This window comes from Ylistrum balloti, unplaced genomic scaffold, assembly GCF_031769215.1.
Source record: "Ylistrum balloti isolate Yb309-2 unplaced genomic scaffold, AGI_CSIRO_Ybal_v1 Utg369606, whole genome shotgun sequence".
NCBI lineage: Eukaryota > Metazoa > Mollusca > Bivalvia > Pectinida > Pectinidae > Ylistrum > Ylistrum balloti.
In genome coordinates, this window is record NW_026781884.1 from 673,551 (window position 1) to 745,639 (window position 72,089).

A 72,089-nucleotide genomic window follows, 5' to 3' on the forward strand; every position below is an offset into this window, starting at 1 on the left:
GTTACGGCACCCCTCGAGAACATCCAGCAGTGTCTACCACTTGCTATCTCAAAGCTAGTTCATTTTTAGACATATAGACGACATGAATGTTCCGTTCCTTCACTGTAGCATTACTACTTCCCAATCATATCAGGTACAATAACGAAGTAGACCTAAGTATTTATGTTTGTACTGGAATATATGCAAGGAGTATTTGGAGGTAAATTGTGAGGAATTTAAACTAAACACTCAAGGTTTATGATCTAATTCTTATTAATAATATTGTAAAATAGACCAGCACATGTATCTGAATATCTGAAGAGTATGTGAGACAATGTGTACAGTGGGATACGCCATAATAGGTATTAAAATTACATATATACTTTCCCACTTAATATCGTTAAGATACATTCATAATGATACGGATTGTAATTCTTGTGAAATGTTTCCTCATTTTGCAGATACACACAGAACTGATGTTTCCTTTTTACTACCACGTGGTCTCCATGTTTTCCATTTTCTGGTTTTAAAAAACGCAAACAGGGTGGATCCTGAAGCGATGGTGTAAAACATCATACTAAATAGATGAATTTTGACCCGGAAGTCGATGATATCATAAAATAGGCACGCGCCGGTTCCACTGCATCCTTTCATCCATATAAGGCAAGTTGTATCGATCACCAAACCAAACAGAATCGGGGCAGGTAAGAAAGCTGCAATTGAACGTCAAATATTTCTATTTAGAAATTCATACCGTAAGTTATAGCATCACATTATAGGTACGGTTTGTTTATCTTAACTTTGATCTTACTTCAATTTAAAGTTAAAATACAATAATAGTATTCAATTTTTCATAAGATATTCCATCGCTATTTTTTGTTGCAAGGGGAAAGTTAGTGTTGTGCTTCCTTGACCGATGCTTGAGCGATTATCTCCCTTTACTTAACGTTTAAGACGGCAGCGGTAGGCTCTTGCCTTACTCGCAAGGCCAAAACGACTCAGGGAATGCAAAAACAAACTTGTTGATATATCAATTTGTTTTAATTTATTGGGTATGATGATGGACAAGGACAAAAAAATGTTTACAGGGGTAAAATTTTTTTTATATGCCCACAGTTTCTTCTTGATTTGCAAATGCCACACAACATCAAAAGTATCACACAACATCATCAATATCACACTACATCATAAATATCACACAACATCATCAATATCACACTACATCATCATCTGTATCACACTACATCATCAGTATCACACTACATCATCAATATCACACTACATTCACAGTATCACACTACATCATAAATATCACACTACATCATCACTATCACACTACATCATCAGTATCACACTACATTCACGGTATCACACTATATCATTAGTATCACACTACATCATCAATATCACTCTACATCATCGGTATCACACTACATCATTCGTATGAAACTACATCATCAATATCACATTACATCATCACTATCACACTACTTCATCAGTATCACACTACATCATCAGTAGCACACTACATCATCAGTATCACACTACATCATCAGTATCAAAAAACATCATTATCACACAACATCATCAATATCACTCTACATCATCAGTATCACATTACATCATCAGTATCACACTACTTCATCAATATCACACAACATCATCAGTATCACACTACATCATCAATATCACATTACATCATCAGTATCACACTACATCATCTGTATCACACTACATTATGAATATCACTCTACATCATCGGTATCACACTACATCATCAGCATCACACTACATCATCATTAGCACACTACACCATAAATATCACACTACATCATCAGTATCAAACTACATCATCATCACACTACATCATCAGTATCACACTACATCATCAATATCACACTATATCATCAGTATCACACTACATCATCAATATCACATTACATCATCAGTATCATACTACATCATTAATATCACACTACATCATCAGTATCACACTACATCATCAATATCACACTACATCATCAGTATCACACTACATCATCAGTATCACACTACATCATAAATATCACACTACCTCATCAATATCACACTACATCATCAGTATCACATTACATCATCAGTATCACACTACTTCATCAGTATCAGACTACATCATCTGTATCACATTACATCATCAGTATCACACTACATCATCAGTATCACATTACATCATCACTATCACACTACTTCATCAGTATCAGACTACATCATCAGTATCATACTACATAAATATCACACTACATTATCAGTATCACTCTACATCATCAGCATCACACTACATCATCAGTATCACACTACATCATCAGTATCACATTACATCATCACTATCACACTACTTCATCAGTATCACACTACATCATCAGTATCACACTACATCATCAGTATCACACTACATCATCAATATCACACTACATCATCAGTATCACACTACATCATAAATATCACACTATATCATCAGTATCACACTACATCATCAGTATCACACTACATCATCAGTATCACACAACATCATCAATATCACACTACATCATCAGTATCACACTACATCATCTGTATCATACTACATCATAAATATCACACTACATCATCAATATCACACTACATCATCAGTATCACACTATATCATCTGTATCATACTACATCATCAATATCACACTACATTATCAATATCACTCTACATCATCAATATCACATTACATCATCAGTATCACACTACATCATCGGTATCACACAACATCATAAATATCACACTACATCATCAGTATCACACTACATCATCTGTATCATCACATCTGTATACATACATCAATATCACACTATACATCATCACACTACATATCACACACTACATCATCAGTATCACACTACATCATCAGTATCACACTACATCATCAGTATCACACAACATCATAAATATCACACTACATCATCAATATCACACTACATCATCAGTATCACACTATATCATCTGTATCATACTACATCATAAATATCACACTACATCATCAGTATCACACTACATCATCAGTATGACACTACATCATCATTATCACATTACATCATCAGTATCACACTACATCATCAGTATCACACTACATCATCAATATCACACTACATCATCAGTATCACACTACATCATCTGTATCACACTACATCATCACTATCACACTACATCATCAATATCACACTACATCATCTGTATCACACTACATCATCAGTGTCACACTACCATCAGTATCACACTATCACATATCACATCATCAATATCACACTACATCATCAATATCACACTACATCATCAATATCACACACCATCATAAATATCACACTACATCATAAATATCACACTACATCATCAGTATCACACTACATCATTAATATCACACTACATCATCAGTATCACACTACATCATCTGTATCACACTATATCATCACTATCACACTACATCATCAGTATCACACTACATCATCAGTATCACACTACATCGTAAATATCACACTACATCATCAATATCACACTACATCATCAATATCACACTACATCATCAGTATTACACTACATCAATATCACCCTACATCATCAGTATCACAATACATCATCAATATTACATTACATCGTCAGTATCACACTACATCATCAGTATTACACTACATCAATATCAAACTACATCTTCAGTATCACACAATGGTATCAGTATCACACTACATTATCAATATCACACTACATCATCAGTATGACACTACTTCATCAGTATCACATCATAAATATCACACTACATCATAAGTATCACACTTACATCATCACTATCACACTACATCATCAGTATCACACTACATAATCAATATCACTCTACATCATCATCAGTATCATACTACATCATCAATATCACACTACATCATCAATATCACACTACATCAATATCACACTACATCATCAGTATCACATTACATCATTATGACACTACATCATCAGTATCACACTACATCATCAATATCACATTACATCATCAGTATCATACTACATCATCTGTATCACACTACATCATCAGTATCACACTACATCATCAGCATCACACTACATTATCAATATCACACTACATTCACAGTATCACACTACATCATAAATATCACACTACATCATCACTATCACACTACATCATCAATATCACACTACATCATCAATATCACACTACATCATCAATATCACACTACATCATCAGTATCACACTACATCATCAGTATCACACTACATCATCAGTAGCACACTACATCATTAATATCACACTACATCATCAGTATCACACTACATCATCAATATCACACTACATCATCAATATCACACTACATCATCAATATCACACTACATCATCAGTATCACACTCACACTACATCATCAGTATCACACTACATCATCTGTATCACACTACATCATCAGTATGACACTACATCATCAGTATCACACTACATCATCAGTATCACACTACTTAATCAGTATCACACTACATCATCAGTATGACACTACATCATCAGTATGACACTACTTCATCAGTATCACATTACATAAATATTACACTACATTATCAGTATCACTCTACATCATCAGTATCACATTACATCATCACTATCACACTACATCATCAGTGTCACACTACATCATAAATATCACACTACATCATCAATATCACTCTACATCATCAGTATCACATTACATCATCAGTATCACACTACATCATCAGTATCACACTACATCATCAGTGTGACACTACATCATCAGTATCACATTACATCATCAGTATCACACTACTTCATCAGTATCAGACTACATCATCAGTATCACACTACATCAATATCACATTACATCATCAGTATCACACTACATCATCAGTATCACACTACATCATCTGTATCATACTACATCTTCAGTATCACACAATATCATCAGTATCACACTACATCATAAATATCACACAATATCATCAGTATCACACTACATCATCAGTATCACACTACATCATCTGTATCATACTACATCATTAATATCACACTACATCATCAGTATCATACTACATCATAAATATCACACTACATCATCAGTATCACACTACATCATCTGTATCACACGACATCATCAGTATCACACTACATCATCAATATCACACTACATCATCAGTATCACACTATATCATCTGTATCATACTACATCATCAATATCACACTACATCATCAGTATCACACTACATCATCTGTATCACACTACATCATCAGTGTCACACCACATAAATATCACACTACATGATCAGTATCACTCTACATCATCAGTATGACACTACATCATCAGTATGACACTACTTCATCAGTATCACATTACATAAATATTACACTACATTATCAGTATCACTCTACATCATCAGTATCACATTACATCATCACTATCACACTACATCATCAGTGTCACACTACATCATAAATATCACATACATCATCAATATCACTCTACATCATCAGTATCACATTACATCATCAGTATCACACTACATCATCAGTATCACACTACATCATCAGTATCACACTACATCATCAGTATCACATTACATCATCAGTATCACACTACTTCATCAGTATCACACTACATCATCAGTATCACACTACATCATCAGTATGACATTACATCATCAATATCACACTACATCATCAGTATCACACTTCATCAATATCAAACTACATCTTCAGTATCACACAATGGTATCAGTATCACACTACATTATCAATATCACACACATCAGTAGCACACTACATCAGCTGTATCATACTACATCATCAGTATCATACTACATCATAAATATCACACTACATCATCAGTATCACACTACATCATCTGTATCACACTACATCATCACTATCACACTACATCATCAGTATCACACTACATTATCAATATCACTCTACATCATCGGTATCACACTACATCATCAGTATCACACTACATCATCAGTATCACACTACATCATCAGTATCACACCACATAAATATCACACTACATTATCAGTATCACTCTACATCATCAGTATCACATTACATCATCAGTATCACACTACATCATCAGTATCACATTACATCATTATCACACTACATCATCAATATCACATTACATCATCAATATCACACTACATCATCAGTATCACATTACATCATTATCACACTACATCATCAATATCACACTATATCATCAGTATCACACTACATCATCTGTATCACACTACATCATCAATATCACATTACATCATCAATATCACACTACATCATCAGTATCACACTACATCATCTGTATCATACTACATCATATATATCACACTACATCATCAATATCACACTACATCATCAGTATCACACTACATCATCTGTATCACACTACATCATAAATATCACACTATATCATCAGTATCACACTACATCATCAGTATCACACTACATCATCAGTATCACACTACATCATCAATATCACACTACATCATCAATATCACACTATATCATCAGTATCACATTACATCATTATCACACTACATCATCAATATCACATTACATCATCAATATCACACTACATCATCAGTATCAAACTACATTATCTGTATCATACTACATCATAGATATCACACTACATCATCAATATCACACTACATCATCAGTATCACACTACATCATCTGTATCATACTACATCATAAATATCACACTACATCATCAATATCACACTACATCATCTGTATCACACTACATATTCAGTATCACACAATATCATCAGTATCACACTACATCATCAATATCACACTATATCATCAGTATCACACTACATCATCAGTATCACACTACATCATTAGTATGAAATTACATCATCAGTATCACATTACATCATCACTATCACACTACATCATCAGTATCACACTACATCATCAGTAGCACACTATATCATAAATATCACACTCCATCATCAGTATCACATTACATCATAAATATCACACTACATCATCAGTATCACACTACATCATCAATATCACATTACATCATCAGTATCATACTACATCATAAACATCACACTACATCATCAGTATCACACTACATCATCAGCATCACACTACATTATCAATATCACACTACATTCACAGTATCACACTACATCATCAATATCACACTACATCATCACTATCACACTACATCATCAATATCACACTACATCATCAATATCACTCTACATCATCGGTATCACACTACATCATTAGTATGAAACTACATCATCAGTATCACATTACATCATCACTATCACACTACTTCATCAGTATCACACTACATCATCAGTATCACACTACATCATAAATATCACACTACATCATCAGTATCACAATACATCATCAATATCACACTATATCATCAGGATCAAATTACATCATTATGACACTACATCATCAGTATCAAACAACATCATCAGTATCACACTACATCATCAGTATCACATTACATCATCAGTATCATACTACATCATCAGTATCAAACTACATTATCTGTATCATACTACATCATAGATATCACACTACATCATCAATATCACACTACATCATCAGTATCACACTACATCATAAATATCACACTACATCATCAGTATCACACTACATCATCAGTATCACACTACATCATCAATATCACACTACATCATCAATATCACACTATATCATCAGTATCACATTACATCATTATCACACTACATCATCAATATCACATTACATCATCAATATCACACTACATCATCAGTATCAAACTACATTATCTGTATCATACTACATCATAGATATCACACTACATCATCAATATCACACTACATCATCAGTATCACACTACATCATCTGTATCATACTACATCATAAATATCACACTACATCATCAATATCACACATCATCTGTATCACACTACATATTCAGTATCACACAATATCATCAGTATCACACTACATCATCAATATCACACTATATCATCAGTTTCACACTACATCATCAGTATGAAATTACATCATCAGTATCACATTACATCATCACTATCACACTACTTCATCAGTATCACACTACATCATCAGTAGCACACTATATCATAAATATCACACTCCATCATCAGTATCACACTACATCATAAATATCACACTACATCATCAGTATCACACTACATCATCAATATCACATTACATCATCAGTATCATACTACATCATAAACATCACACTACATCATCGGTATCACACTACATCATCAGCATCACACTACATTATCAATATCACACTACATTCACAGTATCACACTACATCATAAATATCACACTACATCATCACTATCACACTACATCATCAATATCACTCTACATCATCAATATCACTCTACATCATTGGTATCTCACTACATCATTAGTATGAAACTACATCATCAGTATCACATTACATCATCACTATCACACTACTTCATCAGTATCACACTACATCATCAGTATCACACTACATCATAAATATCACACTACATCATCAGTATCACACTACATCATCTGTATCATACTACATCATAAATATCACACTACATCATCAATATCACACTACATCATCTGTATCACACTACATCATCAGTATCACACTACATCATCAGTATCACACTACATCATCAATATCACACTATATCATCAGTTTCACACTACATCATCACTATCACACTACATCATTAGTATGAAATTACATCATCAGTATCACATTACATCATCACTATCACACTACTTCATCAGTATCACACTACATCATCAGTATCACACTACATCATAAATATCACACTACATCATCAGTATCACACTACATCATCAATATCACATTACATCATCAGTATCATACTACATCATAAACATCACACTACATCATCAGTATCACACTACATCATCAGTATCACACTACATTATCAATATCACACTACATTTACATCATCAATACCACAATACATCATCAATATCACTCTACATCATCAATATCACACTACATCATCAGTATCACACTACATCATCACACTACATCATCAGTATCACATTACATCATCACTATCACACTACTTCATCAGTATCACACTACATCATCAGTATCACACTACATCATAAATATCACACTACATCATCAGTATCACAATACATCATCAATATCACACTATATCATCAGGATCAAATTACATCATTATGACACTACATCATCAGTATCAAACAACATCATCAATATCACACTACATCATCAATATCACACTACATCATCAGTATCACACTACATCATCTGTATCACACTACATTATCAGTGTCACACTACATCATGAATATCACACTACATCATCAATATCACTCTACATCATCAGTATCACATTACATCATCAGTATCACACTACATCATCAGTATCACACTACATCATCAGTATCACATTACATCATCAGTATCACACTACATCAATATCACACTACATTATCAGTATCACTCTACATCATCAATATCACATTACATCATCTGTATCACACTACATCATCAGTATCACACTACATCATCAGTATCACACTACATCATCAATATCACACTACATCATCAGTATCACACTACATCATCTGTATCACACTACATCATCAGTGTCACACTACATCATAAATATCACACTACATCATCAATGTCACTCTATATCATCAGTATCACATTACATCATCAGTATCACACTACATCATCAGTATGACACTACATCATCAGTATCACATTACATCATCAGTATCAGACTACATCATCAGTATTACACCACATAAATATCACACTACATTATCAGTATCACACTACATCATCTGTATCATACAACATCATCAGTATCACACTACATCATCAGTATCACACTACATCATCTGTATCACACTACATCAAAATATCACACTATATCATCAGTATCACACTACATCATCTGTATCACACTACATCATCAGTATCACACTACATCATCTGTATCATACTACATCATAAATATCATACTACATCATCAATATCACACTACATCATCTGTATCACACTACATCTTCAGTATCACACAATATCATCAGTATCACACTACATCATCAATATCACACTACATCATCAGTATCACACTACATCATCAGTATCACACTACATCATCAGTATCACATTACATCATCACTATCATACTACATCATCAGTATCACACTACATCATCAGTATCACACAATATCATCAGTATCACACTACATGATCAATATCACACTACATCATCAATATCACACTACATCATCAATATCACACTACATCATCAGTATTACACAATATCATCAATATCACACTACATCATCAGTATCACACTACATCATCAATATCACACTACATCATCAATATCACACTACATTCACGGTATCACACTACATCATAAATATCACACTACATCATCACTATCACACTATATAATCAATATCACACTACATCATCAATATCACTCTACATCATCACTATCACACTACTTCATCAGTATCACACTATATCATCAGTAGCACACTACATCATCAGTATCACATTACATCATCAGTATCACACTACATCATCAGTATCACACTACATCATTTGTATCATACTACATCATAAATATCACACTACATCATCAGTATCACACTACATCATCATTATCACACTACATCATCAATATCACACTACATCATCTGTATCACACTATATCATTAGTATCACACTACATCATCAATATCACATCATCAATATCACACTACATCATCAGTATCACACTACATCATCAGTATCACACTGCATCATCACTAACACAATACATCATCAATATCACACTACATCATCAGTATCACACTACATCATCAGTATCACACTACATCATCAGTATCACACTACATCATCAGTATCACACTACATCATCAGTATCACACTACATCATCAGTATCACACTACATCATAAACATCACACTACATCATCAATATCACACTACATCATCAATATCACACTACATCATCAATATCACACTACATCATCAGTATCACACTACATAATCAATATCACACTACATCATCAATATCACACTACATCATCAGTATCACACTACATCATCAATATCACACTACATCATCAGTATCACACTACATCATCAATATTACATTACATCATTAGTATCACACTACATCATCAGTATCACACTACATCATCAATATCACACTACATCATCAGTATCACACTACTTCATCAGTATCACACTACATCATCAGTATCACACTACACATCAGTATCATCAGTATCACACTACATCATCAGTATCACACTACATCATCAATATCACACTACATCATCAGTATCACACTACATCATCAATATCACACTACATCATCAGTATCACACTACATCATCAATATCACACTACATCATCAGTATCACACTACATCATCAGTATCACACTACATCATCAGTATCACACTACATCATCAATATCACACTACATCATCAATATCACACTACATCATCAGTATCACACTACATCATCAGTATCACACTACATCATCAGTATCACACTACATCATCAATATCACACTACATCATCAATATCACACTACATCATTAGTATCACACAACATCATAAATATCAAACTACATCTTCAGTATCACACTACATCATCAGTATCACAAATCATCAATATCACACCACATCAATATCACACTACATCAATATCACACTACATTATCAGTATCACATCATCAGTATACATCATCAATATCACACTACATCATCAGTATCACACTACATCATCAGTATCACACTACATCATCTGTATCATACATCATAAATATCACACTACATCATCAATATCACACTACATCATCTGTATCACACTACATCATCAGTATCACACATCATCAATATCACACCACATGATAAATATCACACTACATCATCAGTATCACACTACATCATCTGTATCACACTACATCATCAGTATCACACTACATCATCAGTATCACACATCATCAATATCACACCACATGATAAATATCACACTACATCATCAGTATCACACTATATCATCAGTATCACACTACATCATCAATATCACACTACATCATCAATATCACACTACATCATCAGTATCACACTACATCATCAGTATCACACTACATCATCAATATCACACTACATCATCTGTATCACACTACATCATCAGTATCACACTACATCATCAGTATCACACTACATCATCAGTATCACACTACATCATCAGTATCACACAACATCATCAATATCACACTACATCATCAGTATCACACTACATCATCAGTATCACACTACATCATCAATATCACACTACATCATCAGTATCACACTACATCATCAGTATCACACTACATCATCAGTATCACACTACATCATCAGTATCACACTACATCATCAGTATCACACTACATCATCAATATCACACTACATCATCAGTATCACACTACATCATCAGTATCACACACAATATCACACTACATCAATATCACATATCATCAGTATCACACTACATCATCACACACTACATCATCAGTATCACACTACATCATCAATATCACACTACATCATCAATATCACACTACATCATCAGTATCACACTACATCATCAGTATCACACTACATCATCAGTATCACACTACATCATCAGTATCATCATCAGTATCACATACATCATCAGTATCACACTACATCATCAATATCACTACATCATCAGTATACATACATCATCTGTATCACACTACATCATCAGTATCACACTACATCATCAATATACATCACAGTATCACATACATCAGTATCACACTACACTACATCATCAATATCATACTACTATCACATCATCATCTGTATCACACTACATCATCAGTATCACACTACATCATCAGTATCACACTACATCATCAGTATCACACTACATCATTAGTATCACACTACATCATCAATATCACACTACATCATCAGTATCACACTACATCATCAGTATCACACTACATCATCAGTATCACACTACATCATCAGTATCACACTACATCATCAGTATCACACTACATCATCAGTATCACACTACATCATCAATATCACACTACATCATCAGTATCACACTACATCATCAGTATCACACTACATCATAAATATCACACTACATCATCAGTATCACACTACATCATCAGTATCACACTACATCATCAGTATCACACTACATCATCAGTATCACACTACATCATCAGTATCACACTACATCATCTGTAGCACACTATATCAGCACACTACATCATCTGTAGCACACTACATCATCAGTATCACACTTCATCATCAGTATCACACTTCATCACACTACATCATCAGTATCACACTACATCATCAGTATCACACAACATCATAAATATCACACTACATCATCTGTATCACACTACATCATCAGTATCACACTACATCATCAGTATCACACTACATCATCAGTATCACACTACATCATAAATATCACACTACATCATCAGTATCACACTTCATCATCTGTAGCACACTACATCATTTGTAGCACACTACATCATCAGTATCACACTTCATCATCCGTAGCACACTACATCAGAGATATCACACTACATCGTCAGTATCACACTACATCATCTGTAGCGCACTACATCATCAGTATCACACTACATCATCAGTATCACACTACCTCATAAATATCACACTACATTATCAGTATCATACTTCATCATCTCTAGCACACTTCATCATCTGTAGCACACAACATCATCAGTATCACACTACATCATAAGTATATACATCATAAATATCACACTACATCATCTGTAGCACACTACATCATCAGTATCACACTACATCATCAGTATCACACTACATCATCAGTATCACACTACATCATCAGTATCACACTACATCATCTGTATCACACTACATCATCAGTATCACACTACATCATCAGTATCACACTACATCATCAGTATCACACTACATCATCAGTATCACACTACATCATCAGTATCACACTACATCATCAGTATCACACTACATCATCAGTATCACACTACATCATCAGTATCACACTACATCATCAGTATCACACTACATCATCAGTATCACACTACATCATAAATATCACACTACATCATCGGTATCACACCACATCATCAGTATCACACTACATCATAAAATCTATATAACTGAAAAGATGCTACATTAGAACGTAATGTACACTGATTTCACTTGTTACAAAATGTTATCAAACATAATAATGTATCCTTTTTGAAATATGAAAACATGATTTCACTATTGACGTTCGTCTTGAAAACATTACAATGTGGTTTACAACATGTTGTACAAGGTAGAACAATATACCTAGAAGCGAGAGACAAAAGGACTGCACTCCCATAGCTGTGGACTTATCTCGGTCCTCTACACACCTGTAAAGATAAAATCGTCACACAGGTAAGTCATGGATGGGATAAGTAGGAATGAAATAGTATCCGTGACAATTCCGTGATATTCAAGGACGGTATAAAGTTGAAAAAAAAAGAAAATAATAGTAAAACGAAAATTAGGAAAAAAAAAATTGTAGACGTTGGTTTTTCGTTTGTTGTTTTTATAAGTAACGTTTACATTTAGGACAGAGCAGTACTAAAGATTAGTACAAATATATATATAGTTATATATATATACAGATACTACTGTGTTGTATCTTTGTAACCGCAAAAATAACATTTGCAGTTATAGAGTTTGAACTCAATGAAATATTTATCAAATATGGAGGAAAACGGGAAGCGGTTTTTAGTTTTCCGGTGGACTTTCACAGTCGTGGTTTATAGATCAAGACTATCAGGTAGACACGTGATGTTTGACGAAAGTATTTTATACACCTGTACACCGTTCAACCTTGTTAAGATGATCTAGGATTATATTTGTTACAAATGATTGTTATCAAACATAATAATAACCCCGAAAGGTCATTTCTGAGAAATTCATATTACTTTTTGAAATATTTCTTGTTGTGTATTAATTTTGTTTACCTGATCTTGGCAATAAAACTCAGCATTGCTTTTGCCATAGAGGCTATGGAGCCGAAGAAGGTAATGACCGCCCAGGGGATGAGGGTTTTACAATCCGAATCACACATGCCAGCACGCGCAGTTCCACCATTACCAATGCACGTGCAGTTTTCATATAGCTTAAGAATAAAAACAAATAAAAGAAAATAATGCTTTAGCTTCGATAAAAACATAGTTATGGTGAGTTTCCTTGAAGAGGAAGATTTGAACATCTTATAGACATTATGTTGCGCAGTTTTGTTATATGCCATGTAATCCGACAGCTGCAATTTAATGTAATGGTACTGCGAACATTCTTATACCTACATTACTGAAAGATTCCGAAAAATACATACACCTACACCACTGAGAGACTCCGAAATATACATACAACTACATCAGTGAGAGACTTCGAACAATTCATACGCTGAAGGACTCTAAATAATTCATACTTATCCCTCCACCGCTGAGGGACTCTCAATAACTCATACTTATCCCTCCACCGCTGAGGGACTCTCAATAACTCATACTTATCCCTCCACCGCTGAGGGACTCTCAATAATTCATACTTATCCCTCCACCGCTGAGGGACTCTCAATAAATCATACTTATCCCTCCACCGCTGAGGGACTCTCAATAATTCATACTTATCCCTCCACCGCTGAGGGACTCTCAATAATTCATACTTATCCCTCCACCGCTGAGGAACTCTCAATAATTCATACTTATCCCTCCAACGCTGAGGGACTCTGAATAATTCATACTTGCCCCTCCACCGCTGAGGGACTCTGAATAATTCATACTTCCCTCCACCGCTGAGGGACTCTATAATTCATACTTCCCTCCACCGCTGAGGGACTCTGAATAACTCATACTTATCCCTCCACCGCTGAGGAACTCTCAATAATTCATACTTATCCCTCCAACGCTGAGGGACTCTGAATAATTCATACTTATCCCTCCACCGCTGAGGGACTCTCAATAACTCATACTTATCCCTCCACCGCTGAGGGACTCTCAATAATTCATACTTATCCCTCCACCGCTGAGGGACTCTCAATAATTCATACTTATCCCTCCACCGCTGAGGGACTCTCAATAACTCATACTTATCCCTCCACCGCTGAGGGACTCTGAATAATTCATACTTATCCCTCCACCGCTGAGGGACTCTATAATTCATACTTACCCCTCCACCGCTGAGGGACTCTATAATTCATACTTGCCCCTCCACCGCTGAGGGACTCTCAATAATTCATACTTATCCCTCCACCGCTGAGGGACTCTCAATAATTCATACTTATCCCTCCACCGCTGAGGGACTCTCAATAATTCATACTTATCCCTCCACCGCTGAGGGACTCTGAATAATTCATACTTATCCCTCCACCGCTGAGGGACTCTGAATAACTCATACTTATCCCTCCACCGCTGAGGGACTCTCAATAATTCATACTTATCCCTCCACCGCTGAGGGACTCTGAATAATTCATACTTATCCCTCCACCGCCGCTGAGGGACTCTGAACTTGATGTATTACGACTTATTTTAAGATAAAGTTACCTTGAAAAACGCATAAGTCAGGATCCAGAAAAAAAGTTCTGGTTAAGGAAACAAAGAGTTAAAGATGAAGACAAATGTAGACGCCCATCAAGAAAAATTCGATATTATTTTTTTTATCATTTAAGTCCGAGAATGATGGACATATGGAGTTCAGTTTAGTTTAAAATGTGGCAAGAAATTGTAAAAAGTAGGACACCCCCAGATTGCATTCTCCTACCGCCTTTTCAAAAAAAAATCCTCATATTGATTATTGATTTTGTAAATTACGCGTGATGAACACTACTTAGTAAAGTAAATTTAAAAAATCGTAAATGGAAAGATGAAAAACTAATGTCAAATACTAAAATGTGAATGGGTGTTTTACCTTTGTGGTCCTACGACTTTGGGCTGGTCACAACCAAGGAAGAATCCCGCGCTAAATGTCACGTTCTGTATAACGAAGAGTATTAGCAAAAGTCCAAAGGTGTTCCGAGGAATCATTGGAACTTTCCTGGTCAAGTATCCTCCGACGAAAGCTCCGATGGCTAAGGCTAGAAGTTTGGTCACAGCTGAAAACAATACGTACCATAAAATTACCGTGTTTAATGGCGCCTTAAGGTATTAAACTGATGTTTATTTGTCTAATATTAAGAATTTGAAGCTTATATTATGCTGCGCTTATGTATAGTTGTTGTCTCAAGAGAATTTTCATAAAATATAGGACGGAAGCAAATCAAATATAAAATATATCACTCAAAGTAGAAACAACGAGAATACTTGGACAGGCATGTCGCAATTTTTAACAGAACGTGAACTCACGCATGACAAATTAATGCGATTGTGAAATCAGATGGCAGAGGTCATACAACAAAACATGGTTTACCTAGGATTAGATTGGATTGCCACAGAGGAGTTCCGAACTGTGTCTGTATGTACTTTGCCAGGAAAGACACGTAGCCAGTCTGTCCACATACCATGCAGCTATTTGTTACCAAAATACTGATGTAAATAGGGTTCTTCATTATCCGCCAGTAGGACGAAACACGATCTAAATAAGAATATAAAACATATGAACATCAACAATACAGTAAAGTTTTTTTTCGATGGTTCATTTTTTCGAACAAATGCTTGGGACTTAACCGTGTATTTTTGTCAAAGATATGACAGTTCATGTTTTGTTATTATCATCAACCTTTTCCAAATACTTGTAACACGTTCACTTTTGCTTTTAAGGTTATTTCATTATCTTGTAAGAAATAAGTTGGAAGACTACATGGAGTATAGGACCAGGTGTTCGGGAAGGGTAAGCGTCTTCTGCTTCATCGACGACACCAGCCATGTGAATCATAGTCCATGCAAGTAAGTAAAGTTCTCAAATGTGAGCTAGCTTAACAACAACGGAACCAACACGTACATGTATAATAATGAGCATAGCGCACATACAGCTTAGCACTAGAAAATGGAATATCTCTTGTGATAACATCGTGGCGACTATACAACTTCTTTCTGCATCAACCTACATGTGCATCTCTCAAAACCACGTGTTGTATGCATACTTTATCATCTGCCGACATATTTCATAGAATTCGTGATATTTGAAACAAGCTCTTGAGGATGAATCAACTATGACATGTTAATACCATAGGTTGGAGAGAAGCGTGTTACTATCTAGAAATTGAAAATTCACAATACGGTAATAGACATCATCATGCTGATCAGTGATTTTTGAAAGGTTAGTAGAATGATAAAAAATAAGAACGAGAGTATCGCTTTATATCAAGATTGTATCAATTGTGTATACATGTTAAAAAAGGTCATCATACGAATATGCAAATATGATATTGTTTCTAAAATTTGTTTAAGAAAGCGACGGTTTTTACTTTCCACTTCGTATAATATCTTTTTTGTAGAAATCGCATTATTTTACCTTTTACTTTTGCTCTTGTTGTCAATAATGGTTTTTCTTTTGGCATGTCCATTCGATACTCCTCTATCTTCTTTTGATTCCACTTGAACCGACGTGGAAACATGACGACTGGAATGGCAACTAGTAAAGAACCCAGGCCAAACACAAGGAATCCGAGCCACCAAGCGCCGATAAATCGAGGATCCTTTGGAGTCATCTCTACATCTGATGAGTTAAGAAAGCACATACAATGATATTCTGACCGGCAGACATACAAGTGAGGAGGACCGAAAGTATAAACTTAGGTATAGATATAACCCCCCTCCCCCCCCCCCAAAAAAAAAAAAATAATAAAATAAAAATTAAAAAAATGGCGCCATGTTTTCCGAGGATTTCTCCGTAATTCTAGAGGCCAAAAATGAAGAACTCCCGATGGGATGTTGAGCAATTTGATACCGGCTTAAACAAATGTTCAGTTTTCGTTGGGAAATTTGGGAAATTTTTCAAGTGTTATACATCCAATCTGTAAACGAACCAGATGCCAACCAACATTTGATAAGGTTTTATCTGGCTGTTATCAAAAGAAAATCATTCGTGCAAACTGTGTAAATCGGATGGTCGGGCGGCGTAGTGGTTCGATTCCTCGAGCTGACGTGAGATATTATAACATGACAGATATTACTTTATTTTTTTATAGTTGAATTTAAAGCTGGTAAGTTTTCCTTGTTTTATATCAGACGGAATTTTGAATATGTTGGAGCAGTGGTGGCCGACACAAATAACCGTTTTTATCACTAGCTCTCCACCTCAGCGTCACGGGTTCGATCCATACGTGTGACAGTCGCCATGTACCGCCAGCAGGTCTGCGGTTTTTCTCCCCTACCACCCAAAACTTACATGTTCTTACTTTGGCTGCATGTCAAGAAATTTGGCACATTGTCTGGAATCACCTACTTGTAACATAAATCTCTTTTGAAATATAAAAGACAAATTTTGTTCGGTTTTCCAATTAAAGCAATCCAATGCAGCATGCTCCAATTTCTGGAATGTTCACCATGATATTTATATTATCATCAATAGAAGCGTTACTGTTAGATTATCGAAAGATTCAAGTGTTTTATTGATTCAGATATCATGCCGAATTCGTTAGTCATGTGTGTCCAGTTTGATCACACTTGGTAGTAAGAGATGTTAAATCAAATAGTACAGCAGGAAGCGTTATCAGATTACTACGCTATTTTCATTTATTAACTGCCGCGGGATTTGCTTGCAACTGAAACAAAAACAAAAATAAATAAATATGAATAAGTGGTGTGTTGGTGTGTAACTTTAAGGGAAAACGTTTACGTTAGAAGTACGGTAATATATGATAGAAGCATACCTACCCTCTAATGTGACGTAGATTTTGCTTAAATATCCCCCAAGACCGAAAGCGAGGGCGGGACCCATCGTACCTGCAGCCGATATGATTCCTGCAATAACCGGAAGTGATGTCATATATCGTCATCACCGCCTGTTTGTTTAATAAACCACGTGTATATGCAAACATTGAGAATAATTTATATGTCTGTCTATTTATGTGTGTCATGATGCATTGAAACAGTAAACAAATATAAAATAAAACAGTATAAGAACATTGAGTCTGTTTCCGAGTGTTTGAATACAAATTTAAAGAAACATCTTTCTTATTTAATTTTGTATAGTATTTTTTTAAATCACAGGTGATATTGTGGGTTAGGTTATCATATATATTGACATTATTTTGTCTGGGTTTTTGATATTGCTGCATACTTTGAAGTCATTGGACCTTGAACGTTTTAACTGAACTATCTTATTTCAATTGTTTTAGGCATGATATCACATGTATATTGTTTACGCGTATAGAAAAACAGCTTGTCCCCCTCCCAATAATGAATATAGACTCACCCAAAATCAATATGAATATGAAAGGTCAACACGACACACCTAATCATGGGCGGACTAAAGATCTATTAATTCGTTGAATTAAGGTCATTTAAAAAGCTATTTGATTTCCATTGATTTTTAATAATAAAAGTCCTTTCCGATAGTCTCTAATTTGCATAGTGGGGGAGGGGAGACAACCACGAATCAGTATTATGCATCAAATACGGTTCTATTTTTCAAGTTATGGGTCTTCAAAATGTTTTGAATGGAGGATTAAAACGTCGTTATTCAAATAATCCCGCGGTTCTATCAGAAAAGGCGGGATTAATTTGTCTTACCGGCACGCGGGATCAAGTAGCACGTGCAGTAGCTATAGGCTGTAGTCGGGCACATGCGGTGGTAGAGTCCTATAGGAGGACATTCTCTAGCCGTGCGCTGAGCAGTGTGGATATATTTTTTTTTTTGTTTTTGTTTTGTTTTTAATGGGAATCGTAGCTTTGACATGTAGTAGCAGGCATTCCAGCGTTTGAATAATGTATTTTACAAATGCATGGTATAGTTTGAGTAGGAGTAACGCCTTTCCGTAGATATATTATGTAGCTTGTATCAATATTAACGCAGGTCCAGCGTTACGCCTAGGCCATCCTGCAGTGGGATATAATTGTTTCCCGCCAAATCGGATACAGATTTCCGGCGATTATCGCCGTTTTTTTCTGGGCGACAGGTTGTGTCGTAGACGGCGAGAGAGTAAAGGAAAAGAGAATATTTCACATGTACATTATCGGGCTGCATCAGATTTTTTATACTGCTGAACATTGTTTCGTTGAACATTAAACGCCGACTGCACTGTAGGCACACGGGCTGGTACGGCAAATTGTATATTTGCGTTGTTTTTTTACTTGAGACGTAGAGGAGAGAAGACGTATATTTACTACAATGAGATGCCGGTTGCGAAGTTAAAATCTAGATATTTGTGAGTTATTTTCAATATGAGTTTTTTCCATGGAAAAAATAAAAGACATATTTAAAAAGAATATAACGTATTGTTTACATCAGATTGTGTTCTAAGTTTTTACTTTGTTTGCGACACAAAATTCTACTTAAAATGTTGGTAGTAAACATTCAGATTTGTGTGTTAAATGGTTAAATAACAGTAGCATTTACACTTAAAATCTAAATCGTCTCAGATTACAGTAATGACGACAATAACATTTATGCAAGTTTGATAAAATATAAACTCGAATTTACATTTATACTGAATCAAAACATAATGTATTGCTAATCATTTACAGAGCTATCAGGCACAAGTTATTACAACTTACGATCGCCCTTCCCACAATAATTTTACAAAATGTAAATACATAGGATATAATACTTAAAACACTTAAAACAAAAACTGTAGATCATTTTTTGCCAGAGAGAGAGAGAGAGAGAGAGAGAGAGAGAGAGAGAGAGAGAGAGAGAGAGAGAGAGAGAGAGAGAGAGAGAGAGAGAGAGAGAGAGAGACAGAGAGAGACACAGAGAGAGAGACACAGAGAGAGACAGAGAGAGAGACAGAGACAGACAGACAGTGTGAGAGAGAGAGAGAGAGAGACAGAGAGACACAGAGAGAGACAGTGAGACAGAGAGAGAGAGAGAGAGAGAGAGAGAGAGAGAGAGACAGAGAGAGAGAGAGAGATAGAGAGAGAGAGATAGAGATAGAGAGAGAGAGAGAGAGAGAGAGAGAGAGAGAGGAGGGAGAGAGAGAGAGAGAGAGAGAGAGAGAGAGAGAGAGAGAGAGAGAGAGAGAGAGAGAGAGAGAGAGAGAGAGAGAGAGAGAGACACACACACACACACACACAGAGACAGAGACACAGAGAGAGACAGAGAGACAGGAGGAGGGAGAGAGAGAGAGAGAGAGAGAGAGAGAGAGAGAGAGAGAGAGAGAGAGAGAGAGAGAGAGAGAGAGAGGGCGGTGGGGGTGGGGGTGGTGGGGGGGGGGGGGGGGGGGATGGCGGTTGGGGGTGGGAGCGAAAAGAAAAAGATAGAGAAATCCTCATTATCATACATTACCAAGTCTAACTCGCATGGTAGAGGTAAATTAATATCGGTTATGTGTTAGAAAAGGGTATTTCTTTGAACAAAATCAAACTAAATAGGCCATAATTAAGAGAACTGCAGTGGTTTCCATGTTTGGTGTGAATAGTCTACTCTCTCCAATACCAAGATGAGAAGGACGGGGTGTTGAGATAATTAGGTTTCAAAGATTTTTTAAAGAGATAAAGTGAGGATGATAACCTGGTCGAGGTATACGGAATATTTCAACGACGAAGTGTAGACGGTAAGAAAGTTGTTTACTGATAGTAAGGATAACATTATACTGTTTATTTATTCTGGTGATTGTGATGTACAGTATCATTAAAATCACACATACAAGGCCTACATTGGCATATTGTTACATGACTAAGAAAACACACTCCTGTGATTGGCTGTGTGGTCTCCTACAGGTTTTGAAAAAAAAAATGCAATGTTAACCTGAAACCGATGAATTACTGCACAAGGGGTTAACATCGTTAATTGAAAACCTAATCTAAAAATTGTAGCTGAGAATACCCATAACGCTTTTATATGTTATCCGGTTTAAGGGTCGAGAAACCTTCATCACATTCCGTAGGTCTCTTGCAGGGTAAGTGCGCAAAAATTAACACAACTTTTGGTATTTGTATTTTCGCCTCCCCTAACTGCATTATATCTGCATTAATTGGATATACCAATTTGTTTAAATTTAATTATATAAAAAATACATATCGATGATGTACATTTATAAACATTTTGAGTGAAGCCATGAAACAGATAGTTCAAAATTATAAGTACATATGGTGTCAAATTGTGCTCGCAATTTGTCAGTGCCTTTTTTCATATAAAAAGCACATCTACAAACTGCAATATTATATATGAATCTTAATATTTCTTCAAAAGTAAATAAAAGAAATCTTATAACGTCATATTAAAACATGACCTGCCTTACCTGCATAAAACCCGGTTTTCCTCTTTTCCACGTTGTCGTCTATGTAAACCGTCACAAACGGGGCTCTTGGTGCTTTCCCTATTCCTTGAACCATCATGCCGATTGCGATTATTACAATAGATAATGTTTTAAATTCTGGGCTTACCGTTTTAAAAATCTCTTTTCTTTTATTATCTTCACATGTCGTTAAGTTGTTAATTTCTGCTGACATTTCTGGGACACATAAAGGCATGTTACTGGTCTCGGTTTTATTAATGTTTGTCGGTAATAAAACATCTATTGCTTTACTGGAAGTGACGTACAAATCGTCAATGTTTGGAGTGATGTAATGAGGTATGCTACAAACTACACCGGAAATGCCATACATGAGCGTACAGTAGAATAGAAATCTCGGAATGTGGACAAATCTGGCCAGTGAACTAACGAACAAAATACATAGTAAAAAGCCTATATCATTGAAGCTCATTAGCAAGCCACTCTCAGCGCTCGATAGCCCAAATTGCTTCTCAAGGTTTGGTACCTGAGAATTGATGTAAAAAGTCAACGTCTGCGTCATTAGCCCTGCCAGGCTGTAAAAGAAGGTAAAAGACTGGACATTGGCTAAACATTGAAGACTTTTGAATTTCCACTCGTATATACCACACATAATCCCCTCGTCTTCACTGGCATTGCTTTCATCATCACAAGTGAGCTTTGTCGAGTTCGATTGGTCACCCATGTCGACACAGAAGTTGAGGTTGAAATTCTAAAATACAAAAAAAGCTAAATTTATGAGTCAAATGTTGCAAACAAACGAATTGAAAATCAGTGTGATACTAAAAAAAAATAAAGTATGAAGCTCAGGTGGAATTTTTTAGATACAGTGTTAAATAAGAGAAACTGACAAAACCTACCAGTTAAATATGACAAAGTTAATAATAGAAGCCTGTAATACATAAGTATAGTCGATAGGTCACTTAATCTGAGCCGTATGAAACAATATCAACAATCTAAGGAAATTAAGACCGAGACAGAACATACCAACATGTCAACAGAATCATAATTCAAACTCAGATTCATTTAAAATTCACACGGAGATTCCTGAAAAAAGTACAGGAAGGGCAAGCGTCTTCTGCTTCATCGACGACACCCGCCATGTATATCAATCCACTTGGTGAATTCAAGTAAGTAATGCTATGTTCCAGTATGTGTACACGGTAAACAACATTGACGACAGTACGATTAAAATCAGTGGTGAGATATTATATATCGCCCTTATTTTGAATGAAGATTTTTACATGAATGAGAGTAAGCTATTCACGTAGTGTCTTTGTACATACAAATAAGTTTCGGAACAAAAACAGAAACAACAGTTAGAGTGATGACGTCAAACTCGGAAAAGAGAAAAGAGAGAGTATCTTTTCAATATGGACTCCGTTTGACCGGCGACAATGAAGACGTCTTTGGGTATCTTTTATACAAGATTTTAAAAATCAAGAGAGTGACTAAAGATCCCCGTCCGTATAACTCCCATGCTGATATCAAAATTAGGATGTAGAGGGTCTCCATGCCCCCTCCTCTGTATCAAAGCCGGGATAAATAAGACGTTCATGCCCCTCTCCTCTGTATCAAACGCAGGATAAATAAGGTGTTCATGCCCCCCTCCTCTGTTTCAAACACAGGATAGATAAGGTGTTAATGTCCCCCTCCTCTGTCTCAAACCCAGGATAAATAAGGTGTTCATGTCCCCCTCCTCTGTATCAAACCCAGGATAAATAAGTGTTTATGTCCCCCTCCTCTGTATCAACCCCAGGATCAATAAGGTGTTCATGTCCCTCTCCTCTGTATCAAACCAAGGATAAATCAGGTGTTCATCTCCCCCTCCTCTGTATCAAACCAATGAGAAATTAGGTGTTCATGTTCCCCTCCTCTGTATCAACCCCAGGATCAATAAGGTGTTCATGTCCCTCTCCTCTGTATCAAACCCAGGATAAATAAGGTGTTCATGTCCCCATCCTCTGTATCAAACCCAGGATAAATAAGGTGTTCATGTCCCCATCCTCTGTATCAAACCCAGGATAAATAAGGTGTTCATGTCCCCATCCTCTGTATCAAACCCAGGATAGATAAGGTGTTCATGTCCCCTCTTCTGTATCAAACCCAGGATAAATAAGGTGTTCATGTCCCCATCCTCTGTATCAAACCCAGGATAAATAAAGTGTTCATGTCCCCTCCTCTGTATCTAACCCAGGATAGATAAGGTGTTCATGTCCCCTCCTCTGTATCAAACCCAGGATAAATAATGTGTTCATGTCCCCTCCTCTGTATCTAACCCAGGATAGATAAAGTGTTCATGTCCCCTCCTCTGTATCAAACCCAGGATAAATAAGGTGTTCATGTCCCCCTCCTCTGTATCAAACCCAGGATAAATAAGGTGCTCATGTCTCCTCTTCTGTTTCAAACCCAGGATAAATAAGGTGTACATGACCCCTCCTCTGTATCAAACCCAGGATAAATAAGGTGTTCATGTCCCCCTCCTCTGTATCAAACCCAGGATAAATAATGTGTTCATGTCCCCTCCTCTGTATCAAACCCAGGATAAATAAGTGTTTATGTCCCCCTCCTCTGTATCAAACCAAGGATAAATAAGGTGCTCATGTCCCCTCTTCTGTATCAAACCCAGGATAAATAAAGTGTTGATGTCCCCCTCCTCTGTATCAAACCCAGGAAAAATAAAGTGTTAATGTCCCCCTTCTGTATCAAACCCAGGATAAATAAGGTGTTCATGTCCCCCTCCTCTGTATCAAACCCAGGATAAATAATGTGTTCATGTCCCTCTTCTGTCTCAAACCCAGGATAAATAAGGTGTTCATGTCCCCCTCCTCTGTATCAAACCCAGGATAAATAAGGTGTTAATGTCCCCCTCCTCTGTATCAAACCCAGATATATATTAGATATGGATTATTAGATGAAGTTTCAATAACGCTAAATATATAAAAAGTAGTTTGAAATCTGAGAAAAGTGAAAGGATTACGAAAACATCATTATCCATTTGGTTTAGATGACTTTTCAATACCGATAGTGTATACAAGTCCGAACGATAATTTAATTTCTTATCATCAGGATGTTGTGCTTGAAACTATATGAAGATGCACTCACCTCTGTCCCCTGTGACTGTCTCTCGGTCTTTTGTTTCTGAAGAGTTCGATTCTAATGTTTATGCTTCATCATCTGTTCATTCGTCTTGATGTCGGTTTTACGTGCGTTTGAATACAATTTGATGACAATATTTATATACAAGTTAACTCTGACTTTGTACATACATCGTGTATTTGAATTCATTTCGTGTAAATTAGCATAATAAATGGAACCATTGCAGCAAACTGAACAATACAGCACACTAAATATTGGATATATAGATTTTTTTCTCCAATCTTACAAACACTAATGCTTTATTTTGGAGCTGCACACTCAAACTCTGAATTGGAATTTTTGAGAAACAATGCATTTTAAGAAAATACTAGGTCATTTCAGTAATAGAGCATTACTATACTATCGTTATTATAACAATACCAAGATTGATGAAGCAGAACGTCATTTCTGTTGTTTCGTCTCGTTTTCAAACATTCATGACACGTTAGAAATGTATGTGTTAACGCCACCAAGATGATTTATCTTCAATATTAATACCTTATGTGGAGAACTGTAGAAACTCTTTAACCTTAGTGGTGGAAAACTGTTAGATTATTATTATCCAACTCCGGTAAATTTCCATACCTTCTCTGATACAAAATGATTCTATAATGTCAGATGATTTTCAGAAAGCTTGCCTGTTTAATTACTTTTTCTGTGCTCAGTCAAACGTCGATGATTCTAACGTAAATCTTCCATCTCTTGACGATAAAATTAACGCATATTTACTAACAATAAATATAACAATTACTGATGCTAGAAATTACAAGTACAGTAGGAGGGACGCTTTTAACAATATTGAATCTGAAATGCATAATTTAATAAATGGTGATAGCAAATTCCATTAGCTGGCGATTTTAATGCTAGAACTGGTACAGAAAGTGATTGCATTTATACTTACTATGATGACCCTGATCTTGTTTTTTTTACCCCAAGACTATTTAATCTTGAAACTATAGGAGTTCACCAACACAGAAATACTTCAAACAATAATGTAAACCCTGATGTTAAACACGCCATTCTAAGTGTTGATTGCTCAAAAGCTGTCGGTCCTGATCTTATCAATTCTCGGTTACTCAAAGAAGCCTCAGATATCCTTTGTTATCCTTCAAGTTATCTTTTTAATAAATCCATTAACACTAGCTTATTTTCTTCTGAATGGAAAATGGCTAATTTTACCCCAGTTTACAAAAACGATAACCAATCTATTCCAACCAATTGTAGGCCCATCTTTCTTTTATCAATAGTAGAAAAATTAATGGAACGATGTTTTTTTTTTTTTTTTTTTTAAAGAAATATGTATATAACTTCATGCTTACCCATGTCTTATCATCACCTTTCCAGGAAAGTTTTAGTAAAGACGGCCCACCCACCAACCAGCTTCTATCTATCGTTCTCGTTTTCTGTAATTGGTCCATGGAATATGCTGTCAAATCGTATAAAATGTTACCAATCAAAAATAACGAGCCTACATTAGAGTGCTGTCTTTTTATTATACTGGTGGCACAATAGCTCAAATTATCCACGCCAGACTACCAATGGAATGCAGCTCCCTCAAATTCTACTTGTTTCAAAAAAAAAAAAAAAAAAACTCGCTAATAGTCCACTATGTCTATGTAATGAACGAAACGAACATTTTTTATTGTATTGTCGTCACTTTGACCAACTGCGCGTACGTATCTTTAGTGAATTAACTTGGCAGATGTCAACGCAATTACTACTCTTTCGTAGCGAGGAACTTTCTGTAGATAAAGTCAATAGGATCTTCTCATGTGTACAAAACTTCATCATAAGCTCCAAGAGATTTGATTGGTGCTCTATTACTTTTGATTTGAATTCTGTAGTATTGCTATTAGACTTTTCATATTCTTGCAGTCCTTAAACGTTTGCAGTTTATGTCTGTGTGCATTGATTTTCTAAAAGTTCAATTTCTTGGCATGATGGGAAACTCCTTCCCCTCCTCCCCAACCTACCCTATCCCTTTCTTTTTCAATTCTCCTCATTACTAACTAGCCACATTTTTGCCGAGTCTAGACTGTTTACACCATGTCCCATCAAATTTAATAAGTTGATATAAGTATTTCCACACTTGTTTCCATATCTAACTCATTTGATATGATTTGATGGCTACTGTACACTGCTGCTTATATCCTAAATGAAGTGAATACAGTTTATATCAAATGGATGTCAAATGAAATTTGTGCAGAGTTTGGGTAGATATGATAACATTTCAACAATGGTTTTTCTACATCTATGACATTAAAATAAAATGGATAAAAAATTACATTCATGTAAAGGAAAAAAAGGTCCTAATCATGTCAGGGAAATTATCAACAGAGGAGAGACCTATTTTTTTTTTTTGCTCGTAAGTGTAATAACCAGCAAAATGGTGGCTGGGTAGTGTAATGATCAGAATAATGTTGGCTGTTTAAGGTGATATTCTGGTAAAACGTTGCAGGTTAGTGTGATAAACTAATTAATTGTTGCAGGTTCGTTTGATAATCAGGTTAATGGCGTCTTATTAGTTTGATAATCAGGTTAATGGCGTCTTGTTAGTTTGATAATCAGGTAAATGGCTGCTTGTTAGTTTGATAATCAGGTAAATGGCGTCTTATTAGTTTGATAATCAGGTTAATGGCTGCTTGTTAGTTTGATAATCAGGTTAATGGCGTCTTATTAGTTTGATAATCAGGTTAATGGCGTCTTATTAGTTTGATAATCAGGTTAATGGCTGCTTGTTAGTTTGATAATCAGGTTAATGGCTGCTTGTTAGTTTGATAATCAGGTTAATGGCTGCTTGTTAGTTTGATAATCAGGTTAATGGCTGCTTGTTAGTTTGATAATCAGGTAAATGGCTGCTTGTTAGTTTGATAATCAGGTTAATGGCTGCTTGTTAGTTTGATAATCAGGTAAATGGCGTCTTGTTAGTTTGATAATCAGGTAAATGGCTGCTTGTTAGTTTGAAAATCAGGTTAATGGCTGCTTGTTAGTTTGATAATCAGGTTAATGGCTGCTTGTTAGTTTGATAATCAGGTAAATGGCTGCTTGTTAGTTTGATAATCAGGTTAATGGCTGCTTGTTAGTTTGATAATCAGGTTAATGGCTGCTTGTTAGTTTGATAATCAGGTTAATGGCTGCTTGTTAGTTTGATAATCAGGTTAATGGCTGCTTGTTAGTTTGATAATCAGGTTAATGGCTGCTTGTTAGTTTGATAATCAGGTTAATGGCTGCTTGTTAGTTTGATAATCAGGTTAATAGCTGCTTGTTAGTTTGATAATCAGGTAAATGGCTGCTTGTTAGTTTGATAATCAGGTTAATGGCTGCTTGTTACTTTGATAATCAGGTAAATGGCGTCTTGTTAGTTTGATAATCAGGTAAATGGCGGCTTGTTAGTGAAAGTATACCTATGACCTTTTTTCCAATTTTTACACGCTCTTTAGGCTAAATCCGGGAAATATTTGACTAACCTAAGGGAAAGTTCGGTTTAACAGCTGAATTTTCTAAATAAGATAAAATTCTCTTTACAGAAATACTAATGGGGTGTCCTCAATTTGCCCATTTTTGAAAAGACAATGGAAAATGATCTTTAATGAAGACAAAACCAAAATAATCATAGTCAGTTCTACATTAACTGGGTTAATTTACCCGTGTTTTTACCTGTGTGTACCTAATACTGTAATCTTCAAGTTATTTATTTTAAAATTATAAAATATCAAAATACATAGTGATATAGTAATGCCGGTAAGTAAACAAATGGGATACAGACAACCATCGATAATAATTCCACAGATACACAATAGAACACCTATTTTACACATTACATGGACTAAGTTTACATTGCCTGACATTGTTGATATACAGGTTTTTGGTTAAAACATAGAACGTTTGAGTAGGTGCAATATAGCAATGATAAAATTTGGTGATCGTATATTGATCCGTTTTGGAGATTAGAACAAATGTATTCATTGTGTCTGTATAACGTACACATTGAGATGCGACGTTATGTACGTACAAACATAACAACGAGAGTAACATCTACATCAATACATCAATTACGTGTATCATATAAATACATTGTTTTAAGTAGTAGCTTTAATTCAGTTGTAAATAAGATTCTGGTTTAGGCCATAGCCCGAAAAAGGACAAAGTTTTAAAAAAATTGTAATTAATCGATCATATTAGAGCCGGTTACATTTTAAAACACCCTGTCTAAAGGCTAAAATATAATTGATACAGTACATATTTATACCAACTCGCGATTTTGAGTTCGTAGCGTGGAATTTTGCAAAAAAAATTACACATACCGTTGTGCCTTAACATCAGATAAGACATGTTGTGAAAATTAGAGACAGCTCCTCGCCTCAGGAATACAGATTTAGGGCCAAATAAGGATACACTTAAGTCAGGTTCCAATGCGAGTGAATAATTGAAAAAAAAAAAAAAAAAAAAACTGGACAAAAGATGTACATGTTCCCGATACCCTCTGATCCGATGAGTCGATCTCTGAATTGTATGAGCTGGGAATCAGTCTTAATAAAAGGGTATTAGGGAAAAAAAATCAAATTTTCTATTTTAATTTTTGTCAGAATCCCCCCTATACAAAAATACGAAAAGGTAGCGACCCGTGTTTGGACCGGCATTCCCGCAATATTTTACATATATATATAGTTTAGAACAAAGAAAAAACATTGAAGAAAGATTTAGTTATAATTGATAAAAATATTAATGTATAATCATTATTAGAGAATGTAGAGCCGGTTATTTTCGCGAGGATGATTATTTCGCGATTATATTAACGTGATCGCAAAAATGAAGTGAAATAATGAGACACAAGTGTAATAGATGTAATTTTACATCCAGTTCGTGGCGTCTTAATTCATATCTGTATAATTAAATTGCATAAAAGAAAATATGGAAACCTGTAACCTGTGACACTTGACACCTATACGGTAATTCTATTTATCATGTATTTTTGAAAGGAGTGTCAGTGATGATCACAACAGGACATTTCCTTGTTAGAAGCAAAATTAGCATTGTTCCAGTAAACGGGAAAAAGGAAAAAAAATAGATATTGTATAGAATTATTTTGATGTATGAAATTGAGCTCTTCCGTGTGTTGATCATATCAGACCTGTACATTGTAGATATATAAATACACTGTATGTGCTTGACTTTCTATAAAGGACCCAACTTAAGTTGAGTGTTAGGTTCAAGTGCTTTGTACCCATTGTCAGCAAAATCATGAAATGATCAGCGTACGCCTCTGTTTATTTCATGATTGCAAGTTCGAGCATTTGTCAGTGACATGAATTTTTTTCAGGTTACATATTTTAAATAGGACAAGTACCACATTTGAAACAGACCAGGTGCAGACAAAATATTACTTTTAATGAAAGATTGTGTAGTTGATAATGATGATTTGAGGGTCTTGGTCAGTTCATGCTCGGGGAAGCCAGTGGCCATTTTACTTTTCATTCTAAATAAAGCAACATTCGGGCCCTAAATTTTGACGACACCACCTATATGATAAAGTCCTTTTTCATTTACGATGCCTTCGGCGAAAAAATATGTACCGCTGGGAAAAAACAGTATTTGTACATCAATCAACACCGGAGTCCTCCCATAGTCTCTCTTTCTCTCTCCCCACCCCTCCACTCTGTTTTCCCACCAGCATTGCTATTTAGATGCGTGCTATACGTCATATATGTATGTTTTTTCTTTTTAAAACCCAGTTTCATGCACGACACAAACATTTTCTCCGAGGCGAACAGAGACCTACGATAAACAGAAGAAAAGATATATTTTCAAAGGAAGAATATTGTGACCTTGTGATCTTTTACATGCTTTATCTCTGATGCAAGCTGTCAGGAGGAACCCTTTCAAAATAAGCTATTTCAAGACTATAATTGGTCAATTTAGTTTATCAGATATTAGTTGCTTTGGGTCTAATCAAATATTTGCGGCATTACGTTTTGAAAATTCAGATTATCGGAACATCAGCTATTTCTAAGGCCTACTCAATTTTTTTTGTTTACCAAGTGTTGACCTTGTGCCTAATGGCGCACATCAAAATTATGGTTCCGAACGGAAATATTGTTTCATACTGAAATGGATATAAAATGCAATTTTATCAACTTTCTTTGATAAAGTCAGAGAGTGATTCTGTCGCATTAAAGTACTTACTAAAATACAGATTTTTCCGGCAGTGCTGAATACAGAAAAAAATATTTGGCAGGTGTATTCCGACAATGGCAACACTAGGAGCAGATAGATATTTTCCTCTAGAAAAAAAAAGGATTCGTAAGGATTTTAAAAAAGAAGTTATTCTTAAAAGCTTCTTTAACATATTCGCATTATAAATATGAAACTTTATCTTATATATCTCATCAAAGTCCTCGTTAAGATTATTATCATCATTTCTCTTGTTTTAGATTGGAAAATCACCCAAGTTTCCCTGTTCTGATTGTCAGCTACTTGCACGCTTCCGGAAGTGACGTTTAGATATTCAAACCGAAAGAAAGGATCAGGTGGAAGAATCTCTGAAGTCAAACTTGCTTGTGTTATCATTTTCTGGTGCATTACGTTAATATGTAAGGATGTCTGTGAAAGCGAGTATTGTTAGGAGATTAGTAGGAAATTCAACCCAGTACATTTTGTTAATAAAAGCACGAAACATTGCTAATTTGGACAAAACTGTTTCTCAAAGACTGGGAACAGTGTAGTTGATTAAATATTAAAAGGAGTGAGTACAAGTGTGACGTAACAACAAATCGACATGATATCGAGTCAGTCAATGCTGTTTGATTATCTCGATCTTTACTCCCGGGTTTCACTTCCTGCGAGACAAGACCCAGTCTCGATAATGTTCAACTCCGAACCACCGCCCGTCTTCATTTTATGGGTTCTTCTAGGGAAATATCTTAAACTGGACAATGTCTAATCGAAAAGATTCTACGATTCATAGCCCATATGGTGCATTAAGGCCACTGGCAACTGCAGAAAAAACAAACTATGTCTAAATTGTATTATCAAACAAATCTCCCTTTCTTGAATAACCAGAAAGGCGATAGCTTCTTTTAAACGTAACCAATTCTGATTATGCTAATATACATACAATGCAGAAATTAGCATTGCTTTTTTTAAACGTATGTTAGCATACTTAACTGTGGTGTGGAAATTTGGAGATTCCATGCCACTCCCGACAACAATCATACAAATTATTGTAAACGCGTTCGTGGTGTACGTAAAATACCATGCACAGCATGATATATTAAGGACTTGAAAGTTACTATGTTTGATGTGCAAATTCACCATTTGTAAATACTGGAAAATAGTATGTTCAAGTCTTGTTATGAAGAGATGATTAGAAAGAATGATATGTATGTCACTTGTTCAAACCTCTTGTAGGCAAAGTATAGATAAATGAGATTTGTTAGGCTACAAGGCTAAATGCAAAATTCCATAATGATTTCTTTGCTTTTTAAATACCGTGTTTGCTGCTAATTACGTTATACCGGAGATAACTATGACAGCTACAGACTTAACATTACGATGTCGGTTACAAAACATGACAACAAAATGGGTGGTAAAACATTTATTGGTAAAGATAGGTAATACAGTCCCCATGCTTAAGGTAAGTCTGCACTTTACATGTCATTTATAACTCTGTTATTACACCGTAACACGTGATGTACAAAATGCAGGGATGATGATGACAAGACACGGTAATTATTATTTGGTCTATATATTTATTATACGGCATTTTATGGTATATAGTATATAAGTAATAAATACAGGTAACCAGAACAAAATGATCTTTCTAAATATATCCACGAACAGAACGGCATGCGACATGTACATATAGCTTGCTCTTTCGACAGTTGACGATTCACAGACTGACACAAGATTAGTTTGTGAGTTTGTAAACAAATTTTTGTTATGCTAAACGAGAATTTGAACTTTTGAGTATGTTTCTCCCCTTTGGATGAAAGCAAGTGAACATGACAACACTTTATTGCATGTTATTATTTTGTTTGTTATTGTGCCAGTTGATGGCCATCAGAAGTCCTGTGGGGCCGTGAAGGAGCATTCCCATAACAGACAACCCAATTGACCAAATCAAACTGTCAGGAGTATTGGAGGCAGCAATGCCTATTGTGAGGATAATACATCCAGCTGGAAAAGACAAAATAGAAATTATTATTATTATTCAATTATTATCAAAATTATGAAAGTCACTTAAGGACAGCCACCATATATGTGCTAGATGAGTGCATTTGTTGAATACATGTGTTAGAGAAAACCTTCTTGTGATAGTGCGGAACTGATACTGACCTCATAGTTTAATCATACTGAAATGGACGGCCGATTGCACCCGGCAGATCATTCTAACTGACAACACGACTATCATGCTGAGAGTTAAGAAAAGAGTAGCAACTATAATTGTTTTAGACTCCGAGTCGTACATGGGTACCAATATATTGATTTATTTAAATGTATCTGCTAGGACTTGAACCAAGGAAATCCGTTTTACTAGTCCTACTCTGAATGATAAATCTCCATAGCCGACGGCTACATTAGGGCTAGTATTTTGGCGGGCTTTCATACGTTCCATATATACACTTGAAGAATACACAAGGTTATTTAAACAAGTGACCTTTTGCATTGACTACTGGTAATCGTAATTACATTAGTGGAGACTTCCATTTCCGTGTATGAAATTTAACTTTGTCGATCGTTGTAAGTGTTCCAGGTAATTTGGGTTTGACAGTATGATATTTTATCTCTTCATTCTATGCTTCCCTCGTGTAATATTGTTATATGTAAAATGAATTTCCGTATTAATTGTCACTGTTTTCTGATGATATCTATGGGAAAAGGGAATTAGACCTGAAACTTTATCACATTGTCCATAATACCGTGAATTTATGTACACGGTAATGTATAGTATCTGTGCTATTGTTTTTTCAGTCATGTCGGTTACAATAGCATACACGACTGTTACAAACGCTTTAATGTAAATTCAGAATTCAGTTGGATTGATACGAAAACAAATTGTATTGTCAAACAGTTAATAAATTCTAATGCAAAAAAGCCAATGGTCATATTTCTCTTAGCATTTAATCTAACGTACGGTAACAACTGTTAATAATTGCAGAAGCCATATATGGGCATAGAGGTTCTACGCGTCCTTTACCCATCCTATTAATAATCCTTGCAAATATTTGGTAGATGAAGCAGAAGACAGTTACTCTGCAAAAACTTAAAAATTTAAACATCATTTATTTTATCTATTTTCCCTCGGCTTTATCGAGTTATGATTAATTAATGGTTCGGAAAGACAGTACTTTGTAGCGATGTGATGGTCTTGCATTGTTTTTTAAACGTAAATTTCTCGATTCTGATGAACGAGCATAAGAAAATACTAGAAACAGTTCGAACAAATTTCTTGTCTACATATTTTTATCATATTACACATTAAAATTTCTTCTTGTGTTCATGTTTTGAAAATGCCTGACTACTCTTTGTGCTAAATTAAATTTAACTCTTTTCTTTACTTTATTTATCATGTGGTAAACAATTACAACAAACTTACGATTATCCACCTAATATAACTTTCATTAGCTGGAACATATTCTAGAAATGACAAAGTCCTGGCACATACTTTTAATCATGTTTTCTATCACAAACTGAACTGTTACCTTAATCTTGCATGGTGATTCATTCTGCTAACGCTATAATGATTTGAAGGAGCTCCGGCGCATTTAGATCTGCTTTTCATTTCAGAGTTTAAATACTCATGGAATAATGGAATTCATGTAAAGGCTAGTACAAAAGGGAAAGGAACGGAAGTGGTTGCCGTGATTTCCTTGAGTTGATCATCTTTCATATTGCTGAATTTAGATAACTAATTAGAATTTCCTGCCGCAGTGTTACCGTTTATAAAACTTTGAATTGTCACATGCAATTTCAATGCACTCACCTGCGACGAAATTACCCAGGATTGCCGCAATGTATACCTTGTTTGTTTTCATTTGCTCAACAAACATATACAGAAAGGACAGCGCTAAAGCTGTGACACCAGACAGAAATCCGAGTATTGCAAACGCTTGGGCAGCTGACAGCCAACCTATGCAAGTAAACATTCATTTGACAGTAATATATATGTATATAATTCACATCTTTTAAAATACGTAAATGACAATACAAAAGGTAAACATACAAAACTTGATAAAGCTTTTACATAAGATAGAAGTGATTTTGCCATAGTTGACAAACAAATTCTTTACTTGATCTCAATAATTGTTAAAGAAATACGCAAAGATTATCACATTCAATGCCTGCTTTCTTCCGCTTAGTGCAACAAACGGGATAGCCATACACACATTCATTGAATGTTCTCTATGAAATGGACAATATTTATTTTGAAGAAGTATCGTTTTCTTCATTATTTTAATGTGCTCGCCTGCGGTGGTAAATAGATCAGATTGTAATTGTTACCGTTTAAATTTATTATTTTCTTTTTGGGGTTTAATTCAACATTTTGGTACAGGTTTTTGGAACCAAAGTTCATCAATCCCGATTTAAAGGTACTTTTGACTAATGTTCATTTCTAACTTTGAAACAAATTTCGAATTAGATCTCCATATTATTCTCATAAATTTGGGCCTGTATTCGATCATTTGCATTTTCCCCAGTCATCAGTCATCTCCTTATACAATCATCTCCTCAGTCATCTCCTCACACAGTGATCTCCTCACACAGTGATCTCTACATACAGTCATCTCCTCACACAGTCATCTCCTCACACAGTCATCTCCCCAGTCATCTCCTAACACATTCATCTCTCCAAACAGTCATCTCCTTACACAGTCATCTCTCCAAACAGTCATCTCCTTACACAGTCATCTCTTCAAACAGTCATCTCCTTACACAGTCATCTCACACAGTCACCTCCTCAGTCATCTCCTCACACAGTCATCTCCTCACACAGACATCTCTACACACAGTCATCTCTTCACACAGTCATCTACTCACACAGTCATCTCTACACACAGTCATCTCCTCACACAGTCATCTCCTCACACAGTCATCTCCTCACAGTCACCTCCTCAGTCAACTCTACACAGAGTCATCTCCTCACACAGTCATCTCCTCACAGTCATCTCCTCAGTCACCTCCTCACACAGTCATCTCCTTACACAGTCATCTCCTCACACAGACATCTCCTCACACAGTCATTTCCTCACACAGTGATCTCCTCACACAGTCATCTCCTCACAGTCACCTCCTCAGTCATCTCTACACACAGTCATCTCCTCAGTCATCTCCTCACACAGTCATCTCCTTACACAGTCATCTCCTCACACAGTCATCTCTACACACAGTCATCTCTTCAGTCATCTCCTCACACAGTCATCTCCTCTCATAGTCATCTCCTCACACAGTCATCTCCTCACACAGTCATCTCCTTACACAGTCATCTCCTCACACAGTCATCTCTTCAGTCATCTCCTCACACAGTCATCTCCTCACACAGTCATCTCCTCACACAGTCATCTCTACACACAGTCATCCGCTCACACAGACATATCCTCACACAGTCATCTCTACACACAGTCATCTCACACAGTCATCTCCTCACACAGTCATCTCTACACACAGTCATCTCCTCATACAAACATCTCCTCATACAGTCATCTCCTCACAGTCATCTCCTCACACAGTCATCTCCTCAGTCACCTCCCCAGTCATCTCCCCAGTCATTTCCTCACACAGTCATCTCCTCTCACAGTCATTTCCTCACACAGTCATCCCCACAGTCATTCTCCTCATTCATCTTCTCACACAGTCATCTGCTCTCACAGTCATTTCCTCACACAGTCATCTCCCCAGTCACCTCCTCAGTCATCTCCATTCACAGTCATTTCCTCATACAGATATCTCCTCACAGTCACCTCCTCAGTCATCTCCTCACACAGTCATCTCCTCTCACAGTCATCTCCTCATACAGACATCTCTACAGACAGTCATCTCCTTACACAATTATCTCCTCAGTCATCCCCCCCACACAGATATATCTTCAGTCATCTCCTCACACAGACATCTCCTCACACAGTCATCTCCTCACACAGACATCTCCTCACACAGTCATCTCCTCAGACATCTCCTCACACAGTCATCTCCTCAGTCACCTCCCCAGTCATCTCCTCAGTCATCCCCTCACACAGACATATCCTCACACAGTCATCTCCTCACACAGTCATCTCCTCACGCAGTCATCTCTTCAGTCATCTCCTCACACAGTCATCTCCTCACACAGACATCTCCTCACAGTCATCTCCTCACACAGTCATCTCTTCAGTCATCTCCTCACACAGACATCTCTTCAGTCATCTCCTCACACAGTCATCTCCTCACACAGTCATCTCCTCACACAGTCATCTCCTCACACAGTCATCTCCTCAAACAGACATCTCCTCACAGTCATCTCCCCAGTCATCTCCTCGGACATCTCCTCACACAGTCATCTCTTCAGTCATCTCCTCACACAGTCATCTCCTCAGTTTTAATATTTAGGCCCTTGGCACCACTGATAAGACTTCTGTTACTGATGTCAAGGGCTGGAATGACGAATTCCGACATTTTTATTAAAAGGTACAATTTACAATGTTTGTGTGGTTCTTTTGTACAATATTAGCTCAAAACACCCTATAATTACACATCGGTGCAAACTAACTGTTGATAAATATACTTACCCGGTAGTGGTTTCAAGGATGAACAATTATCAGAAAGAAAAGGGCAAAACTTCCACAATCCTCCGTGACCACTCAAAGACAAAAACCAATAAGGTGTTGCTAAGCCAATCAGATGGAACACATTGCCACCTAGCCCGCTCCCCAAAGCAATCTTATGTAATACTGTTTTATCTGCCATATCAAAATGATGGAGGTAAATCCGTGTGATGGTGATGATGCTCACTTCTCTTATGTTCTTACCACTGAGACCCTTCACGTGACCACTTCTATCTCTAACAGGTCACTATACAATGTAACTTCCGGCTGTCACTAACAAGCGTTTCGACCACTTCATTGGTTCACTGTTTTTCCCCGTTGGTAAGCTTGTTGTTTTCGTTTGTCTTCGTTTCAGAAAGTGAAATGAAAGTTTGCAGCATTGACTAATATTTACTTCGCACTATTTCGCACCGTTTCATCGCTTCCGTGTTTTCTTTTTACAAAAATATATCGGTACGATCATAAGTTGCCTTGTATGCCTTATATATATATATATATATATATCCCCCCATATGACTGGTATTTTTCTTGCTGCTGATTGGTCAAAACGGGCATGAAAAGTCATGATCAATACCGATATTATCTATCCCCCCCCCCCCCCAAAAAAAAAAAAAAAAATAGAAACGATACAGTCCATCAGACCTGTTTGGTCTAAAAATAGCACAGGGAAATTACCGAAAGTTCCCATGATGCAATGCGCGTCGCTAACTATACACAATGAAGATGTCAGACGCTGAGGAAAATGCCGAACCACAAAGTCACTTTGCGAGTTTTAACGAGGATCAAATGAAAAGGATTTTCCAATGCCTATTTTGTTCAACTGCAGAGGAGTAACAATAAATTTTAATTTCAAGTAGACTGCACTTTCTTATTTGTGTTTATTGTTATGAATAAAACAGCTGTTATAAGTACAATTGTTCAGAGTCTTTCATAAACAAAATTAATTCAATGTAAGCTGAATTTGAAGAAATGTTTCATATAATAAAACAATCATAGACTCTTTATTAGGTTGACATAAGGATTTATCAACCCTTAAAATCGCTTTGGCGGGTTAATAAATCCTTGTATCAACCTAATAAAGAGTCGATAATTGTATAATATATAGTATGAAATAGGCACTGCCTAAAGCGAACTCAAGTTGGTCAACAAGATGCACATTTTGAACAGCCTGATCCATGTCTGCACTGAAGCGTGTTTTTAAAATTGTTTATTTCGCAAGATTTTAGCAAAACATCTGCACATACAAATGTACCTATATATCATCATCATCATCATCATCATCATCATCATCATCATCATCATCATCATCATCATCATCATCAACAACAACAACATCATCGTCATCAACACATCTTCTTGTTGATCTTCTAGAAAACAATGTATCAACTTGATCAGGCGATGATTTGGTGGCACACTTGTGACATACTTGTCTTTCACCTATCGTCCGTGGTTCGATTCAAATCATTCCATACAAAGTATTGAAATTGAGAACTTCTGCTAGAGTACTAGCTTGATGCCTGTACAAAGTTTTGAGTAACGGGTAATTACCTTGAATGGTTTCAGAGAACTGGTTTGAAAAAAAAAACTGAACTTTGTGATTAGGCCTATCTGTTTCCATGGTAACAGAGAAAGTATTTAAATGGCGAACTTCCCCCATAGCAAAAGATACTACAAGCCTAATAAGTGTAAAAAGTTTTGAGCAATTATCTTGAATGGTTTCAGAGCATTGGCCTAAAAAACTGAAATTTGTGATGAGGGTCATCGGTTTCAATGGTAACAGTAAATGTATTAATTAAGTCATTGACAACATATCTAGATTAAAAAATTGATAAAAAAAAAGTTTCAAAATAAATGTACAAGAGTTTCCCTTTCAGAGTTACAGATATTGCAGAGATGATTATATATCGATTTTGCTTTAAAAAAAGAGTTTGTAGTCAAAATATTGTGTACGATAATATAGTTTTAGTCGGATTTGTAACGGCGGTGGTTATATGTTTAACAAGTTTTCATTATTAACAACAGAATGTTCTCTACCATCGTTTTCTTTTCTCTTTGCTATTGAATGTTTCGTTCTGTTAAGTAACAAATCCTAAAACGCTTTCGAACCTTCAGTTTTTTACGCAATGTTGACTTTTCTTGATAGCAAAAAGAGGGTAAAGTTATGAACACTGTTGAGACTATTGTGTTATACAATGTAATTAAGAAAATCAATATAAATGTATATGTTTAAATGAAATCAAAAGTCACAATATATTATATAAAATGCATTTCCAAACATTCATATACTTGATCATAATTCATTTCAAACATTTATCGAAAGAATATTCACATCTTGCAGAATTAATATTGTTAAGAGACAGGACAGGTTTATCGCCAGATCGGTAACTTTCGACTGCTTTCGTGTAAGAGACGATGTCTTACGGAAAATGACGAAAGTTCCCGAAGGTTAAACCGGAAATCAGGTACATCGGTGCACAATCGTGCTTATATCTTGAATGGATAAAATTGTATTTTTTCAAACGAGATATTCTTTATGTGCGTTAAAAACCATTAAAGTATTTATTTGTTAAATCCATTTGAATTATTTAAGACTTTTAGTATGATTTCATTTCCACATGACAGCTTGAAACGATATTCTGTCGGTCAAAATCATTTTAATCCATTTAACGGGTCGGCAGTTTTCATTGCGTGCTGCGGTGAGTGTATTGTGCGTAATGAAGTTCCAACCACACTTCTGTTTAAAATTGATCGTATGGGCAGTTTGTTGGAGTCGAATAACCACACAAACAAATACCATCAAACGCTCGCTATTATATAAATATAAATATCGGTGCGAATAATAAGTTGCCACATACAGTAAAACCCCACTTACTCGAACCTGCATTCCTCGAATACCCCGTATTCGACGAACTGCCCGCTCGGTCCCTACCGTTTCCTTATATATTCTATGTTATAAAACCCCGGATTCCTCGAACCGCTATTCGTTGAATACCCACTTTTCGTTGAACGCATACCTATCCCCGTTCCCTAATACTACCATAGTATATTCCAATGTTTTCGTCGAACATGTAATCCACCTGTGTCACACTTGACTGCGTTAACGTGAGCTGATCGGCTCTGATTACAGCCATGTGTTTACACTGGTGTGCGACATGACAGCAGTCAAATAAGGGATTAACGACAGGTTTACCTACCTGTGCTGATACTTCACACCTTATGCAGTAATTTTATCATTACCTTTCTAGTACACACGTGGTTTAGCTTGACTTAAAAAATTGAACAATATTGTAACATTATACCGGAAGTTTTATTTCAGTAAAACCAAATTACGAAATGACACACTAATAACGGAACGATTTTCTACTGATGTATCGTTGTAACGACTTTTCCCCCAAGGGGCATTTATACACTTTTAAACAATGAGTTTGTGTTCGCATTTTTCTATGATTAGATTCACATATCTTTGTGTCCGTATTTAGGCCTATCTAAACAAACAGTACGTATAGAAAAATAGTCACTGAAGCCGACACGCCGATACTCTCTGTGATATTAGTGATAACAAGCATTAATTAAAATTCAGAGTGGGTATTTGCGAGATCAAAGACTTAACTTCAATTAATATAATGCAAATGTTTTTAAATTGATAATTAGCATTTTAATAAGAGTAACTCTGGGTCATTATCTGAACAAGCATAATTATGTGTACCTCAGTGTCAAAATGTTGAGGAGATCGCTAGAGTATTAAAGGATAACGCTACCATGACAAATCATTCACAACCTCTCTCACAATGATTTCTAACTTTAATGGCAGAGCTGAGCAATCCAGTGTTGAAGGGCCCAGTGATACTGGGAGGGCAGCTGGATCAGCTTCTCCAAAGTTAGGGGTGAACAGGAAAGTAAGTGTCAGGACGATGTTGGAGAGGTACATGGACGATGAAGATGACATGCCACTCGCCACCCTCGCCCGGATGCAGACATCATTCAAGGAGTACACATGTGTAGACGATGATTTGGCAACCAGCGAATCCGTTACCGACGACGCCATCATTGATGATATCATCACTGCAAGGGATGAGCCTTCCACCACCAACAGCGCTCCAGAAGATGTCAGTGACGATGATGTCGAGGAAGCCGACCCACTTCCGCTACCTTCGATGACGCAGGCACTAGAGGCGTTCGAGACTCTGCGCTGTACCTGGAGAGCAAGGCCACCATGTCAGGTCAACTGTCATCTCTGTCAACCATTGGTGACGATATTCTCAAGGAACACGTCGATACGAGACTCCGTCAGTATTCAATCAGAGACTTTTCACAGTAGTTCTGGGTATTGATTCCGAAATGTGTGAGATGTTTCGCTTCTATAAGACTTCATTCAAGTGTAATTGTTCGTTAACGGATCGAAGCCTACTTACCCTCTATATAGCCTTAGAGGGTCAGTAAGTAATTATCTAACGAATTTATCGCATCGAGGACCCTTTTCATACATTAACAGATTAGTAGTTTTGTAACGACTCCCATCAGTTTTCCTAGCATCCACATAAAAATGGGATAAACTCTCATTTAATTGTTGTGGACTGAACCATTCAAACTCTGTGTTTTGTTTCTTTTCCAATAAATAATATCTGAAGCACTTAGCTGCCATTCGGTTAGCCTTCAAGGTCTTTGAAGCTTGACTATTTAGTCTTTTTTGTTTATATCTGCTGGTGTCGTCTGCCCGAAGCGGTTCATTTTGTAAACATTCCGAGTGGTCAAGACGCTTGAAACGCCATCCAGAAATAGCTCAAAACTGCACTTAAATTTTTTTTACGATGTAAGGGGAATAACTCTTAAATAATCATTAAATCAAAGTGACCCACTATAAAACCCGTTGCGCCATCTAACGGGACAAAGTGACCCACTTAATGGCGCCGACCACGTCAACCGCTTCGGAAAATGAACTGTGTTTTACTTTACAAATCGCCTCTTCGGTCATGATGTTTAATACAGTTGCACCCTTTGTCTTTCAAAAAAATGACAATAATAAGAGTTTCATTTGATCCTCGTTAATAGTCGCAAAGTGACTTTTTGGTTCGGCATTTTCCTCAGCGTTTGACATCTTCGTTGTTTATAATTAGCGACGCGCATTGCATCATGGGAACTTTCGGTAATTTTCCTGTGAGATTTTGCAATAGTTGACCGACGAAATCATGGTTTTTTGAAACACTCAGTGAAATAATTTGTCTTCAAACATTTATTCATTTAGATTAATTAGACATCAGAACAAAAGTATCCTTTTGATTGTGAAACTTTGAAGAATACTTCAGACATAAATAGGTAAATTGGATACATCACATTGAGCATATTGGAACTCCTCAGCAGCCTCCTAGGCTTCACAATTGAGGCCCTTGGTATCACTGAGGATTTACAGGAAAAACGAAACAGCTGTATGATGCAGTTTAATTTATTGGCTCTACTGTATCTAACTCTTAATTGTGTTAAAATGTGCTATCAGAGAATTACACACTTTAAAATTCATATCTAGTGATGTTTCATTTAATCATCAACAAGAGACTAGAGACTAGGTATCACTAGATGCCAACTTAAGAGGAGTGTTGCCAAAATGTCCACATGCGAGGTTTATATATTAGTTTTGGGATATCGTGGGTAAAGAGTATTTTTGGTTACACAAGGGTCAGTTGAAAACAGTTGAAATGAACACGAACCGTAACAACACACGCAGTTTTAACTCATGTGGTTAGTTAATTATCATTTGGAAATTATATTAGAATGTACAAAATAACAAAAGTAAATAACACCTTTTAATATGAATTCATAGTAAGACACTGTAGAACTAAACAACTTAATCATACATCTGTTTCGTCCTTTTTAGATTCATCAGTGATGCTTAGGACTTAAATGTTGATGCCTAGGATGCGCCTGAGGATAATACCAAGTAATAGAAAGAAAATCGAGATTGGGAGGTGCAGTAACACCATGACTTAATGAATGTCCTTATTTTCAGATACCTGGTAATTATTGAAGAAAGTTCATGTGTATATCCTGAATCGTGTCACAACTGAAATGAATAATAAATAACTTGTAGGTAATTCAGTGATATTACCATCAGATAGCTGAAGGTATAAAAATTCAAATGCTGCCTCCTGCTCGGCTGTTATTCCTCAAAGGGTCAAATCGCTCGGCCCATATTTATAAACCCCCATTTGTCCAGAAGTATGATATCATGACCTGTTCTGTGAATTCTGCTATATTAACACTGGCATCTCTTCGTTGGGTACCACCAACTTAAATTCCTGTGGAAGTAGATGGATAACTATCCTCCCCGTTCCACATGTCTAGATTTTGCGATATTGTGCAATTCTACTTTAGCTGGTCTACGACTGCTACAATAAATAATCGACTGCTTATCTGTCGAATAAAATTTGCAAATGCAAAAATGAATGATGTTGACTTACTTTAAGATGATATATTTTTCTTAAACATTCACATTCTGCTGTTTTAAGACTGTAATATAAACACATTGATGTTCTAAGATACAACACGAGTGACAAAAACATTTAAAACTCGTATCTGATCATAGACTTCAAAAGAATTCTTCAGTATTAAGTGCCGAATCGACAAGAAAAGGCCATCTCTACAGAAGATATTGTAGTAAATCGTTTTAGATTAAAGGAATATTTCAATCTCAATTAACTAAAATTTGAAACACAAAGCAATCTTGATAGATGCTTCTCGTATCATTTTTTGCTGGATCAGCATTATATACAACTTTTTTTGAAAATATGATTTGATGCTCATGTTTTATCTGACAATCAGGTTTTCATTTTTGCCAAGAGCTTCTATACTTCATCCTCAATTTTGCTTTTATTTTATATAGCTTTGAACAAGGAAATGGTCTTTTGTAGTTTAATGAATTCACTGAATTGTAATGATTCGCTAAGTCATCTGTTTTGTAGATATAAAACTTAATGAAAATTAAGATTTAATTATCGACTGGATTACAATTTTGTGAAACTATCGAAGAAAGATAAGTCTTTGTTATATGAAAAAGAAATAAAAAGTACACGAAGCAGAAGTTCAGGCCTCAGAAGTAGAGTTGAATATTGTCAATACTATCGGCATTTGAATATTGTCAATACTTTTATCATTTGGATATTGTCAATACTATCGACATTTGAATATTGTCAATACCATCGGCATTTGAATATTGTCAATACCATCGGCATTTGAATATTGTCAATACCATCGGCATTTGAATATTGTCAATACCATCGACATTTGAATATTGTCAATACTTTAGACATTTGAATATTGTCAATACCATCGGCATTTGAATATTGTCAATACCATCAGCATTTGAATATTGTCAATACCACCGGCATTTGAATATTGTCAATACCATCGGCATTTGAATATTGTCAATACCATCGACATTTGAATATTGTCAATACCATCAGCATTTGAATATTGTCAATACCACCGGCATTTGAATATTGTCAATACTTGAGACATTTGAATATTGTCAATACCATCGGCATTTGAATATTGTCAATACAATCGGCATTTGAATATTGTCAAATACTATCGGTATTTTAATATTGTCAATACCATCGCATTTGAATATTGTCAATACCATCGGCATTTGAATATTGTCAATACCATCGGCATTTGAATATTGTCAATACCATCGGCATTTGAATATTGTCAATACCATCGGCATTTGAATATTGTCAATACATTAGACATTTGAATATTGTCAATACTATCGGCATTTGAATATTGTCAATACTATCGACATTTGAATATTGTCAATACTATCGGCATTTGAATATTGTCAATACCATCGGCATTTGAATATTGTCAATACTATCGGCATTTGAATATTGTCAATACTTTTGACATTTGAATATTGTCAATACTGTCGGCATTTGAATATTGTCAATACCATCGGCATTAGAATATTGTCAATACTTTTGACATTTGAATATTGTCAATACCATCGGCATTTGAATATTGTCAATACCATCGGCATTTGAATATTGTCAATACCATCGGCATTTTAATATTGTCAATACTATCGGTATTTGAATATTGTCAATACTATCGACATTTGAATATTGTCAATACCATCAGCATTTGAATATTGTCAATACCATCGGCATTTGAATATTGTCAATACTTTTGACATTTGAATATCGGCATTTGAATCATTTGAATATTGTCAATATCGGCATTTGAATATTGATCGGCATTTGAATATTGTCAATACCATCGGCATTTGAATATTGTCAATACCATCGGCATTTGAATATTGTCAATACCATCGGCATTTGAATATTGTCAATACTATCGGCATTTGAATATTGTCAATACCATCGGCATTTGAATATTGTCAATACCATCGGCATTTGAATATTGTCAATACCATCGGCATTTGAATATTGTCAATACTTTAGACATTTGAATATTGTCAATACCATCGGCATTTGAATATTGTCAATACCATCGGCATTTCAATATTGTCAATACCATCGGCATTTGAATATTGTCAATACCATCGGTATTTGAATATTGTCAATATTATCGGTATTTGAATATTGTCAATACTATCGACATTTGAATATTGTCAATACCATCGCATTTGAATATTGTCAATACCATCGGCATTTGAATATTGTCAATACAATCGGCATTTGAATATTGTCAATACCATCGGCATTTGAATATTGTCAATACCATCGGCATTTGAATATTGTCAATACCATCGGAATTTGAATATTGTCAATACCATCGGCATTTGAATATTGTCAATACTTTTGACATTTGACATTTGAATATTGTCAATACTATCTGCATTTGAATATTGTCAATACAACGGCATTTGAATATTGTCAATACCATCGGCATTTGAATATTGTCAATACCATCGGCATTTGAATATTGTCAATACCATCGGCATTTGAATATTGTCAATACTATCGGCATTTGAATATTGTCAATACCATCGGCATTTGAATATTGTCAATACCATTTGAATATTGTCAATACCATCGGCATTTGAATATTGTCAATACCATCGGCATTTGAATATTGTCATTTGAATATTGTCAATACCATCGGCATTTGAATATTGTCAATACCATCGGCATTTGAATGTTGTCAATACCATCGGCATTTGAATATTGTCAATACCATCGGCATTTGAATATTGTCAATACCATCGGCATTTGAATATTGTCAATACCATCGGCATTTGAATATTGTCAATACCATCGGCATTTGAATGTTGTCAATACCATCGGCATTTGAATATTGTCAATACCATCGGCATTTGAATATTGTCATTTGAATACAATACATCGGCATTTGAATATTGTCAATACCATCGGCATTTGAATATTGTCAATACTTTTGACATTTGAATATTGACAATTGAATATTGAATATTGTCAATAATATCGGCATTTGAATATTGTCAATACTTTTGACATTTGAATATTGTCAATACCATCGGCATTTGAATATTGTCAATACCATCGGCATTTGAATATTGTCAATACCATCGCATTTGAATATTGTCAATACCATCGGCATTTGAATATTGTCAATACCATCGGCATTTGAATATTGTCAATACCATCGGCATTTGAATATTGTCAATACCATCGGCATTTGAATATTGTCAATACCATCGACATTTGCATTTCAATATTGACATTCAATATTGTCCATCGGCATTTGAATATTGTCAATACCATCGGCATTTGAATATTGTCAATACAATCTGCATTTGAATATTGTCAATACCATCTGAATTTGAATATAGTCAATACTAACGGCATTTGAATATTGTCAATACATCGGCATTTGAATATTGAATTTGAATTGTCAATACTATCATTTGAATATTGTCAATACCATCGGCATTTGAATATTGTCAATACCATCGGCATTTGAATATTGCATCGGCATTTGAATATTGTCAATACCATCGGCATTTGAATATTGTCAATACCATCGGCATTAGAATATTGTCAATACTATCGGCATTTGAATATTGTCAATACCATCGGCATTTGAATATTGTCAATACCATCGGCATTTGAATATTGTCAATACCATCGGCATTTGAATATTGTCAATACTTTTGACATTTGAATATTGTCAATACCATCGGCATTTGAATATTGTCAATACTATCGGCATTTGAATATTGTCAATACCATCGACATTTGAATATTGTCAATACCATCGACATTTGAATATTGTCAATACCATCGGCATTTGAATATTGTCAATACCATCGCATTTGAATATTGTCAATACCATCGGCATTTGAATATTGTCAATATCATCGACATTTGAATATTGTCAATACCATCGGCATTTGAATATTGTCAATACCATCGGCATTTGAATATTGTCAATACAATCGGCATTTGAATATTGTCAATACCATCGACATTTGAATATTGTCAATACTTTAGACATTTGAATATTGTCAATACCATCGGCATTTCAATATTGTCAATACCATCGGCATTTGAATATTGTCAATACCATCGACATTTGAATATTGTCAATACCATCGGCATTAGAATATTGCCAATATTGTCAATACCATCATTTGAATATTGGCATTTGAATATTGTCAATACCATCGGCATTTGAATGTTGTCAATACCATCGGCATTTGAATATTGTCAATACCATCGGCATTTGAATATTGTCAATACCATCGGCATTTGAATATTGTCAATACCATCGGCATTTGAATATTGTCAATACCATCGGCATTTGAATATTGTCAATACCATCGGCATTTGAATATTGTCAATACCATCGGCATTTGAATATTGTCAATACCATCGGCATTTGAATATTGTCAATACCATCGGCATTTGAATATTGTCAATACATTTGAATATCGGCATTTGAATATTGTCAATACCATCGGCATTTGAATATTGTCAATACTATCGGCATTTGAATATTGTCATTTGAATATTGTCTATCGGCATTTGAATATTGTCAATACTATCGACATTTGAATATTGTCAATACCATCAGCATTTGAATATTGTCAATACCATCGGCATTTGAATATTGTCAATGCTTTTGACATTTGAATATTGTCAATACCATCGGAATTTGAATATTGTCAATACCATCGGCATTTCAATATTGTCAATACCATCGGCATTTGAATATTGTCAATACCATCGGCATTTTAATATTGTCAATACTATCGGCATTTGAATATTGTCAATACCATCGGACATTTGAATATTGTCAATACATTTGAATATTCGGCATTTACGGCATTTGAATATTGTCAATACCATCGGCATTTGAATATTGTCAATACCATCGGCATTTGAATATTGTCAATACAATCGGCATTTGAATATTGTCAATACCATCGGCATTTGAATATTGTACCAATACCATCGGCATTTGGCATTTGCATTTGAATATTGTCAATACCATCGGCATTTGAATATTGTCAATACATTAGACATTTGAATATTGTCAATACTATCGGCATTTGAATATTGTCAATACTTTTATCATTTGGATATTGTCAATACTATCGACATTTGAATATTGTCAATACTATCGGCATTTGAATATTGTCAATACCATCGGCATTTGAATATTGTCAATACATTATTCATTTGAATATTGTCAATACCATCGGCATTTGAATATTGTCAATACCATCGGCATTTGAATATTGTCAATACCATCGGCATTTGAATATTGTCAATACCATCGGCATTTGAATATTGTCAATACTATCGGCATTTGAATATTGTCAATACCATCGGCATTTGAATATTGTCAATACCATCGGCATTTGAATATTGTCAATACCATCGGCATTTGAATATTGTCAATACCATCGGCATTTGAATATTGTCAATACCATCGACATTTGAATATTGTCAATACCATCGGCATTTGAATATTGTCAATACCATCGGCATTTGAATATTGTCAATACTATCGGCATTTGAATTTGAATATTGTCAATACTTTTGACATTTGAATATTGTCAATATACATTTGAATATTGTCAATCATCGGCATTTGAATATTGTCAATACTTTTGACATTTGAATATTGTCAATACCATCGGCATTTGAATATTGTCAATACCATCGGCATTTGAATATTGTCAATACTTTTGACATTTGAATATTGTCAATACTATCGGCATTTGAATATTGTCAATACTATCGGCATTTGAATATTGTCAATACCATCGGCATTTGAATATTGTCAATACCATCGGCATTTGAATATTGTCAATACCATCGGCATTTGAATATTGGCATTTGAATATTGTCAATACCATCGGCATTTGAATATTGTCAATACCATCGGCATTTGAATATTGTCAATACCATCGGCATTTGAATATTGAATATTGTCAATACCATCGGCATTTGCATTTGAATATTGTCAATACCATCGGCATTTGAATATTGTCAATACTTTAGACATTTGAATATTGTCAATACCATCGGCATTTGAATATTGTCAATACCATCGGCATTTGAATATTGTCAATACTTTGATCATTTGAATATTGTCAATACTATCGGCATTTGAATATTGTCAATACCATCGCATTTGAATATTGTCACTACCATCGGCATTTGAATATTGTCAATACCACCGGCATTTGAATATTGTCAATACTTGAGACATTTGAATATTGTCAATACCATCGGCATTTGAATATTGTCAATACAATCGGCATTTGAATATTGTCAATACCATCGACATTTGAATATTGTCAATACTTTTGACATTTGAATATTGTCAATACTATCGGCATTTGAATATTGTCAATACCATCGGCATTTGAATATTGTCAATACTATCGGCATTTGAATATTGTCAATACCATCGGCATTTGAATATTGTCAATACTATCGGCATTTGAATATTGTCAATACTTTTGACATTTGAATATTGTCAATACCATCGGCATTTGAATATTGTCAATACTTTTGACATTTGAATATTGTCAATACCATCGGCATTTGAATATTGTCAATACTATCGGCATTTGAATATTGTCAATACCATCGGCATTTGAATATTGTCAATACCATCGGCATTTGAATATTGTCAATACCATCGGCATTTGAATATTGTCAATACCATCGACATTTGAATATTGTCAATACTATCGGCATTTGAATATTGTCAATACTATCGGCATTTGAATATTGTCAATACCATCGGCATTTGAATATTGTCAATACCATCGGCATTTGAATATTGTCAATACCATCGGCATTTGAATATTGTCAATACTTTTGACATTTGAATATTGTCAATACTTTAGACATTTGAATATTGTCAATACCATCGGAATTTGAATATTGTCAATACCATCGGCATTTGAGCTAGATTTACGAACAGGAAAAGAGTAAAGGAGGAGGGGGTGTAAGGTTTATCAGAATCCGTGGTTTATTACGCTCTCGGTTTCCTGATGTAGTTGAGTGAATTACCTTTTTTTATTTCACCTATGTAATTTCTGTTTGACTTTTCCTTTTTTAACGATGGTACAATGAAGCAATGCCACAATTACATCCTACCCAATCTTCCGGGCTCATTGAAACCATCCACCCTTCGTGTAAGAGATCTTGTGTTAAGAGATGATCATTCAGTCTTTTATACCGTGGCAGCGATGTTTTGGAACAACCTTTTATAATAAATATTGAATAAATAATTCCCAAATTTCATGTGTAAGTGCACCTTGGCCTATAATTGTACATCACCAATTTAGTGACAGGTTGGAAAGAAAAAACAAACAAACAAAATGGCAGAAAGGCGGTCTGTTGTATTTTGAGAGGTAATAGTTTGCTGTCATTTCTACTGTAGTGTTAAGGATGAATCATTCTCAAATTCAATTTTTAAACAAATATTAGGAACAAAGTGTTTGAATTGCGGCGAGCATATTGAGTTTTGAAAGTTTTCGGTATTTCTTTAGAATGACTGGATCGTTTTTTTTATTTCTGCTGTAGGCTCCTTTGGTTCCTAGTCTTGAATTAACTGCCCATATTGGAAATAATGAGGGAGAAAAGTGACCAGCAGGCAGCAACATTGATTTTGACAGTTTCTGGTGTAGAATTGGTTTGATCATTGTCAAATTTGATACTCGATATATTGCCTGTTGTTTGCGTTGTCGCACACGTTGTTCTCATTTAGAAAAATGTTATTTATTACTTCGAAGGACCAATAATCACATTGCGGTTGTTTTTCATGAGACAGAAGACTCATCTTTCTCTTCCGGCACACATGGCCGTTTTTCTTTGCACTTTAATATTTTCCCCAGGTTTTAATGAAATTGAGTTTTGATTGTGATTCTGTTCAAAATTGGAGTCTTCTTGCTGTTTTTATAAGTAAGTTCCACACGGTCCCCAGTTGTGCATTGCTATTTATTGACTGATCAAAACACAAGTAATCAACAGAACGCTATTATGGGTTTTGAGAGTTGTTCATACCTATATCATACTGATATTTTGTATATTTTTCTATCTCGCCAAAAAATCAAATAAAACCTTTAAAATCAATTTCAATATATTTCTACAAGTACATGTATTTTGTAAGTTTTCCTGTTTCCTATAAAATAATTAACTTTATTATTGTAAAGAGTTCTGACATCTGTCACTTAGCTATATATTTATGTGAGAGTTCAAATTACGTTAATGCTCAAATTAAGTATCACCTATACCAAGCCACATTATTTGAAGGCTAAAACGGTCTTGCAAACAAGATTTTTTTTCTTACAGTCCAGTCATTTGTTCTCTGCGGTCAGTCTATGTGATCTTGTGATCTGCCACGTACATGTATACACGTTATGAACCCACCCGGGCCTGTCTGGTGTTAGCGTGCACGTTCCACCTGTATTGAACTGAATCGATACTCACCTGTTTTACACCTACCGGTAAATATCACGTATGGAAAACGACAAAAACGATAAGAAGAAAACAAAAGCCAAAAAACGAAAAAAGTCAAAAACTGATCAAGAAGAAAGAGAAACCGGTAAACCCAGGATAGACTATAGTCTTACCACTTTACAACCCATGATGAGTACGCCTGGCCAATATGTTCCGAATATGATCCCCCTCAGCCCCCAGAGCCATTAATGGGCTGGCCATTATGGTATGCAGGCCCCTCCGATGATGCAAAATAACCCAACGGCACCGTCGATGATGCAAAGTAACCCAACATTGGACGAAATACTAAACAAACTATCGAATCTCGAGGTTGCGGTAAAAAAGATTGATAAACTTGACGCTATAGAAAAGTCCGCAAATTCAAATAACAGCTAAATGCTCTCTATCGAGGAAAAGGTTCGAGTGACGGACGAAAAAGTCAAGAGGAAAGCATCAACTTCGTTAGTGGTCAATATGACGACTTTGAGAGAACCCAAGGGGAAATTAAAAATGACATTAAAAATCTGAAAACTTGTGTTGACCAAACATTGAAAAAAGAAATCAACAAATTTGGAGGTGGTCTAAAAGAATCTATTGAAAAAGTAACTGCCGAAAACCAAAACCTGAAGCAGGAAATTTTGAATTTACAGTGCAGAGTATGAGGGATAATCTCATTTTTTCTGGTATCAATGAAACGGTGGGTGAGAATCCGGAAATTAGTGTGAAGCAATTTATTGCTGACAAGCTTAACATCCCAGACGAAATTATACTAGATAGAGCTCATCGATTCGGAAAGCGATTCGTTGCCCATGACGGAACTACTAGACCAAGACCGATTGTGGCGAAATTTACGTCATATAAACAGCGAGAAATCGTTCGAACCGCGGCCCCTGGGAATCTGAAAGACACTTGTTTTGGAATTAACGAACAGTACCCTAAAGAAATAAACGATACACGACGTCAGTTATTACCGAAATTACACAAAGCTAAAAGGGAAGGGAAGCGAGTGAGACTGGTATTAGATAAACTATACATCGATGGACGACGGACATACCCGGACGGCACGACAGATATCGAGAGGAACAACAACGCGGCATCGGCAGCTACGAACACAACTACATAGAAAAGTCACGATATACGATTAAACAACGGTAATAGATATTTAATTAATAACGAAAATTTAAATATATGTTCATTAAATGTCGGTGGTATTCTGACAAGGAGTAAATATCCGGAATTCTCCGAATTTATGTGTGGAATGCATACTTTTTGTCTTTGTGAAACAAAGGTGAACGATTACCAAAAATTTGAAATACCAGGCTACAAAATTGTGTATAATAATCGTAAGCAAAAAACAGTGAGATCGTCCGGTGGTACTGCATGTGCTGTTAAAAATGATATAATTGATCATGTCACGTTTCTACCCAGTTAATCTGAGTTGATTTCTTGGTGTGTAATTTCAAAGCTAATACTAAATACCGATTGTGATGTTTACCTCGGAATGGTTTATTCACCACCTGAGGGTTCTAAATATTCGATAGAAACCATGTGGGACGAATTAGTAGGGGAAGTAACTCGTATAAAAACTTTAACAAATAGTATAATGCTGATGGGTGACTTTAATGCTCGAACAGGCTTACAATGTGACTTTGTCGTTTTTGATAATTTTTTTATGAACAATGTAGGTATTAATCTAGACGATAATGATCTGAACACTGTTAATACATTAACCCAACAAAATATCACACTTCAACGAGCAAATGAAGATAAATCTACGAACAACTTTGGTTATAAACTTATAGAGATCTGTAAAAAATTTAATTTGTATATAGTCAACGGCAGACATGGTAAAGATCTGGGTGTTGGTAAAGCTACAAGTAATAATATTACTACGATTGATTATTTGATTGTTTCTCCAGACTTATTTTGTAAAATAACAGAAATTGAAATCTTGGACCATTCATGTTTATTATCTGATGTTCATAGCCCTATTGTGTTTACTTTGACAAGAGAAATAGAAACATATGATAATTCTGTATCTGACAACGGTTGTAAAGCATATAAATGGCAAAAGGAGAAAGCTGGTATATTCGTTAATAACATTTCTATCAACGGACTAGAACAACGCTTGAACAATGTGCCAACTGTGGTTGATAAAGAATTTGTGAATTCTGTGGCTGATATTGTCAGCGATGTTTTCAGAACAAGTCCAAATATGACGTTTCCACAACGAAAAAAGACAAACAAACGGTCCAATACAAGTAAAACTTATTTCGGCACAGAGTGCAAAAGTGGTAGGGAACACTATCACATCGCAAGGAAAAAGTTCAATAACAATAGAAGTGAAGCGAACAAAAGAAATCTACTTGGGTGTAGTAAACGCTACAAAAGATGTATGAACAAACATATTAAAAAATACAACACAGATATGTGTAATGAACTACGGAAAATGAGAACAAAGGACCCTAAACAATATTGGAGTTTATTGAACAAATATATGAACAAAAACGAAAAAACAAACAAGGTGACACTTGACGATATGTATACGTATTTCCGGGACTTGAATAAATCGGACGATGTCAGTGGTAGACAGGATGAAAGATAGTTTACACCCAATGGACAAGAAAACATACTATTGAATGGATTAATAACGGAAGAGGAAATTAAAAGTGCGATAGAAAAACTAAAAACGGACAAATCAGCAGGACTCGACGGAGTGTTGAACGAACATATCATAGCGTCTCAACATATATTTCTACCCTTATATGTAAAGTTTTTCAATCTAATTCTGAACTCCGGCTGTATACCCGATTTGTGGCTCGAAGGATACATATGTCCTATATACAAAGGTGGTGATTCTACACAACCAGAGAAATATAGGCCTATTACGATATTAAGTTGCTTAGGTAAACTGTTCACGGCGATCCTGAACAAGCGTCTCGGCGACTATGTCAGCCATATACATCATTAACTTGTTTAGAAATCAACGTAATGCAAATTAAAGATATATGCACGTCTAATCTTGTTTAAATCATCGATGGAAAACAGTGAATCGGTTGTGGCTTACTATTTTTCAATTCAGTTCAACAAATTCTATTGTTTGATGTTCTTACACAAAAGTATGAGATAACAGGCAATGTCTATATAAATCTTCTCCTTGCCAAGTTCATGTTGATTGATATTACATTTACAGTGATACAATAATATTTATAAATTTCATGTACACATTATATTCATTAATTATGGTAAATTGTGATTAATATCTTAGTTTTAACTTGGACCTGTTCCGCGTACATATTTATTTTAATGTATGTTTTTAAGACAGTGTTTTTAATAATGGATATACACTGTCAAAGTGCTGAAGTAAAACAAACTAAACAAATTAACTAGTATAAAATTCTAATTATCAAATATAAATCATTGAAATTACGCCATATTTACACTTGAGTATGTACAGATATTTAAGTCAACACAGTGTACATTTACTCAAAAAATGCACCGATTCCTCACAACTTATTTTTAATTTTCAAATATCATATTAAAGCTTATAAAATTATCATCCAAATGTATACGGGAAAAATACTGTCATTTGAACGAGAAAATGCTTTATTCAAGTTTAAAGGTTTTCTCTCTATATAATCTATAGTAACAGTACAGGTGAAAAATCGACTCTGGCTGGCGCATGCGCAGCACGCTACAGGAAAGATTGCTGGCAATATTCTCAGCGAGACACAGACGGGCTTCCGTAGTTTCCAGTTTCAAGTTTTTATTACCTTAAGTCTTTCTGACTTATCAGTTACAACAAATATCCATATACAGTTCAATTCACAATCATGCAATTATGCGATGTACTATATAGAATTACAATGTACAAAATGTAGGTACTATAGTGGAGAGTGAAGAACTAATTTATAAGCAATTGTGATCTCATTTTGTTCGCATGCACTAAATATTTACCTAAATTTCTTATTTCCGCGATTTTATTACTGTTTAGCAACTCTATTAATTTAAACATACTGGGATGTCTTATATAATAGTTTTTTTTATAAATTTACATCTAATTTCGGCATAGCGTGGACACTTCAGAATAAAATGAAATACGTCTTCCAGGTCATGCATATCGCATAAACTACATAATCTGTTTCTTCGATCTATATTGTTATATCGGCCACATTCTATATTAAGCGTATGAGCAGATAGTCTAATTTTACATATTTGCTTTACATAATTAAAATTAATGGCTTTAGTTAAATAAGATTGATGTCCAAAATTACAAATGTATTGGTACAGTTCACCCTTTGAGGATGATGCGATCTTTCTAAAACATTCTGGTTTGTAAATATCACAAATCCGTTCCTTTATTATACGAAATGTGTGATTAATTACAACTGGGTTTTCCCACACGTATCCAAGACCTATTCTGTATAATTCCTGTTTAACACTCTGTAACCAATTGTCATTGTAGCCGAGCATCTCAGCATAGCATGATTTAAGAATGCAGTTTTCAGAATTTCTTAATTTTATCCAGTAATTGAAAATACGGAACTTACGGACTATAGTCATAGGGTATCTGCCCAATTCATAATACACCATATCATTACTAGTCTTATTATGTAAACCTAGAATACGTTTACAGAACTTCACATGTATTTTTTCAATTTCGGGCGCCGTATGGAAGCCCCACACTTCCGCCCCATAACTAAGTACACTATTTACATATGTGTCAAACATCGCTAATTGCGTTTCTATATTGAAAAAATTACTTTTGCAGATATTCAAGATTGCAAATAATGCTTTTCTCCCTTGGTCAGCAATATGCTTTTGTGTTTGTCTGAATTTACCATTAAAATTAAGCAGCACTCCTAAATAACAGAATATATCCAATACTTCTAATCTGTTCTCCTTATAATACCATTGTTCATTCTCTTTTAATTTCCCCCCATTACGGAATACAACAATTTTTGTTTTCGCTGTATTTACAGTCAGATTCCACTTTTCTGTATATTTCGCTAGGGAGTTCAACATTTTTTGCAATCCATCTGGTGTTTCAGCAATGACCACCATATCATCGGCATACATTAGTAAAAACATGTTAATCTCTTGTATTTCTATGGATGGAAAATTGTCAGATAAAAATTGCATTTCGCAATCGTTCACATACATGGAGAACAACAGAGGTGACAATATTTCCCCCTGAAATAATCCGTTTTCATAGCCGAAATAATCAGATAGAGTACCATTATATTTTATACAACATTTAACATCTTTATACAACGATCTTATAATTTTTAACATATTTCCACCAACCCCTTCTCTGATCATTTTATACCATAAGTTTTGTCTATTTACAAAATCAAATGCTTTGGTGTAATCCACAAAGCAACAATAGAGACGTTTTCTGTTTTTTAATGTACGATTAATTAATGTTTGTTAGGCAAATATGGCGTCAACTGTTGAAAAGTTTTTTCTAAATCCAAATTGCGCATCTGTAATCTTATTGTACTTCATTTCAAATGTTACCAGTCTGTTATTAATAACGGTTGTAAAAAGTTTACCTAAAGAACTAAGCAACGTAATACCCCGATAATTATCTGTATTATTAATGTCACCTTTCTTGTGTACAGGTACAATGTTACCTATGGACCAGGAGGATGGGAAATAACACGACCTGAAGATATGATTGAATAAGGCTAAAAGACATGGCATTAAAATATCTGTACAGTGTATAAAGTATTCGTTGAGTATACCATCCTGACCACAAGCTTTATTGTAACTAAGGTTTCCAATAGCCTCACGTATTTCAGACGGTTTTATATCAACGTCAAGTTCCTTGAATATAGGAGAATCAAAATTAACATCACAATCAAACAAAAAATCATAAATGTCTTTATCAGTGTTGGGCACGCCTGTATTTAGCATAGAAAAATGTTGATAAAAATCTGTTACATTTAGATCGGTGTTAATATTGTTTTTATATTTTCGGAATGTTTTGTAAAATGCACGTGGATTGTATTTACGCAAATAATTCAGCATATCTCCTTGATAACATCTGTATCTCTTTTTTAACTTACATTCTAATTTCTTATATGCAGATTTTTTACTTCCATGGTAGTCTCTGTTGTGATTAGATTTGCACGTATTGAAAATACGTAGAGCGTTTTTGTAGTCTATGTACCTCTGCTTACAGAGGTCGGTAAACCATGGCTTATCTCCCCTTGTAGATATTCGCCCACTGTCTGTGTAACTTTTTCTCACAATATGTGTACAGTACGGGTCTATCAATTCATTAAGTAAACTATTAAAATTACTCACGCACGTATTAATTCCATCTTGATCGTATTGTGTGACATTACAAGTTTTCATTAGGGCATCAATATTTTCATTTAGCAAACCACAAATAATAGGTGTATTTTCCTCATTCCATTTGCTACTTGTATAAATATTAGTACTATTTAACTCACTTTGGGCATACTTATCAGCCGTCCTCTGATTGTTTTTTTCTATCGTAAACGTCAAAGGTGCATGATCAGAGAATGGATTGAATTCACCAGTTTTAAAATACTGAATTATATCAAACTTTGTATCATTAACTAGTACATAATCAATCAAGCTAGAACCAATCTTATTATAGAATGAAATTTCACCCTTAACATCATCATGATGCCTGCCATTCACAATTCGCAACCCAGCTGTTTTGCAAACTTCCAGAAGTTCTCTTCCAAACTGATTAATATATTTATCTGTATTACATCTTTTTGGCATATCATTATCTGGTATATAATTAAAAATATTTGATAAAACATGCCCTGGAAAATTTCCAATTACATCCAATGATATAAAATCTTCTGTCTCACCAGTCCTGCTATTAAAATCACCTGTTACTATAATTCTACCTAAACTATTGTATCTTGACACACATTCTTCTAATGTAACGAATAGGTCAATATCATGCTTTTCATAAAAAGCACTGTTTATCGGAGGAAAATAACATGCTAATATGAATATATCGCCATTATATTCTACTGCATTTTTAACATCTTTTAATCTTAATATACCAATACAGTCTAAGATATTTTCTACAACTGTACAACTATTACTGATTAACTTTTTAATATATAATACAATTCCACCTCCCTTACCATTTACTCTAGGAAACATATGCGTATCATAACCATTAATCGTAATATCATCATCTTGATTTACCCAGCATTCGTACAGACAAATAGTGTCATGATTTGTTATAATATTTAAAAAATCATGGTCTTGCAACTTCACACTAAGATTTCTACAAACATTCCATGACATAATACTATATGCCCCACTCTCCAGTCTGTCCTATGCAGACTGCTGAGCCTCTGCAGGCTGGTCCTTGCCCGGGATGAGGACGTTATTTATCACTGCCTCATCCATCTCCATAACTTCTCTTACACTAGCAAGGTGATCTGAAACAGATTGACCCGGGTTAGACCCGGCCTCCCTATTTCCTTCAGCTGGCATGGCATCACCACCATAACCAGAAGTAGTAGGAGGGTCACACAACAAACTTGGGCTAGAACCAGCCTCCCTCCTTTCCTCAACTGGCGTGGCCTCGCCACCACAACCAGGAGTACTAGGAGGGGCCCACAACAAGCTTGGGCAAGTACTATGAGGGGCAGACGACAAACATGGTCTAGATCCGGCCTCCCTCCTTTCCTCAACTGGCGTGGCCTCGCCACCACAACCAGGAGTACTAGGAAGGGCCCACAACAAGCTTGGGCAAGTACTATGAGGGGCAGACGACAAACATGGTCTAGATCCGGCCTCCCTCCTTTCCTCACCACAACCAGGAGTACTAGGAGGGGCACACAACACTTTTGGACAAAGCCCATAATTCCTCTTTTCCTCAACTGGCGTGGCCTCGCCACCACGGCCAGGAGTACTAGGAGGAATGCTCAACCATTTGGATATAGGACCATTATCAGCAAATATTGTAAACTGGGTGACATTGTGGTCGTCACCATGACCTGTACCGTCCTCAGGTGTATGGTGCATGGCTGAAGTTTTTTGGTAAGTATGTACCGGGTAGTAACTCGGTTTGCATTTGCTGTCTTCTTTTATCATTATGTGTGTAAAGTTCTCCATTCACATAGAGTTTATCTCTTACCAGCTAAACTCTATGACCCGCCCTTTTAAGGTCTTTTAACGCGGGATAAAGAATTTTCCGTCTCTCTTCCACCTCTTTAGGAAACTGTTCATTTATACCATAACTGGTACCTCTTAGAAGTCTACCACTGTCCCGCACCAATTCCAAATCTTTTTGAAATAGGAATGCAGCCACAATAGGCCTTGGTCTATCATTGTACCGTTTCTCAAATCTATGTACATTGGCTAGTTCAGCTGATTTTGTAATTTTCAGACTGTGATGGAAAAAGTCTTTAAGCTTTGCTTCAATTTCCTCATTGTGTGTTTCTGGGATGCCATGAAATATTAGGTTTCTTTTCATCGATCTACATTGTACATTTTCTACTCGCTCCCGCAAACTTTCCTGAGTTTCTAATACCTCCATCAATCTATTTTCTGCACACTTCGCATTATACTCTGCCAGCTCTTGCTGTTTCTGTAACCGCTTAATTTCCATTGTATTCTGTTCATTTTTTTCTTTTATCTGTTCATAAAATTGATTGATGGTTTCAGCACTTTTTTCACATTCAGCCGTTTTTTCTTTTGTCTCACGTACTTCTTTCTCCAAGACACGAACTCTTCCTGTCAAACTTTTCAGGCCATTTTCGATATTGTCAATTTTTTTCATGTGCTTTTCTATGATATCCAGTCCTAAACTTAGCTCACCGAGGCTACGTAGTATTTATTGCACTGATTTTTCCGTTGCTGGTGTATCCGACATATTGGTGAACTATGTAATTATTTTGGTGAATATACACAATGATTACAGTTGTAGTAGAGAATCAACTCTAATTTTATATTTCAACACATCACTACAGAGTGTATATAGTCTGGTATACGTTATTACATGTTCACCATTCACTACACAGGTAAGTTTTCAGGTAAGTAGGTATGAGTACTTGTCAGTATCCCAGGTAAGTACCTTTGTTTCCCATTTCCTTCCATATTTTCCACAAGATATGAATATATAAACATGTAGAGAGTCCTTCAATCATCCACCATATCGAATATCATGCATATCCCTTGCTTATTACCACAGTTGTTATAACAATTTGCTGAGCAAAGGAAACACGTCTGACCTTCTCGACACCTATGACACTGTGGATACAGTACACTAGATAACATGTTTGTTTTACATTCATTAATCAATATTCTAAAACATGGTAAAAAGAAATTATACTGTGCCTTTATAGATTTTTCAAAAGCCTTTGATACCGTTTGGCGTCTAGGCTTATGGCAAAAGTTAATACAATATGGTATAAACGGAAAAGTGTATAATATTATTGTTAATATGTATAATGGTATTAAATCATGTATAAAAATAAATAATACCAATTCAGCTTTTTTCCCATGTGAAACCGGAGTAAGGCAAGGCGAAAATATGTCTCCCATACTTTTTTTCCTTATTTCTGAACGATCTAGAGAGTTTTTTTTACTACACAAAGGCTTTGAGGGTGTAACTCTGAACGATAGAGAAATGTTGGATACGTGTATAAAGTTTACCATTTTATGTTACGCCGATGATACTATTGTTATCGCAGATAATGCGACGGATCTACAATATAATCTGGATATGTTTAATGAATATTGTAATACATGGAAACTCAAACTTAATGTAAATAAAACAAAGATAGTTATTTTTGGTAGTAGAGGTACACCGAACCACCATTTTAGAATGGATGGGAAGGATATAGAAATTGTAGACCGTTACAAATATCTTGGTATTGTATTTAAACAAAGTAGGAATTTCGCAGAAGCGAAAATTAATCTTGGACGACAGGCTACAAAAGCCAAGTATGCTCTGTATACTAGAATTCATAGTTTAAGATTACCTGTTGACTGTCAATTAATACTTTTTGACCAAACATATTGTTGTGAAATCTGGGGTTTCACAAGCCTGTATAGAAAAAGTACATTTAGATTTTTTGAGAAATGTACTTGGTGTTAAAAAAAGTACACCGAGATATATGTTGTATGGTGAGACCGGACGTGTCCCACTAAGTGTACATATCAAAACACGGGTGGTTACTTACTGGGCTAGAATTGTCGAGTCACATGACTGTAAACTTGCTCACATAGTGTACAATATTTTGTTGAAATACAATTACTTTAACAATTGCCAGTCTCAGTGGTTACAAGCAGGAAAGTCTACATTGGACAATTGTGGTATGAGTAATATTTGGCATAGTCAATCTTTTTAAAATGTGAATTGCCTGAAGTATACTATCAAACAAAGGTTGTCTGACCAGAACTTTCAGGAATGGCAACAACAAATTGTTAATTCTAACAAAGGACAAATGTATAGTTTAATAAAGTCTGATATAAAAATTGAAAATTATCTTATCTCAACCTTACCCGCTCACTATGTAAAGTGTTTTTTTTCCAAATTTAGAACAACAAACAATCGTCTCCCTATTGAAGTTGGAAGATGGAACAATATAACACGGGAAAATAGGAAATGTGTTTTATGTAATAGCAACGAAATTGGCGATGAATATCATTATCTTTTAGTCTGTAATTACTTATCTAATTTAAGAAACATTTTCATAGGTACACAATATTATGTAAATCCAAATGTACGTTAATTCATTAAGATTATGACAACAAACAATTTAAATGAACTGTTGAACTTGTGTAAATTTATTTCACATATTATGAAGCATTTTTCAAGTACATAACCCAAACTACTTTGTGATTAATTAGTACAATGTATACAGGTATATCATGCTAACTACGTTATGTTGTATATCAATGCAATTATGTCAATCCTCATATGTCATGTATGATCTGAGGTTAATTAAATAAAGTAATCTGAAATCTGTTAATCCCAGCTGTCATATCAATTAAGAACTCAGGTATAGGCTTTATTCAATCGTTCGTCCTTTGTTAAAGAATTATCGGCCGTGTCGCAATCGATTAGTACTCAGGTAGGCTTATATAACAAACCTGCTAGAAAGATGTTTTTCACTTTTTTCTTTGTCCTAACCTACGCTGTGTCTTGACCAATCAACTTGAAAGGTCCCAAGATCTGACCAATCAGGCTGTCTCCATAATCTTTTCAGGTGAGATACTTTTTGATTTCATTTTATTTCCCATTTTTATAAGTTCTGTACATTTATTCTGAATATAACTATGTTCATTTGTATGAGATTATTTTGATGTATATTGATGTACCTATTTTGTACCATGATTTTTATGTATTGATACATTTTACCGACTTATTATAAATAAGGTGTTTATTAAGAATTTGTAGTTTCCCTCTTGTAATCTTTTTCAACCTATAGACTTTCAAATTAAACTTATCAGGTACAGTAGATATCTTTTAAGTTCAATGTACAAAATTAAATTTTAAACACTTCAAAGAGTCAAATTTATAGACATAGATCTTATAAATCCTGTATTGAAAGATATGTTTATTTGTAAATAAGATCTGTATTAAACGTTCATTTTATAGAAAATACAAGTAACCGTAATCTAAATTTATATGTACTCATTTGTATAAAATTAACTTGTATCAAATGTTCGGTACCTTTACCGCACTCGCTTTGTACAAAAAGATTCAGTATATCGGATAAGAGTTACCTCCCTTCCTTATTAATACCATCCAGATTTCAAACACAACAAACACATGTTTGAGTAAGTTTATGAAACTAATCATCATGACTTTGAATATGTTTGGCCAACCTCATCTTGATCGATCGATTGTAAGTAATTTGTAGAAATCATAATCATGATTACTGACGAGTTATTAAATTAAAGTATCTTGAGGTTAGGGGTATTTCCCGAAAGTTTGCATTGGAGATTAGGGCTAAAGTGTTGTTAGCACAAATAAGCTTACTTTCTATATTGAGTTTAATTTTACTGAAAGTATCTGATTTACAGATCATAGATATTATTCGAAGATAAATACTTGATTTAAAGACATATCTATTGCTGACATCTTACTATATTTACTTGCCAGATTCCTATTGTATAATTAATAATTCCTGACATTTGTGAATAGGCTAACCTTTTATAAACCGGAAGTTCATGTTCAAACCGGAAGTAAATATGTTAACCGGATGTTGTCATTTCTGATGTAAACTAGTGACTTATTTAAAGTTCTTATGTATCACAATTCAAAACTACATTGTAAATATCTTATTATGTCCCTTAAACTGTATTTTATTTACATTTATCAATTTATCTTTACCTTATAAATAGTTCATGTTGATTAAACTTATTCTAATAGTTGTTAATGAATTGTACTCTACCTCGATATCATTATGTATTCAATCATGTAAATATTTCCAAATTAGTTGGATATTACATTTTATCCAGTTACCCTTGTATTGTTCCTTGTTGCTAACATTTAATATTCCCATAGACATCCTTTTCACTGTTGAGCATGAGTAGCTCTACTGCTTTTTCTAGGTTGACCATTTTAGCTAATTTCCCCCATTTTATTTTGTTCATATCAGTCAGTGCAAATACTTATTATTTTCTGCATTGAATTTCATTGTATTGTAATTAAATTCTCATTGTGGTTTAATTCGCGATTGATATTGTATATCAGTAACAAAGATTTTCAAATGTATGATTGTTTTGTATTTGATTGTATGTACATGTATCCACCAGAAGCTGTGACGCCAATAAAGAATAAGAAACTTAACAGGCTGTCTCCATAATCTTTTCAGATTCCAATAAAAACAAAAATAACCTTCCAACAACACACAAAACGTTGGTTGAATTTCCTACGCCTTCACACATCTACAAAATGATGCCAAATTTGTAAGATCATTGTATATTGTATGCCGGACATAAAAAACGCCTTTGGCATGACTTACTACATCCTTGGCATGGCCCTCTATTTGTGAATCTTGGCAGCTGCTGTGCTTGGAAAGGCTGGTTTTGGAACTGCTGCTGCTGGTGCTGTGGTTGGAAAGACTGTTGTGGCTGGTATGGCTGCTGGAGGTGGAATTGTTGCTGCTGAGGCTGGTATGGCTGCTGGAGGTGGAATCGTTGCTGCTGAGACTGGTATGGCTGCTGGAGGTGGAATTGTTACTGCTGAGGCTGGTATGGCTGCTGGAGGTGGAATTGTTGCTGCTGAGACTGGTATGGCTGCTGGAGGTGGAATTTTTGCTGCTGAGGCTGGTATGGCTGCTGGAGGTGGAATTGTTGCTGCTGAGGCTGGTATGACTGCTGGAGGTGGAATTGTTGCTGCTGAGACTGGTATGGCTGCTGGAGGTGGAATTTTTGCTGCTGAGGCTGGTATGGCTGCTGGAGGTGGAATTGTTGCTGCTGAGGCTGGTATGACTGCTGGAGGTGGAATTGTTACTGCTGAGACTGGTATGGCTGCTGGAGGTGGAATTTTTGCTGCTGAGGCTGGTATGGCTGCTGGAGGTGGAATTGTTACTGCTGAGGCTGGTATGGCTGCTGGAGGTGGAATTGTTGCTGCTAAGGCTGGTATTGCTGCTGGAGGTGGAATTTTTGCTGCTGAGACTGGTATGACTGCTGGAGGTGGAATAGTTGCTGCTGAGGCTGGTATGGCTGCTGGAGGTGGAAGTGTTGCTGCCGCTGTGGTTGGAAAGGTTGTGACTGCTGCTGCTTCTTTTGAATGGTTTTAAACTGATGCTGACTCTTTCCTGTGTGTTTTGCAGCAATAGCTGACACCTCTTGCTGAACACTTTCTAACTTCTCTTTGAAGTCAGTCTGGAGTTTAGTGACGATTTCATCACACAGTTTTACCGCTGACACCATGTTGATGTTGTCGAGTCAGAGCAGCACGCCAGCTCCTCTTTTGCTAAATCCACATAATGTCTCAATCCATAAAGGTGGTGGGTTCTTTTCCAAGCACCATGCTTTTTATCTTACTGTGCAGGCCATTCTTTGCGACCTGCATTTTAGAGCACTCTGGAAAGTTGTGCCCAAGGGCCAGTTTCTCTATTCTCTCTAGATATCGATCAACGTTCTCATCTGGTTGCTGTTTGGTGCTAAAAAACTTGTTATCGAAATCTCTCTGTCCAAATATCGTGACGAATAGTTCTTTACACTTGGTGAAGTCTGTCTTGTCATCACCAGATAAACCTTGTAATGCACAATGCTGCGGCCCCTTCCATGTTGAAGGACATGGCAGCCATTGTTCTGTCATCGGACAGGTTATGGAAGTCCTGCCACGACTTTAAGGTGGACAGCCATAACAATGGAGGTTCTGACCAATTGTACTTCTTCAGGTTAATCCCTCCTGAAGTCATGTTATATGAAATTAGCTCTGGTGGTTGCGGTGGTAACAAATCCTCCACATGGTCCACAATTTGCTGTTCAGGGTGTGGTTCAGGGTGTGGTTAAGGTGTGGTTCAGGTTGTGGTTCAGGGTATGGTTCAGGTTGTGGTTCAGGGTGTGGTTCAGGTTGTGGTTCAGGGTATGGTTCAGGTTGTGGTTCAGGGTGTGGTTCAGGGTATGGTTCAGGGTGGGGTTCAGGTTGTGGTTCAGGGTGGGGTTCAGGTGTGGTTCAGGGTGGGATTCAGCATATGGTTGAGGTTGTGGTTCAGGGTGGGGTTTAGGGTGTGGTCCAGGTTGTGGTTGAGGTTGTGGTTCAGGGTGTGGTTCAGGGTGTGGTTCTGGGTGTGGTTCAGGTTGTGGTTCAGGGTGTGGTTCAGGGTATGGTTCAGGGTGTGGTTCAGGGTGTGGTTCTGGGTGTGGTTCAGGGTGTGGTTCAGGTCGGGGTTCAGGGTGGTTGTTCAGGGTGGGGTTCAGGGTGTGGCTAAGGTTTGGGTTCAGGATGGGGTTCAGGGTGTGGTTCAGGTTGTTCCCTTGAAGCTGGTTGTTCTGTGGACGCTCTAGTCCTATCGCTGATTGACAGGTACTGATTTTCTGTATCCAGGCATCAAGATCTTAGGGATCTCCACCAATCTTTAACGTCGTTTTGTCGTTTGATTGGTCAGATCTTGGGACCTTTCAAGTTGATTGGTCAAGGCATAACGTGGGTTCGGACAAAGAAAAAAGTGAAAAACATCTTTCTAGCAGGTTTGTTACATAAGCCTACCTGAGTCCTAATTGATTGTGACACGGCCGATAATTCTTTAACAAAGGACGAACGATTGAATAAAGCCTATACCTGAGTTCTTAATTGGTATGACAGCTGGGATTAACAAGATCACTTAGACTGACCGCAGAGAACAAATGACTGGACTGTAAGAAAATAAATCTTGTTTGCAAGACCTTTTTAGCCTTCAAATAATGTGGCTTGGTATAGGTGATACTTAATTTGAGCATGAACGTAATTTGAACTCTCACGTAACTTTATAGCTAAGTGACAGATGTCAGAACTCTTTACAATAATAAAGTTAATTATTTTATAGGAAAAAGGAAAACTTACAAAATACATGTACTTGTAGAAATATATTGAAATTGATTTAAAATAAAAAAAAGTTTTATTTGATTTTTAGGCGAGATAGAAAAATATACAAAATATCAGTATTATACCTATTTCGTGAGGGCTGTTGGGAGCATCATTCTCATATTTCAAATTTGTATTCACAATGACCATAAGATTGCATTTCTTATTTGAGCACATAATAGTTGACAGGTTGTCATTTTGGAATAAGATAATTTCTAGTTTGCTATCGTTGTAACTTGAAGTACCGGAATAATTTTGACCTGCATACATGTTTCACTCTGTCACTTTGAGCTTTTTATCAATGTTCAATGTTCACAGCAAATCAGAGAGGAAAGAAAAAAAAGAGATAATATCGAACTGGAAAAAGCTTGCAATACACATAGAGATCATTAAATGGTGGGCACCACTACACCTGAAAGAACGCTTGTTTGGCATGGCGCTTTCTATCACAACTTCATTACTAATTCGTCTAATGGTGAGGTGTAATGTGTTTATTGTGTTGTTTTATTTTAATACAACTTTTTATTCCAACTTTCGTTCTTATGACCTAAATTCTATTATGACTTATACAGCCTTCCCAAATTACATTTCTCTCGTTGATTCCGGTACATGACCTCCCTTCTCTCGTTCATTGTGGGAGGGATCGATTTTATTTCAAGGAATGTAAAATACTGGAATCTAGCAAACAATAGTAAGGCAGTAGACTATGCTCTACACTAGTAATGTCGTGGTACGTTCATTTCTATTTATGCCTTCGACAATTCAAACGCATTGACTTGGTATGTAGTTGGAATCATGTAATAATTTCATAATTTTAATAAATCTGACAAAAAAACCCCAATAATAAACGTCCTTGCTAGAGCAATCGACGGCACAGCACAATTTTTCGGATGTTGTCTTATTTAATTAATCAATGCTTGCAACGTTACACAGATAAATTGTATATGCCTCCCCGTCATTTACACTGGTCAATGCATGAGTTGCATGGTTAGTTAATCAGTTTGGCCTATGTCTTCAATTTCACATTTCTTTTCAGTCAGTAGTCATTCGCAGATACGTTTGTCGCCTAAACCTGCGTAAAACCATAGTGTTAAAATACCAGTTACTCTTAAAAATAGCATAACTTTGACAACCGTCTTTGATATACCATGCCAAGGTTTATTGAAACTGACAGATGCCGCGCGCGTAAGCATGATCGAAACTGGTGTACGTATGCCATACTGACATTGCCAGACAATTTGGTGTGCACCGAAATACTATAGAGACCTTGTGACGCATAGTGAAGACGGTACAACAGATAGGGACCACCAGAGACGGACCTTGGTCAGGACATCCAAGCGTGACGTCTAATCGCCAGGATACGTATATCCGAATCGTTCATCTCCGTGAACGACTCAGCCATACGTCCTGTTCTCCAGCAGGTATAGACGACATACACATTTAACGCGGCAGGACTGGGCACATGTTCTTTTCACGGATGAGTCCAGGGCCCGTATTCATGAAACCATTCTCATGCTCAAGCATAGATTTTGGCTCAAGCAGACTTTTTTTTATATTTCGCCTACATCATATAAAATAATACAAATGTCAAATATAAACATTGAATATAACTTTGACTTGAAGTCCTTTCAATTGTTTTTTAAAATCTTCGGCAAAATCAGCATTATTGATTAATTTTTAACTTAAAGAAGACATAAGGCTTGAGCACAAAGTTCATGCTGGAGCATGAGAACGGTTTTATGAATACGAGCCCATGTTTCATCTCGAAAGCAGCGACGGTCGTTCTAGAGTATGCCGTCGTGTTAGTGAACGTTTCCATGACAGTTGTGAGATTCAACGACGACAATTTGGTGGAGGTTGTGTCAGGGTGTGAGGTGACACCTCATTTCGTGGTAGAACAGGTCTTGTGGTGGTGAACGACACACTTACAAGCATTAGATACCATGACGAATTCATCCGGCCTCACGTCCTTCCATTTGTGCAGCAAGTGATCGTATAAAGTTTGTGACAGACGTCAGGGCAAAACAGGGTTCTAGTCAGCCGTATACCACATGTTTGGAAATTGACAATTCGATATTTCAAAACTGATATACGGAAAATGATATGAAAGT

General features: G+C 35.7%; 4 protein-coding genes across 4 annotated transcripts in view; 1 reads left to right on the forward strand and 3 right to left on the reverse strand.

Moving 5' to 3' along the window:
• Positions 1-234: 234 nt before the first annotated feature.
• LOC132546446 (solute carrier organic anion transporter family member 2B1-like) lies at positions 235-23,885 on the reverse strand. Its single transcript, XM_060210162.1, has 10 exons — positions 23,519-23,885; positions 19,992-20,078; positions 18,628-18,831; positions 17,584-17,748; positions 17,086-17,269; positions 16,722-16,759; positions 15,927-15,946; positions 15,141-15,298; positions 14,473-14,537; positions 235-692 (listed from the first exon to the last, which is right to left on the reverse strand). Exons 1-10 carry the CDS (start codon positions 23,883-23,885, stop codon positions 430-432), a joined length of 1,551 nt encoding a protein of 516 aa, XP_060066145.1. The 3' UTR covers positions 235-429.
• Positions 23,886-62,586: 38,701 nt separating this feature from the next.
• On the reverse strand, positions 62,587-63,228 carry LOC132546457 (uncharacterized). The gene has a single exon (XM_060210174.1). The coding sequence runs from the start codon at positions 63,226-63,228 to the stop codon at positions 62,587-62,589; it is 642 nt and encodes a 213-aa protein (XP_060066157.1).
• Positions 63,229-64,275: 1,047 nt separating this feature from the next.
• Positions 64,276-68,206, forward strand: LOC132546467 (uncharacterized). Its single transcript, XM_060210186.1, has 2 exons — positions 64,276-64,339; positions 67,467-68,206. The coding sequence occupies exons 1-2, from the start codon at positions 64,276-64,278 to the stop codon at positions 68,204-68,206; spliced, it is 804 nt and encodes a 267-aa protein (XP_060066169.1).
• A 706-nt stretch (positions 68,207-68,912) lies between these two features.
• LOC132546476 (protein TsetseEP-like) overlaps positions 68,913-72,089 on the reverse strand; it is a 3,465-nt gene continuing 288 nt past the window's right edge. The window contains exon 2 of the mRNA XM_060210198.1: positions 68,913-69,452. Within this exon, the coding sequence (XP_060066181.1) occupies positions 68,913-69,452 (540 nt within the window). The remainder of the gene's footprint in view (positions 69,453-72,089) is intronic.

Excerpts from the sequence above, each read along its gene's own strand:
- LOC132546446 (XM_060210162.1), bottom strand. The coding sequence starts at position 23,885 with ATGTATGGCATTTCCGGTGTAGTTTGTAGCATACCTCATTACATCACT. Across the intron at positions 17,270-17,583 it reads GCAATCCAATCTAATCCTAG|CTGTGACCAAACTTCTAGCC; the intron begins GTAAACCATGTT and ends TATTGTTTTCAG. Across the intron at positions 16,760-17,085 it reads AAAGTCGTAGGACCACAAAG|AACTTTTTTTCTGGATCCTG; the intron begins GTAAAACACCCA and ends TTCCTTAACCAG.
- LOC132546457 (XM_060210174.1), bottom strand. The coding sequence starts at position 63,228 with ATGAAAAAAATTGACAATATCGAAAATGGCCTGAAAAGTTTGACAGGA.
- LOC132546467 (XM_060210186.1), top strand. The coding sequence starts at position 64,276 with ATGGATGGGAAGGATATAGAAATTGTAGACCGTTACAAATATCTTGGT. Across the intron at positions 64,340-67,466 it reads TGGTATTGTATTTAAACAAA|CTGCTGTGCTTGGAAAGGCT; the intron begins GTAGGAATTTCG and ends GAATCTTGGCAG.